This window comes from Antennarius striatus, chromosome 3 (assembly GCF_040054535.1).
Source record: "Antennarius striatus isolate MH-2024 chromosome 3, ASM4005453v1, whole genome shotgun sequence".
NCBI classification, from domain to species: domain Eukaryota; kingdom Metazoa; phylum Chordata; class Actinopteri; order Lophiiformes; family Antennariidae; genus Antennarius; species Antennarius striatus.
This window is the reverse complement of record NC_090778.1, coordinates 11135086-11207174: the sequence shown is the minus strand read 5'-3', so window position 1 is coordinate 11207174 and position 72089 is coordinate 11135086. Positions and strand designations below refer to the sequence as shown.

General features: G+C 39.8%; 3 protein-coding genes across 7 annotated transcripts; all 3 read right to left on the bottom strand.

Moving 5' to 3' along the window:
• Positions 1 to 5627: 5627 nt before the first annotated feature.
• ckap2l (cytoskeleton associated protein 2-like) lies at positions 5628 to 20663 on the bottom strand. Of its 2 annotated transcripts, XM_068310962.1 has the most exons (9): positions 19626 to 20663; positions 14471 to 14537; positions 14324 to 14378; positions 12948 to 14173; positions 9951 to 10146; positions 9464 to 9622; positions 8243 to 8303; positions 7711 to 7882; positions 5628 to 6201 (listed from the first exon to the last, which is right to left on the bottom strand). In XM_068310962.1, the coding sequence occupies exons 1-9, from the start codon at positions 19663 to 19665 to the stop codon at positions 5880 to 5882; spliced, it is 2298 nt and encodes a 765-aa protein (XP_068167063.1). In that variant the 5' UTR covers positions 19666 to 20663; the 3' UTR covers positions 5628 to 5879. The 2 variants fall into 2 exon arrangements, with proteins under 2 accessions (XP_068167063.1, XP_068167064.1); XM_068310963.1 differs by lacking the exons at positions 14324 to 14378; positions 19626 to 20663 and having other exon boundaries at positions 14471 to 14526.
• Positions 20664 to 21611: 948 nt separating this feature from the next.
• il1b (interleukin 1, beta) lies at positions 21612 to 24358 on the bottom strand. Of its 2 annotated transcripts, XM_068310452.1 has the most exons (5): positions 24264 to 24358; positions 23581 to 23822; positions 23079 to 23243; positions 22657 to 22790; positions 21613 to 22266 (listed from the first exon to the last, which is right to left on the bottom strand). In XM_068310452.1, the coding sequence occupies exons 2-5, from the start codon at positions 23798 to 23800 to the stop codon at positions 22000 to 22002; spliced, it is 786 nt and encodes a 261-aa protein (XP_068166553.1). In that variant the 5' UTR covers positions 23801 to 23822; positions 24264 to 24358; the 3' UTR covers positions 21613 to 21999. The 2 variants fall into 2 exon arrangements, with proteins under 2 accessions (XP_068166554.1, XP_068166553.1); XM_068310453.1 differs by lacking the exon at positions 24264 to 24358 and having other exon boundaries at positions 21612 to 22266; positions 23581 to 23819.
• Positions 24359 to 31159: 6801 nt separating this feature from the next.
• On the bottom strand, positions 31160 to 71757 carry LOC137592395 (novel protein similar to human and mouse cyclin M4 (CNNM4)). 3 transcript variants are annotated; one of them, XM_068310540.1, is made up of 8 exons: positions 70339 to 71757; positions 57039 to 57182; positions 56658 to 56792; positions 54055 to 54224; positions 43133 to 43229; positions 41562 to 41624; positions 37063 to 37241; positions 31160 to 36073 (listed from the first exon to the last, which is right to left on the bottom strand). In XM_068310540.1, exons 1-8 carry the CDS (start codon positions 71750 to 71752, stop codon positions 35819 to 35821), a joined length of 2457 nt encoding a protein of 818 aa, XP_068166641.1. In that variant the 5' UTR covers positions 71753 to 71757; the 3' UTR covers positions 31160 to 35818. The 3 variants fall into 3 exon arrangements, with proteins under 3 accessions (XP_068166641.1, XP_068166642.1, XP_068166643.1); XM_068310541.1 differs by lacking the exon at positions 41562 to 41624; XM_068310542.1 differs by lacking the exon at positions 31160 to 36073 and having other exon boundaries at positions 37122 to 38799.
• Between the last annotated feature and the right edge of the window lie 332 nt (positions 71758 to 72089).

Genomic DNA, 72089 nt, shown 5'->3' with positions numbered 1-72089 from the left:
TGGATAACACATTTCTAGCAGAATTACAAATGCTATCATAAAAATTAAGACACAATTTTGCGAGACATTCTCTTCTCTGGAGGATAAATAATGCAACATCAGGTTTGCCTTTTAATTTAGAAAAGAAATAACACAGCAGAGACCTGACATCATTTCAATATTTTTCAACTGATACAGCGTTTGTGTTCACAATATGCAGGAGGGCTAGCATCCAGCATTCTAAATGTGATTGATTCTGAAAGTGTAGCTCATCATATTTTTTTCTGTGTTCTTATTTCTGTCATTCTTTTGAATATCACACTTACATTTAATGGCTTATATCCAGACACCTGAATCTCATGGATGGTGGTTGCCCTTGAAAATAACTGGACAAAATAGAAATCTAAAATCAGTCTCTAAATCTTCATTCATTTTACCTGCAATATTTTACGAGCATGATCTATTGAAGTTGTTGAAGCATTTCTTCAAATACTCTTGACAAATGTGTTTGAAACTTTTTGCATAATGAAAATGTCTGTGTCAACACACGTCAGTGTTTGGAAGGCAGTGTGAAAGATTGTCATATTTTAAACTACCATTACTATTTAACCACTTATACCACAGTTCCACATTCACAGGACACAATTCCTCGATGTATAACTGTTTATTACAAAGCATATTTTATCCCATATAATTTTATCATTCACACTTTGCACGTGTTCAAACCTTAATTTCTTACAATTATTGTCTGGGTTAGGGTTGGTAACATCAGGCTGGCATTGCCTCTGGAAAGGAATAATAACAGGTTGTACCATCTCTGTAACCCTTTTCTTACTGGCAATGAACATGGTGGTCAAGGCTGCAGAGGTGGAATGCAGAGGGCCCCTATCCAGATCAGGTGTTCGCCAGCCCCCTATAAGAGCCTACATGGATGACCTTACCATCTCAACATCATCGGTCCCAGGGAGCATGTGGATTTTGCAGGGATTGGAGAGACTCATCACATGGGCTAGGATGAGTTTCAAGCCCTCCAAGTCGAGGTCCATGGTACTAAAGAGGGGGAAGGTGATGGATAAGTACCGGTTCTTGATCTCTGGAACTGCAATCCCTTCCATCACGGAGCAGCCAGTCAAGAGCTTGGGGAAGATCTTTGACTCAAGCCTGAAAGACTCTGCTGCCATCCAGGAGTTTGGTGTGCAACTAGGAGCGTGGCTCACCAGGGTGGACAAGTCTGGCCTGCCTGGTAGATTTAAAGCCTGGCTCTACCAGCACTCCATTCTGCCCAGAGTCTTGTGGCCTCTCCTCGTCTATGCAGTCCTGGTAAAAATTGTGGAATCTCTCAAAAGGAAAATCAGTGGCTTTCTCCGGAAGTGGCTGGGCCTTCCCCGCAGCCTCAACAGCACTGCCCTGTATGGGACAAGTAACACCCTCCAGCTACCCTTCAGTGGGCTCACTGAAGAATTCAAGGTGGCATGTACAAGAGAAGCCCTACAGTACAGGGATTCCAGGGACTGTAAGGTGTCAAACAGCTGAGGTTCCCCCAGCACATTGCATCAACATCTCTCCGGCCAGACATGATCATCACCTCTGAGGCTTCAAAACACCTGATCATGCTGGAACTGACAGTGCCCTAGGAAGATCGCATTGAGGAAGCCAACGAAAGGAAATGTGCCAAATATCAGGAACTGGTGGAGGAGTGCAGGGGCAGGGGCTGGAGGACATTCTACAAGCCAATAGAAGCTGGCTGTAGAGGCTTTGTAGGACGTTCTCTGCAAAGTCCTAGGCTGTTTGGACAGGGGCGGCCAAGAAGAGGGCCATTAAATCCTCTAGCGAAGCCGCAGCGAAAGCCATGAGGTGGCTGTGGCTCAAAAGGGCAGATCCGTGGGTTGCTACTGGGACGCAAGTCGGGGCATAATCTACCCCGGCTGGGTCACCTGGGGAAGGGTGTCTGATGTTGCGAGACCCGAAACACCCAATGACCTCAGGATACATCACTGAAGATGCATCCCAGTGCATCCAGCAGATGTTTCTTTAAAGAAAGTGGGTTCATCAATTGAGATATAAACTGCTCTCTTCAGTTACTCGCATCTATCTGAATATTTCCTTCCATAATCGGCCTGACTTCACATGGTGAATGAAGGCTTTATTTCAACAGTCCCAGCAGACTCATCAGCCACTACCATCACCAATATAGTATACACAATCGTTATTTCTCAGGAAAAACATCCTTGATTAACAATCTTCATTAAGCATCTAAGACTTTGTGATAAAGTAATTACCAGATATCATGATGTGTTGAATTTTTTTTATTAATGTATTAAGTATTAACAAAAAGTGAACCCAATACAAGAACCCAAAACAGCTTGTTTCAGTAGGTTTGGAGCTCCAGTTGTAATTTAATTCAACGGGTTTAACAAAGAATCTACATGCCAAATTACTGAATAAGAAGTTCCATTAAAGTAACATTCTTAGGATTAAGAAATAGGTAGTATGGTTCCACAACTTATACACACTTCTGCCACTAAGAATGATACTGAGAATTGATAATGATCTGAAGAAGTCCAGAGCTGGAATCCCTTATGGTGGAGGACAAAGGACGCAGGAAAGCTTGACTGACATGGGAAAAGATGAAGCTGAACAGGTGATGGATGTCTGTGGAGCAAAAAACACAAATAAAATTTCTGAATAAATGCTGGCATCATGGTGAAAGAGTTTAGACAAAGACTGGATGGATTTAAATGGAACAGAATGAGGGACAGAAAGAGAGAGGAGAGACTGAAGCAAACTAAATACAACATTTTAAGAACATTAAAGTAGCTGCATTATTAAAATCAAAAATCAACTTAACATAAGAATGATGACACACCTTTACTCTTTCTGGTCTTCTGTCACCTGGACTGATGCGTCTTTACTGAGGCAGAAAATGTGAAATCTTTCTTTCTCCATCACAAACAGTTGATAATCAGGATTAATCACAGCTCGCAGGCCATAATATTCAGTGTGGCCTTCCTTCTGAAACCAGTAGCAATCAGGTATATCTCCTGAGGTATTGCATTCAAAATCATGGTCAAACTGTTAAGAGAGACAAAAAACTACAGTTTAAAAAAATATACTTATGGTGGAGTTGACAATGAAAGATGTTTATCTATGAGTCACGTTACGCAGCCACATTTATTAACAGGTCACTACACACACACACACACACACACACACACACACACACACACACACACACACACACACACACACACACACACACACACACACACCAAGTCAATGAAACCATAAAGTCCCTGTTGAAGGTAAAAATCAGGGTATTGGAATCAAGAATACAGTGAGTGACTCAGATGTTTCCTTACCTTTAGTCTTTCTCCATCCACCTTTAAGGCATATGAGGAAGAGTTATGCTTAAATTGTAAAGCCAACTGCTTGACACTGTTTCTTGAACGCGTTCTCACTTCCACCAAAGGTGCTAAGGACAGACGGAATAAATCAATTCTGACTGTTTGAGTCAATAAATCCAAGATCCAAATCTACAAACATTCAACATCAGATAAAAATCAGATGTCATTGTCAGATGTCAAAAATCAAATTCATTGTCCAACTTAATCCTAAATAAAATAATATTACAAAAACCAAATCTACGCAAAAAATGACTGATCTATTATTTTAAAATATTATTGAACTTTAGGAAGTGTAATTTACTGTTGTTGTTTTCATCTTGACGCGCAACACTACACAGCTTCAGTTTACCACAGACATCCTGGATCTCCACAAAATTCCCATCTTTGTCCTTCAGAGCACATTTGTACACTCCTGTGTACCAAGAGAAAACACTTAGATAAGTAAGAAAAAAATTATATATATACATTAAATGCTGCAGACTACAGATTTGAAATCTTAAATTTAAAGACTTCAAATCTAACATTCTTAAAAATAAGAATGTCATTGTCTATTCAAATGTAGCCATACATGTTTTGAATCATTATTGACAATCACTTTATCAGTAATCAGTGAAACTTTGTTTATACAATACCATTAAAAAATAATTAGAAGTAAAAATGTCAACAAAGGCAGATTAGTTTATAACATATGACTAATTAATGTTAATCAATTACTAAACAGCATTTTATAGCCTCACTCTACAATAAAATGCTGCACACCATTAATGTCATAGAACCATGACACAGTGGGGAAAACATGCATATCCTTAACTCAAGAGTAACATTGTCACAGTAAAAAGAGAGTGAGTAAAAGCACTGCAGTGAAAAACTAAGAAATAGTCAATGACTTAAGTTCTTATCCCCTTACCCTCTGTCATGACTTCTTCAGTAGCTGTCGAGTTGAAACCTGTGTGTCTGTGTGGGTGTCTCTTGCTGCAGGGGCAAACTTTGCTCGTTGGACCACAGTGAAGTGAGACATTTAAATGACAGATTTGTTGAGTCAGCAGAGGAAGGCGGTCTGACAGCAGGACTGACACCTCAGGATTCAGTTCACAAGAACAATGGGATGGAAATATCAGAACAGTAAAATGGCTTTGAATTAGGTCTGCAGCTATTCTCACCGGCAAAGACACGAATAACCCTCTCCTGTTAAATACTCTAAGTTTGTTCTGATGTTGACATCTGTAGTAGGCTTTAAGGCATCTGTGTTTTGCTTTGTTTATTTATATAATACAGGGTGTCAATAATTACTGTGAGGAGAGATTATTTTAAATTTTAAGTTGTCCAGTCCAATTGTTACAGAATGTAGAAAACTGTGCGTAGAACTATTGCCTCACAGCAAGATGGTCCTTGGTTTGATTCCACCTGGGGCTTTTCTTTTTGGCCTCTCCAGCTGCCTCCCACCACCCAAAAAATGCAATTTAGGTGGATGCAATGTTGTTGCACTAAAAAAAAAAAAATTGTCGCTAATAAACTAGCCATAGGTATGAGTGTGTACCTGACAGTTGTCTCGTTTACCATGTTGCCCTGCAATGACTTGGCATCTCATCCAGGGTGTGGATGAGACGCCACATGAAACCTGCGAAAGAATCCAGTAAAACCTGCAGCTCAAGTTCAGAAAAGCGGCTGAAGATGAGATGTTAACAAGTCTCTTGTTCACTCTTGTGTTTACTCGTGTTACAGTATGCTGGCGAAAAAAGCAAAAACAGCAACCAAGTAATAATTATTAATAATAATAATAATAAATCTGTCCATTAGTTATCAGACTCACCTGCTTGCATTCTAGATTCTTCTTACAGTCCTACTTTAACAGAATCATTACGTAGCAATCTCTAGTCTATAGATGATATTGAAAATAAAAGTGATCGTTTTGTTAGTGAGACATAAAATTACATAACTTTATCAAAATATCTGAAGTAAAACAAGACTGTATTCTCAAGATGTTGCAATTGCTATGCTTGACTCACTCTTGTTTTTTGCTTTCTGAAGTTTTTGTTTCTTCAGGATCATTTCCCTGTGTTAATTGCAGGTGTGTCAAAAAAAAGAACTAAAAAGTTCTGTCATTCAAAGTTTCAACAGAACAAGAAATAAAGCAGTACATTGCACAACTAACATATTACCAGTGACTCCGCAGTACATTGTCATCTCGGAAAAATGCTCACGTTCCACAAGTAGAAGCACTGGATGTTACAAGCAGTCATTTATTTTACATTTTGTACAGTACATTTTCAAAAATACCCAATATAAAACCAATGGGATGTATTAAATATGTAATAAAAAGACAACTGGGGACACATTCAACTTAACTGACCTATCAATGCAAGAATAAAACACCCCTGTTTAAGGGGAATGGGTAAAATACAGTTTGACAATACCAAGTATAAACATACATTCAGATGATGCACATCTGAATTTTGTCTCAGCCACAAATTGGCAGGGGATTAAAAAAAAAAGCACTTAAAGCTGAAGGGCTTCATTGCTGATGAGCTGCATGTGCACCTTGTCTTTCAGCGCTTCGTTCTGCCGGTAGACATACAGGTATGAGGGCGAGCCATCCACCCCCGAGTCGCTTTCCCTACCCTCCTGTTCTTCCTTTCTCTCTTCGTCCTCCATGGACATCAGGTCATTGTAAGAGGACACACAGACGTCATGGTCTTGGAGAGACGCGGGGTATCGAAGTGATGCTCTCTCAATTCGTACTGAACGTCTCACTGGAGTGAAGAAGCGAACCTCCTGGCCGTAGACCCGAGCCGGTTCACTCTGCTGACTTGGAGGGCCACTGATGGAAAATTATGAAAATAAAGACATGAAAATTTCATAGGAATGTCTTCATGATGGAGATGTAAAGCAGGGCTCGAAATTGCGAACATTTTGGTCGCATATGCGCCCAAATTTTTATCAGTGCGACTATTAAGTATATTTGGGAGCACCAGTGTGACTAGGGAAAAAAATCTGGTGCGCCTTTTTTGTGAAACCGCGCTCCTGCCAGGAAACAATGAGAGCGCAGCTGCGGCTGCTCTCCTGGGCGAGGGAGAGAGGCGCAGAACAGAGATGGACAGAGCGGTCTCTATCGCTCCGTCACTGCCCTGCTTTTGGGAAGGTGCTCCTAAAGTCTTTGCTGGTGCTACTAACTTCTACATTTGGGAGCACCAGTGCTACCAAGAAAAAAAAGTTAATTTTGAGCCCTATAAAGGAATGTGTAATTTGATTGTTGTAATGTGCACCTTAGAAAGATCACTCTTCATTTACTCACTGTTCTCATGTTTGGACAATAAACAGTTATTTGCATGTACAGTAGTAGTACTTTTAAAGTTACCTCTGTCCAGCAAATTGGGTCTGTTTTGTCACTAGCTTATATGGTGCCAGAAAACCTTTATAATAATATGCTGCCAAACTGCTGTGGGAGGGGGTAACCTCAATTTTATATTCATTTCCCAAAGTATAATAATCTTAACCATCATATCTACTGATGACCCATTTCCTAGAAAAACAATTTCAATTGATACCTCTTATTCTGTTTTGAGGGGCAGATTGAAAGTTTAGGCCAATCTAAAAACAAAGGGTTGGGGTTAATAGGAGATTTGAGATTGGGTCTTAAGTGTCAATGTAAGCTAGTAGTCACCATAAACTACTGTGACAGATTGTGAGACTTATCATGAAACATAGTCATGTGACATCCCACAAAATAACCAGCTCTTCATTAAGACATGTTTGCATATAAATGTCAAATTCTGTTTTTATTTATTTCTGGGAAAGAAAGGGATTTGACTGCAATTAAACATGAAAAATTACATGTGTTTTACTCGTCAAACAAAAGATACAAACAAATATAGCCATCGACCAGTCTCTGGCATCGATCTGAAGAAATTTGCCTCTACCCTCGATGCAGATTTCTTCCAGCCATGAGATGTTTGATGGGTTTCCTGCCTGTTTCAAGTCACCCCACAGCCTCTCAATGGGACTAAGATCCAGGCTTTAATTGGCCGTTACTGTATTACATAGAGTTTTAAAAAGGCTTTTCGTCATTTTTGTTTAGATACATTACTTGGATAACTCGGTATTGTTAAAATTGGTTTTAACTATCCACATGTCCAAATATGTTTAAAAAGTATACTGGCTTTAATAGTGTGACCTAATTTTTCACATGACTGTACGCAAAGGTGTAATGCATGAATGATAGCTCATCAATAGATCAGAGGCTGATGATTGAATTGAGTGCACCAACATCGGGAAATGAAAAAAATTAAAGACATAGTCAATGCAACTTACAATAGGAAGGCAAACATACCCAGGTGTTGCTGTGATCTTGTACTTGATCACAGATGAGACTCCCTTCTCCCCACAAAGGAGAGCTCTGACAGGTTCATGAGTCCTCATTGAGTTGTTCATACTATCAGGGGTACTTTCAGCTGGGGAAATCTGGCCCTCCTCCTCCTCCTCTGCCTCCTTTTTTTCAAATTCTAAAAAACATAAATTATATCAATAAATTAAATCTAAAAACTTGATTAGCTTAACAATTAGCTATTCATTTAGATGTCACCGTTGCATAAAATGGCTTATTTACACACCTGGCTGGTACAGAGCACCACTAGCACTCCTTTGGAGTCATATTTGACTTCACTGGATAAATGTAAATCCTACATTTATTCAAATGTAGCACAGTTTTTACTATTTACAGGACCATGATAATCAGCCACATGCAGTATGAGCCAAAAAGAATGTTATGTGGTAAAAAACATTGTATCTATTCATTACAAGCACTGTAATACTTCATAACATCTTAAAGAATAAAACCAAACAGACAAAGACAAATCAACTACCTTGGATTTCGTCCTTTTTCTTAAGAATCTCAAACACTACTGTCCGCAGCTTGTCCACCGGCTTAATAAAACAGAAAGGCAGAAGCAAAGGTGACACAAAAGATTTTAATTTTCAAACAAACTCAAAGCTCTATTGCAGGATTTTGTTATATGAAGTGGTTAGATCGTAAATTATATCCAACTGAACACCAATCATCTTACTGTTTTCTACAGTGATTAACAAAAATGTGAAAGGACCCTCTTAGAGCAATAATTTGTCCCTTTTCAGCTTCTAAAGAAACGACAAAAAAAATCGGACTTTATGAAAGGCAAACTGACATGTTAAAACATGTTCATTTCATTACTAATAATTGAAACACACACACATCAACATGACTTACAGTGAGTCAAAGGAAACTGATTCATGTTTAGAAATAATGGATTTCTCCTTCGGCAATAAACTAGAAACGAGAGATATTATCATGTCAAACCATCATTCAAATGTTCATAAAGCAGTAAAGGTGTCAAAATCACGACTGTCAACCGAACAAGATTTTTCTGACGGACAAGGATTGTATAAAGAAATTCTATACGATCATGACAAAATAGTGACAAGATAGTATAGTAGACGGTTTTATACTTTTGGATTCCAGGTAAAAGAAACTGACAATACAGATTTCATAAGGCAATCAGAGACTGCAACATCCCACGACACCCCTGAATTCAAAGTTTTACCCTGACCTACTTTCAAAGGTCAGGGTCATTTAATAAAAGACCCATGATTCAACATGTAACTGGTGCATTCTATTTATCATGACGTTTCAGAGATGTGAACCTAAAAAGTTATAAAAGTGAAAATGTGACCTTGACCTAGTTTTTCAAGGTCAAGGTTGTGATCTAATTTTCATCCCCTTGCCTCCCTGAATAAAGCCTTTTGTTTCATCTTTCCATCTTATCCGGTTCCTGAGTGTACAAAAGTTGAAATTTAGCCTTGACCTAGTTTTCTCAAGGTCAAGGTAATCATCTTGTTTTTCATCCCCTTTGCTGCCTGAGTCATGTGCTTTTTGTTTCATCTTCCTATCTGCAACGGTTGTGAAGATGTTTAGTGGATGGACGGACCAACACACAAACACTGACAGATACAGTATATCACCACTTCGCGGGATGTAACAAATGAGTTACTTTCCACTTGCACAAAGCTCATTTGGAAAACATGCATAAAATCAATCATGGGTGTCTTACCTCCAACACAATGCTTACAGCCTCTTCAAACAAGGGCAGAACATCCAGGTTCCCCTCCTGCTCCATCAGACGAGCACGGCAGATCCAGTATTTGACAAACTTTTGAGACACCACTGGCAGCCGTGACAGAATTGCCTTCACTTGCTCTAGATCACAACCCTGTGGATGGGACACATACAAACACTTGAAAAAAATTACATTAGTATGAATCAATCAAAGTGCCTATGATCTAGAAAATTACATTTTAAATCTCCATCCCTCTTGACCCATTTACTTCTTTTTCTTTCCAAATCTGACTTGATTTGCATGACTTTTTGTGTATACCCAGGTGTAAATACTATGAAAGAAAAATAGTCCTCCAGGGCTCTAGCCCTGTACTAGACATTCACTCTCTAGTATAGATCCCACTAAATAAATTCCATGCCATGGGAACTACGACCACTACGTAAGCAAAGAACAAAGGAAGAAACAGCACTCAGTGAGGCACCTCTCCAAGCAGCTTGATACAATCAGCCAGGGACCTGTCGACTGCACAGATGAGGGAATTGGCTTCATCCTCCTCCCTCATGGTGGTCCAGAAAGGCTGGCATGTGGCCACAGTGCGCCTGACCAGAGGCTTGACCGGCATCGGAGGACGCTTGTAGGAAATGCCCTTGGCTTCCCGCCATTCCTTCAGTTTTCTCCTTGATGCCAAATCAAAAAACAGAAGGTATGATAGTGAATTAACATATTTTGACGTATCTTGTATTTTATTGGACAACACACAAACAAGAGAAGAGAAAGTGGAAAGCAATGGTCCTTATTGCCAAGGCAACCCTAACTTAACCCTAACCAGAAATAAGGTGAAATGTCTGATGCCTAGGGTTCAGACAGTCTTATCGATCACCACAGAAAATGTAGGATTCTTTTGGAAAGTTCACTTCAGTAAATCAATAATGTAAGTCAATAATCACTGAAGGTGTAGTAATTACCTGAGTATCAAATATCCAGGACATGTAAGAGGGAGAGGAATCATCAGAAACAGACGTAGGGGTTGGAGTCTCTTCGACTCACTGATTGGAATAATGCTGTTAAATTGGGGTGCACCATATTGGAGCTGCCCGCCACTCACCCACTGCATGCCTACATGCCCCTTGTGCGTGTGTTCAGGGCCTGTGCACACTAATATATATGCATGTGATTGATTACTGGAGAATGCCACTAATTTCCCTTCGGGGGATTATAATCAGTATATAAAATAAATAAAATAAATTGCTGTCTCACGATCTTTTGTATTGCAGGGTTACCGGTATGTGTGGCAACAGGATGTACCAAGCAAATGTGTGTTCAACTGTAATTGTGAATGATCACAAACTAACATGTTGGGGCATGAGCAAAGTGACTGGCACAATGAACAGAATCTTTCTACACAGAGGTCCATTACATCCAACAGCGTACAGGGAGACTGAACGAAAATGGTTGTCACATAGAATGTGTAAAGCTTGACTGACATCCAGTCTGTCTCATTAGATAAGTTAATCGGGAATTTGATCAAATATTCCAAGGATTAATCATATTAAAGGTAATTTTATTGAGTCAATGAGCAATTATAGAACACATTTCACCGTATAATGAACAAAAAATCAGTTTCCTTCTTTGATTTTTTTTTAATTTTACATCATATTGTGCATAGTAGAACAGTATATTTTTTGTATGTAGGGTACAGACACCCATGGATAGGAATTTCCTATTTTACAGGAACTGTAATAGACGCACCTTTATGTGTCACTGTCAGTAGAACCGATCTCTGTGTCGACTCGCACAGATTCTATCATTGATAAGCCAACTGCCTGGACCTTAATAGACGCACTTTTATGTGTCACTGTCAGTAGAAACCATCTCTGTGTTGACTCACACAGATTCTATCATTGATAAGCCAACTACCTGGACCTTAATTTGGCTCACATTAGTCACAGGTCCAACACAAGCAAAAAACTGAGACCACTTGTTCCCCTTTATTACATGTTTGTGGTTTGGATTTGAACCACTGCATCACTGAATACCATGTCAATAAAGTCATGTGTTTAAATATGTTTATTTATACTTATACTGTATGCCAAGAATTTTTGTGATGGTGTGTTAGGCTTTGCAGCTGACACTGTTGGAGAATTTATTCAAAATTGAAGACACACTGAACCAGCATGGGTACCACAACATTCTGCAGTGACACATTCAGTCTGGTCTGAGTTTAGTTGGACAATCACTTATTTTTCAACGGTCTGAGATGAGGTAGGCCTCAAAGTGTAGGTAAAAGGGTCAACAAGGGCACTGGGAACTCGTTCAAGACTAAGGGAAAACCATTTCTGGTGATTATCATTTGGGGCACAATAGGAAGGAGCTGCCTGCCACTCTACCTCCCATTGCATGCCTATAGGCCCCTTTGTGTATGTGCGTGTGCTACAGGGGCCTGTATACACTAATATGTATGCATGGGTTTGATTGAAGAATTAACTAATTGGAGTGTGCTCTCTTAATCTCCCTTTGGAGATCAGACCAGCATACAAAATAAAAAAAATATCAATCAATCAACGTTTATTTTTAAAGCGATTAATCACACCAGCAGATATTTCAAAGCGCTTTAACAGAGAAACCCAACAGAACCCTCCTGAGCAAGTATAAGCGACAGCGGTGGGGAAAAACTCCCTCATTGAGGAAGAAACTCCAGACAGAACTCAGACTCTGGAGGGCGGTCATGAAGACTACCTCATGACTACCTATCGAGAGAATGTCAACAGTGTGAAAAGTAGTAATCAAAACAAACGGGCAGTTTTGAAGAGTCTAGAATATAAAACGTGTTTTGGCATACAGTAATCCCGCGCGCATCCACACATCAACATTCGCGACTTCACCTCATCACGGATTTTTAGTAGGTATTCATGTGATACTATACGCGCATTCTATTGGCTGACAGTGTGCCATGTTCCGTGAGTCTCGGAACACAGTGCCCTTGCATGAGACACAAGAGTGTGGGAAAAGGGAATACAGATAGAAGGTGGTTTAATATCAGTATAGGGAGGGTTCATAAACGTTTAAATTACCGTAAATAATAAGACAGCTTATTGCTATATCGCGGAATTCGTTATTCGTGTGTGGTTCCTGGAAAGCATTAACTGCGAGTAACGAGGGCACATGGTATTTCACATTTTTCTGTTCACAACTCAATCTGATGTGTTCATTCATAGTTTTGATGCCTTCAGTAAGAATTTACAATGTATATAGTCATGGTAATAAAGAAAACCATTAGATGAGAAGGTTTGTCCAAATGCAGTGTACATTAATATAACAGTGTACTTGAGAGTCATCTAGTACATCAAAATCTGAGTTATTGTGGCTCATTGTCTGAAAGAAGTTGAAAAAGATTCTAATGCATGGACAGTTGGTTTGTTTGTGTCATGGTTGACATAAGATGCTACTTATTTACTGGTAATTGTACAGATTCACTTACATTCTTTCTTCCTGGGCAGCACTCAGTTTCTTTCCTTCAGTTTGCGGGACTATCCCGATGGGGATCTTTATTGTCTTCACGTCTGTACAGCTGATGGTCCTTGAAGGTTGTGGTGCTGTCTGTGACAACACTGGAGCACTTGGGTGCGATGGGGCATTAGCTGAGCGGTGTACTCTTCCACTGTCACTGTATGTCTCTGTACACTTTCTGCTTTGCCTTGCCGATTCAACCACAACTGCTCGTGTTGCTCCACTGGCTGCTCTAGAGCTACACCGACTGACAGGGCCAAATGAAGTTCTCAGGGTAAACCTGCACTGTTGGCCATTTTTCTCCCCTTCAAGCTCAGATTTCTGCGTTGTACACTTATCTTTGTTGAGTCCAATTGATTTATTAGTTTTTGACATCCCCACTCTTCCCTCTGGTTTACTAGATGATGCTGTGCAATTGGATTTGGAAGTTGTTCTCACTCCACTTGATAGTTGCCTCTTACAAGATACCTGAGAAACTTTACTCAGAAGGGGTTTAGAATTAGACTCGGCCTCAACTTTAAGTCGAGCTGTTGTAGTCAAATGACCAATTGAACCTTTTTTGACAGGGTTATTTGGAGCGGTGATATGTAACGTTTTCCTCTGAGCCATGGCAAACCCCTTGCAGAGAGAGATTGTTGATGAGGTGGGTCGCACCTTGTTAGCAACAAAACTAGAGGTAATGGTGGTGATACCAACTGTTGTGGTAGACCTGTTTTTTTGTGTTTGGCTTTGAATTCTTCTTGGCTGAATGACTGCAGGAATGAGTCCTGTTTTAGTTTTGATGAGAGGGCCAAGACTTATCCTGTCACTAACTGCATTTGAGCTGCTGCTGAATCTGATAGTTGATGTTGTCATAGCTGTATTTGAAGATGGTCTGCCTGAAGCTTTTATTCCTGGTTTTGACTGCTTTTTGAAATGGCTGACTGTGTTCAGGTTGGGTTTGGAGGACACAGTGATACACCTTTTCATGAGAGTAAAATTGTCATTATGTCCTGGCTGTGCTCCCCCAGATGTTTCAGACTGACTATTGTTTTTCTGCCGTCCAGTTTGGATGTTGCTTTTAACATTCACTTTGTTATTGACACTAAGTGCTGTTCTAGCCCGGTGCATTGTGGGTTGAGCAGCCTGAATCGGAATGTTAGAGTGGTTACACCTGAGTCTGTCAGCTGGTGCCTTGTTCTCTTTTTCTGTCAGAACCTGTGAAGACAGTATGTGTCAGCTTTGTTTGATAATTAGATATGACCACTTCAAGCAAAATTAGATCACCTAAGTACCAGAAACATGGAATCATTCAACAGTGTTGTAATTTAGAATAGAGTTTAGTTTTACTCTCTTTCCTATGCACACCTTAAGTGTAGAGGTCACAGGCTCCTTAACTTTACATTCCTCACGAACATACAGCCTGTAGCACAGAAACAGTGAGTTCATTTATCGAAGATAAAATAAACAACATTTAAACACATTGTGTGTGTATAAACAGAGTTTCTTTCTTACTTAGGTGTGCGCTGTTTCAGCCTTTCTTTTGTTTCCAGATATTCCATCAGCTTCTGCTTGCGTAACTCTGTAAACATGAAATTACAGAAGAATTCATTACAGTTCCCAATAATTTCAATATAGTATATTCCACTAAGTCAACTGTAAACTTTATATAAGAGGCTCAATAAACTGTGATTAATAAACATGTATGCATACATATAGGTAGTGTTCTTTATATACAGAAGCCTATTGTAATGAATGGTTTATTTAGAGTTTCTTTAAGCAAAAATATTGACAACAATTAAAAAGCAGTACAGATAAATTCTTCTTGTCCAAATTAAAAAGTCACTGGACGGAACTCTTAAATTTTGTCAGTAGTTGCACAATGACCTCTTGTGGAAATGAATACTCTGTCTGAATAACTGAGCATATGATACCACATAAATTCAGCATAAACATTTTAACATTTAGCTTCAGGGTAGTGCTCAAAATAATTAAGATAAGACTGAATGATCACAGTATAACTTACAGGCAGTTAAACTTTCAGGAAACCAAGTTTGTTCGTATAAGAAGCGCAAGTGATTGTGAATCACATTCACCTGATTTGGTGCAAAACCAAGTGACGGCAAATGCAATGCAATAATAATATTTTTGCATGAAGTGGACACAGACAATTGTTGTCTCCTTATCCATCTTCACAGGTTCTTCTCTAGCTTTGTGTTTGCAAGTATCGTTGTCAATGCTGGTAACATGTTAGGTTCAAGTAGTCTACCCTCTCTAGGATGGCCCATCCTTACAAGTAGTCAAGGTTTGTTGTGTCCCCCAGCACAGCCACAGGCTACAGAGGAAATACTAGTAAACCAATCATTGTGCAGAGCTGGGCAGGTCAATAGAAGGGCATGAACGCTGGGCTTGCGCTAGCCATTCGCCACTTCGCCATAGGTGAAGTAAATTCCATATGGCTACAATGTTTTTAGATTGTGTAGCCACAGTGGCGTTCTTATTAAGTATCTATCTATCTATCTATCTATTTTTAGGAAAAAAAATTCTAAAACTTACAACTTTTTTGGACTCGCGAAAATCCCTGAGCGATAACATAAGAAAACAGTAGCATGCTGCTATTTCCGCGTGCCGACGGAAATAGCCGAAGTGACCCTAACGCTCCTGATCATTAAATATGCACTCGGGTCATGACCGCCTCTCGCCCCATAAAAAAAAACAGGATTCTTTTTTTACAAGCTAAACCCACGAACTGGTGTACGACAAGGCGAGGACAATCGATTGAAAGAAAATGTCGCACATAAATCTTCTGTTAGAATTCATCCAATCATTATTAGTGACCATGCACCGATATCCCTCAGGCTACAAACAGTTAATCACCATAAACCTCCACAGACTTGGCGCTTCAACATTTCTCTGCTTAAAGATCCAGAATTTGATAAAATAATAAGGCAAGAATTGGCAGAATTTTTAAAATATAATGAATTCCCCAATTCCTCCCCTACTTTGGGAAACTGGGAAGGCTGTAATCAGGGGTAAAATAATATCATACTCCTCATTCAAAAAAAACCAGGAACAACAAATGCAAACAAAAATGGAAGAAAAACTCAAAACGTGTGAGGATTATGCTGTAAATCCAAATGAAAAATTATGGTCTGAACTACAAAATGCAAAACTAAATCTTAATAACAGCCTGTCAAAGAAAACAGAATTCTTACAACAACAACAACTGAGATAGAACAATTTTGAGCATAACAATAAATCAAGCAAATTTCTTGCAAACCAACTCCAACGCAACAGAGAAAAATCTTTAATAACAACAATCCAGGATCCCTCTGGTAAGTATTCACAATCACCTTGAGAAATTAATGACGTCTTCTATAGATATTACCATAACTTATATTCAACTTCTGTACAACCGAACAAAGAAGATATACACAATTTCCTCGCCAACCTAAACCTACCCAAACTAAAATCTGAAGACAGAGACATCGTAGATGCTACTCTGACCATCAATGAATTACAGAGTGCGCTAGACAGTATGCCAGCAGGCAAGGCACCTGGTCCAGATGGTTTCCCTGCTGAATTCCTCAAACATTTCTGGTCAGTGTTAGCCCTTCTCTTCTTCAGAGTAGTAATAGAAATGAAAAATAATGGTTACATAAGTGGTCACATGAATACAGCCAAATAAAATTGTTATTAAAACCAGATAAAGATCCCACTCATCCTTCTAGCTATCGACCTCTTTCACTCATCAACATCAACATCAAAATAATATCTAAAGCACTTGCCCCCAGATTGGAGAAAATTATTAATGATCAAACAAGATTTATTAAGGGTCGACACGCTACCAACAATGTTAGAAGACTACTCAATCTGATTAGCTTGACACAGCGCAACAACAGGAAAGCAATTGTTATATCACTTGACGATGAAAAAAGCCTTAATTTTCTTTTCACATTGCGTCATAAATTTGGCTTTGGTGAGTCATCCAGTGGGTATCAACCTTATATAACTCACCTAAGGCCACAGTCACCACTAATGGGATAATTTCACCAAATTTCACTTTAGAAAGAGGAACCAGACAGGGATGCCCTCTATCTCCCCTATTGTTCGCAATGTTTATTGAACCACTGGCTGTAGCAATACGTCAAAACCTGAATATTAAAAGGTATCTGCTCTCAGGAGTCACAACACTGCCCTGTGCCCCTTGGGCGTGTCCCGTGCGCCCTGGTGGTGGCGGCCTTTGCCTCCTTTGGTTTCCTGGGTCTACGTGGTTCTCGGTGCCCACAGTGGCTCTTCGGGTGATGGCTTCTGGATGCTCCTGGCTGCCGGGTTTGGGAGTGCTCGGCTGGCATGGCCCTGATGAGTTCTGGTAGCCTATCTGGGTGTTGGTTTCATCACACATGCATGTTGGGTCAGGGTTTACCAGCTCCTGTCGAGTCCAATTATTGAGAACCATTGGGTCCCATCAGAATCTGATGAGTCTCACTTCAGTCATCACAATCTTATGCCCTCTATCTTCCTCCTGCACTGGTTTCCTCTGGTGACCTATTCTATATTATCAGGACCTCCACTAATCTGATGTTTTGTAACATTGGTGTTGAAATATCAGTTCTAAGATAGAATAAAACAGCCTAAACCTTTTTCACTCCTACAGCACTGCCTGTCTATCCACTACCTTGTTTGTGTTTTCTCTCCCTGTCTCCTTTTGCTTTCCCCCTTAACTCACAGGGGTGCAGCACTTCCCTCTCTGGCTCACAATAGGAAATTCTAACAAAGACTGACAATTTAGTTCCCAGAGAGGACTGGTGACAGTCACATGCACACATTGAAATATATAAAAGATCTTGCTAAAAAAAGAAAAAAAAGAAAAAAAGAAAAAATGAGAATAGAGTGTTTTATAGTAGATTTTGCATTAAAAATTCTAATTGAACAACAAATGGTGAAAACTGAGAGGGGGTAGGAGTGGTGACAGACCAATCAGAAAGTGAATGAAAGATATTATCAATACTTTTTTGTAGTCTAAGACTTTTGATGTCTATGACCAGCAGGAATAACCAGCGATGCATGCAAATGTGTATTCACCTCCCTTGCTATTTAATATGCCTTTTTAAATTGAAATGAAAAATCACAATATCGAATTAAAAAAACAAAACAAAACTATGGCATACCAATGGTGTTGTCCAAGTCAAAGTTAAAATGTATTCTAGTCCAAGTAAAACCCACAAGCAAACACTGAGTAACACCTTGTATGACTGCATCTTCACACAGTGAAGGCAAGTCCTCAACCGTTGAATCTCACATTTATACCTGCATAAAGTAGGAAAGTAACAAAGATAGTTAAGTTTGAACTATTGACTTTAGTGTATTTTTGTAGGTAAACTAAACAGAAGATTTGCCCTCAGAATGCACCAGAATGCAGGAAAACAACCCCATTTTCTAAAAAATTTCCCATGGGGCGCCACACGGACCTCCCCTGTGTGTGTGTGTGGGGGGGGGGGGGGTATCCCCCTCACACACCCCTACGACGAGCGTGGTTTTATACCCCCCAACAATAGAAAACTTGCATTCACCATGACACAGTCAATTCAAAACATCACTCAATGTCCAATTGCAAGTCCCACCCGGACCACCAGACACCCCAACCCTGACTTAGAAACTTTGATTTTAATAATTTTGAATCTTGGTATTACTCAATGTTTACTTGTAAGTTCCACTTGCTATTATAGCAAGCCGCTGTCTTGGACACAGAATGTGGCTTTTTGTGGCTTCCTCAATTACTTTACACTGAGCCACAGTGGCTTAGTCATACTACCTCCTAGTGCAAGCCCAGGAACCCCACAGCAGGACTGCTATCTGCTCCTTCATGTGAGGAGGAACAGGAAGAGCACTGCCAAAGCCCTCTAGCAGGAAACTGTTGTGAATGTCTCAAGCCATTAAAAAGTATCAACACACACACAAAACAACTTCCTGATGGGCAGATCCGTGGCTGTGCGGGTGAGATCTTGATACCAACACATGAACATCGTTCAAGTGTCAGCAAAATAAAGGGCTGACTGTGGATTATAAAGGAGACAGAAGGAGAAATACACTCTCCATGGATTCCACAGGGTTCACATCAGTGAACTTGGAGTCAACACATAGACTCTATTGTAAACACAACTAGACAACACCTCTTCCTTCTTGCAATGTCGAATCAATGTGGACTCCGGAATACCCTGCAGTTTCTACATATGCATCGACTGACTGATTCACCATCTGGTCTGGCAGCTGTACCCCCGCAAGCCGTGAGGCGCTACAGAGGTTGAATTCTGCTCAGGATGGTGCTGTTCTCCACGGAGGAACCCGACACCCACAGGAACCGTGTCGGTATAAGGCCATGGGAACCATTAAAAATCAACATTATCTGTTGTTCTGACGGCTGCCATCTGGCGAAGCAAACCGTGGTCACACCAGCAGGTTCAGAGTGTAGCCATTGCTCATAGACAGTACATTATAAAGCTGTCACTTTACATTTATATATTTTATTTGATAACAAGGCATGAATCCAGACTGATTATTAGGAATCCATAAGTTACGTTCAGCGTCTTTTAACGCCGTTTAATTCGGTGCTGCCATGATAATGCTAACAGTGCGTTAGCTAATGCTAACTATCCAGAAGCTTACTGACCTTTCCTGGAACGCATCGGTACGGTCTTTCCTTCCTCCATATTTATGGGAATTATTTTTTAACATCCAGTCTTGGTTGTATTAGGAGTGGTATCATAGATATGTCAAGGACTTGCACCTGTCGTTAGCTTACGTTACGTTATTACCGCTCCATAAGAAGTCAGCTCGCGAATCCGGGTTTGAAATGGCCGGGGGTTAACGCCCCCTCTCTTGTGATTGGACGATTTCAAATTTTGAAAAGAGGAACCAACACGCATGCGCTAAACCCCACACCGCGCTGGGCAGGGGCGGTAAACCAGAGTCCAAGGTTTTTGGAAGGTGGACAAAATTGGACCATGTGAACGTGTCCGAGGTTGGACAGTCCCTGATGAGAGTAACAACACGTCCTTTTTGATGGCGGCAAAATCCCTAAAGTGGTCATTCAACTCACCATAAGGGGACACAATGTCTGCTGTATACTGTTTCATCTGCTCACCTATATCATCAACCATAATGTCCTGTAGATCTGGAAAAATCTTATGACGGTGCCCAGAGAGGAACTGTGGTATTGTATGAGGAAGTCTGTAGTGGCACAGAAGTATGTTAGAGTGGTGCAGGACATGTATGAGGACTGTAAGACAGTGGTGAGGTGTGTGTAGGTGTGACAGAGGAGTTCAAGGTGGAGGTGGGACTGCATCAGGGATCAGCTCTGAGTCCCTTCTTGTTCGCTATGGTGATGGACAGGCTGACAGACGAGGTTAGACAGGAATCTCCATGGACTATGATGTTTGCAGATGACATTGTGATCTGTAGTGAGAGCAGGGAACAGGTGGAGGAGAAGCTAGAGAGGTGAAGGTTTGTCCTGGAAAGGAGAGGAATGAAGGTTAGCCGCAGTAAAACAGAGTACATGTGTGTGAATGAGAGGGACCCAAGTGGAAGAGTGAGGTTACAGGGAGAAGAGATCAAGAAGGTGGAGGATTTTAAGTACTTAGGGTCAACAGTCCAGAGCAATGGAGAGTGTGGAAAAGAGGTGAAGAAGTGTGTACAGGCAGGATGGAACGGGTGGAGGAAAGTGTCAGGTGTGATGTGTGATAGAAGAGTTTCAGCTAAAAAGGAAAGGAAAGGTGTACAAAACTGTGGTGGGACCAGCGATGTTGTTTGGTCTAGAGACAGTGTCACTGAGGAAAAGACAGGAGACAGAGCTGGAGGTAGCAGAGATGAAGATGCTGAGGTTCTCTTTGGGAGTGACCAGGAAGGATAGGATCAGGAATGAGTATATCAGAGGGACAGCACATGTTAGAGGTTTTGGAGATAAAGTCAGAGAGGCCAGACTGAGATGGTTTGGACATGTCCAGAGGAGAGATAGTGAATATATTGGTAGAAGGATGCTGAGTTTTGAACTACCAGGCAGGAGGCCTAGAGGAAGACCAAAGAGGAGGTTTATGGACATAGGGGAAGAGGACATGAAGGTAGTTGGTGTGAGAGAAGAGGATACAGAAGACAGGGTTAGATGGAGGTAACTGATTCGCTGTGGCGACCCCTGAAGGGAAAAGCTGACAGGAGAAGATTACAAATATAGTGGCTGATCAGACGATTGGACATTTTGTATGTAACATTTCATTCTGATTTGAAACAATATCCTACAGTTGTAAAAATAAATGTACAGTAGTTGAGTTGAAGACACATTTTTCTTAGAAATGTGGTGGAGTGGAGATTTCTAGATAATCCAATTCTATATTTTTGCATGTTGGTATAGTATACTGGTACATGCTGTACTGCACACTGTTAAATGTTGTTGTCTGTCAGTTAATGTCTTGGTGAAACCCTTTTAAACCACTTAAAAATGTTGGTTCAAAATTAATTTAGGAATGCTACCTTTGAATTTGGCCAAATTTTATGACTGCTGTACTGTAATTTAACTGTGTTTTTGTTGTGTTACAGGCCAGATCCTAATTGAGCATGTAAACCTCAACTCCCACCACAGACAGTTACATGGCCTTATTTAATAGTCATTGTGTATCATTTAAATAATTTTTATTCAGCAGAATTTAAATAGATATACAGTATATGTTCAAATGGAACACACATTTCATAAATATTAAATAAAACTGTGTCTTGTAAATTATGTCTAGTACTTCAGCGCAATTAATACACATGGCCCAAAAAAGGAGCAATAATATGACCTTGTGGTGATAATTGACTGTGTTAATACTCATAAGCATTTCAGCCTCTGTACTTGGTACATACAGTAAATAAATCTGTTAGAACACTTACAGTAGTGTCTCCAGCAAATACTGGAGTACATTTTCTAAAATGTTTTTCTGAAATACATCTAATGTAATATAATATGATACTATCGTATTATATTACCAATTGTTCAGAACCCAAAGAGAAAGTCAAACTTCATCAGCTGACACACTTCGACATTCCATTTTTGGTGTCTTTGACATTGCGTGGATGTTAAAGGTGCGAAAGCGTTCGTCATCCTCCAGGCACATCGCCAGTGGGTTGCTGTCCTCCAGGGCAGTGCTGATGTACCAGTTATTGAAGGGGACAGAGACAAGGGTGCTGACGTTCAGACTTGTGTCTTGTTTGTAGAAGAGGAATCTCACCATGTCGCTGTCCGGACTGATTGTTGACAAATTTTCTTTGTCATCCACTGGCTAAAGTGCAAAAAGATCAATGTCAGAATTTTCAACTCATGTCAAATGTAAATGTCTCTTAAATTTGAAATGCACTCATAAGGAACCCAAAGTAATATTTGGTTAATTCATTTTCAGCAATTAATGTCCAAAGGATGCAGGTCATTTAGTATGTTTTTCTGCCACATTGCTATTGTAGTCAACAATAGAAAAACCAAATGCCAGCTCTGGACAACCCTTTTTTCGTGCATATTCAGTGGCCACTTTAGGGGACAGTTACAAGAGTGGTCAGCACATTTGCAGACTGCAACCTCATTCCTATATGAATATTACCTCTGCAATGTGGCCGTTAAAAGTACTGCAAAGTGAAATATATTAATGTGAGGTTCATGGTGTGAGTAATGAGTTTACCTCCAGATGCAAAGTCGGCTCGTCACCATCCTTGTGGCAAGACAGGTAGAGGTTTGTATCCTTGATGCCCAGAGCCACGGTTTTGGCATCAACCGAGGGTGCAGTGTGCACATAGGTCGACATATTCAAGTGAACTGAAGTGAGAAAATCGCATGCAGGGTCATTTTAATGACAGTAGCTACATAGCAGCAGTCAACATTTGCTATAGCCTTTTCTTTTATTACTGTAATTTCCTCCAACAAAAATGTACTAGTAGCTTTAATCCAATACCAGAGGAAATTCTGGGAAAATTTGAGTTGTCAAATACACCCCAAAAATTACACTGAAAATATCAAGTCAAGGCTAGTCAGAGAAATAAAACTTTCATCCCTAAATTACATCATCCAGACAATTGCTTCTTTTAAATGTCACATTGCAATTACCTTTGCAATTCTTAGTGCCTTCCTGCAGCATCACTGCGTGGAGTTCCATACTATCTGGGACAAGGACTAAGCTCCTCTTCTCGGTGTCGGTCACGCTGTACTGGCCCTCTTCTGTCCTACTATATTCAACTTTTGGAGCTGAAAAGCACTCAAACACGGCTCGCTCTGAGGAAATAAAAAATACAGTTGATTAGTTGTGCTGCAATTAAGTTTTTCTTTCATCTCATTGGGAAACAAAAGGAACAGCAATGAATTTATTAGTGTTTTCTCAAAAGTGACTAATTCTGAGCAGATAACTGATTTTTTGTTTGTATTATCAGCCCATTGTAGATGCATATTCTTGTAATTGTTTTAGTATAAGCCTTTCTGTTGTCAAAACTCAAAACCCTTAACACAGGTCATTCAAAGAAAGTAAAATCAATATTAATTAAAAAATAAGGTAACACCCACAGACTCTACTGTAAAATGGAATCACATTTAAAATTCACATTAATGTGGTTACCTTCTACTAAACTCTCCATGATTATGTTGAGCAGGCTTTCATCTCTGAACTCAGTGCTCAACTGTGGCCCCGACTTGCTGCCCTTCAGCCTCTCCATGGCGATGATGAGGTTGACTACACGTTTCATTGACAATGGATGATGAGTTATTTCCAAATCCATTCCCTCGGGCATTTTGGGATTCCACATGTTGCTCATGTTACACTTCATCTCAGTATCCATTTTTTTCTTAAATGAGAAAGATCTGCAAGAATAAAAATATAATTTTACTGTCGCTGAATCAGAAATCATTTAGGTAAATACAATTGGATTTTTTAAAGCCTTATCTTTCTAAGTAGTTTTTTTTGTCCACATTTCTGTTCATTTCATGCATTTTCCTTCAGTGTAGTTATTGCCCATAATACTCAGTAGTGTGATACCCACAATATATCTGATATAGCTGATTAGACTTAAGAGACTAAACAGCAAAGCATTTATACATTAACAGTGAATGGGGTTAAAAATAAAAAATGTTGGAGAACGCCTTCCGCAATTTAAAAAATGATCTGATGGCAACGGAAAACCCTGTAACTGTATTTAATCTCCAACTACAGTGAAAGTAACTAAGTGCTCCAACACAGAATCAAAATTCAATAGAAATCCAGTCCTCCAAAAAATACCTAAATGACAATGTAAGCTAATTTACCTGTGATGATTAATTCAGTGAAAGTTGTCTCTGTGTTCTTGGTTGATAAGATTCCAGCACTTCTCGTATCAGTGTTGCTGTCTGTCTGTCTAAACTGAGTTGCAGGGCTTTATAATCGTTCAAGGTCACCGAGGGAATTTTCCCTAGAGGCAGGATGTGGGATGGGCTTCACTGCTGCCATCACAGTAATCTACCACGATGATGAAATAGTGTACTGACACACTGAGAGACTCTGACAGACAATTAGATGCTTTGACTTCGATAATATATTTTTTCTAAGAATAAGAAATCATTTGGAATGTTCTTTATTTCACATGTTGATTATGATCTCAAACAATCTCTTTTGGAATCCTCTTTTGGAATCTTGGAAAAGAACAAATACATAGAATTACATATGACACATTCTTCAAAAAAATTATTAGTTGCATTTCAATAACCAACAAAAATAACATTGAACAGGGTAATTAGAGAAAAAAATAATTCAAAACCAAAAATAAATGGACAACACTCAGCGTGGATCCCTCTGTCATTGCCGGTTACGATTGCTCCCAGGACCGAGGTGTCAAAAAAATGTAACTGACTGACCCAGGACCAGCTGGATCTTTTTTTCTGTACGCTGTAACATCTTACCTCTAAGGATTTTATGATATTCTTTTGAATGACCGAATTTGCATTATCGCTGCTACATTTTGGTTGCAGTGCCATAAATGTTTCCCACCTCCAAGTATCCACTAAATCTCTCAGATCAAGGTACTGATTTGGCTTTATTCAAGTGTACATGGAGGCAGACCACGACCTGCCCAAGCTTGGATGTTTCTATTTTGATGATGAATTAGTTTTTATGCTGTTGTGAAAAAATACCAAAAAGGTCCCCTGCGATATTGATGATAACAAAATGTGATCCTAAATCTGTATCCACAGTTTGATTTGCCTCAAAGTGTAATGAAGTCTTCCTGAATGGACTTAAATACTATATGGGAAGCATCTCCACCCTTCAAGTGATTTAAACTGTGATAATAACAATTAAAATGTTTTTGCTCTTAGTTTGAGGTTGCCACATCAGATCATTGAACAGGTATTACACGGGACCCCAATACTGAAATCTGTTAATCTGGGCATTGGGGGGACCAAGAGTCAGATGGCTTGGTTTTACTAAGCATATACATTGAAAATACTGTTAAGTAGTTACATGAGCTGCTGTAAACAGTAAAAATGCATTACAAGATATTCAAAATATTTCATCTAATATTTTTAGTAGTAACCTCTCACATATGTGACAGCATCCTGTCAGGATTGTTGTGGGGTTTTCTGATATGTAAAAATTAAAGATAGCCCTTGTAAACTTTCTTTCTTCAAACATGTAAGACAGCGGGTTATCTGATATTTCTACACTTCTTCTTAGAGCTGTAACGCAGGAGGAAGTAACAGATTGTTGTCTGTATTCTGTCATCATTTCACAGGGTGTTGTGTCTGTCTGTCTGTCTGTCTGTCTGTCTGTCTGTCTGTCTGTCTGTCTGTCTGTCTGTCTGTCTGTACCACACTAAGAGCATAATATATGCTAAATGAGTGCAGTATAACATCATGATCTATCACCCATTCTTCTGTCGTTTAAGCTGAAGGGTGCAGACACTCCATCTGTTGGAAGACAAACACTCCCTCCATAAAGAGTGAGCTGGAGTTCCTCATTCATAACATATTGTGGTTAGTGAACATTTAATTAAATACAGTCTAATCTATTTCACCAACACATTTTTCTACTGCTTTTGCTACTACTACTACTACTACTACTACTACTACTACTACTACTACCACCACTACTACCCACTGCTACTAATACTACTACTACTACTACTACTAAAAGGAATACTTCTACTACTACCACCAGTACTACCAATACAAATACTACTACTACTACTACTACTACCACTACAACTAATACTAAAACTACTACTTCTACGACTACTACCACCACTACTACCAATACTAATACTACTACTAATACTACTACTACTACCACTACTATGAGTACTACTAGTACCACCACCACTACTACTATTAGTAGTACTCATACTAATCGTAATACTAATACTACAACTACTACTACTATTACCACTGATACTACTACCACTACTACTAATACTACCACTACTACTAAAACTACTACTACTACCACTACTATGACTACCACTACTACTGTTACTGCTAACATTACTACCCCTACTACTACTATTACCACTGCTACTACTACTACTGCTACCACTACTACTACTAATTCTACTACTACTCCTACTACTACCGGTACTGCTATTACTACTGCTTCTATTACTACTACTGCTACTTTTACTACTACTACTACTTCTACTACTACTACTACTACCACTACTGCCTCTACCACTACTACTAGAACTGCTACTACTACTACCACTACCACTACTACTACTATTGTTACTACTTCTACCATTACTACCACTACTACTACCACTATTACTACTATTACTACCACTACTGCTGTTACTATTACTACTACTACTGCTACTACTATTACTACTACTACTATCACATAATCATAATCATCTGTCAAAAGGAAGGCATTTAAAGTATGTATATTTTCTCATTTGGAGGTCATTCCATCACCAAGCTGCCCTGTTCACCTTAATTAAAGGCAAGGGGAGTAAATTGTGAAGTACAACAGAATGGAGGGAGTCACAGTACCGCTAATCTCATATGACACATTAATGCACTGATTGCGTTTCCAAACCAGGGCATGGCAGCATTGGTTTGTTAAGTGAAGGTCTCATGTCTGGATGGTTACTTTGATAACTTCATCTAAACTGACACTTGAGGAGATCACTCTGTGACTCCCTGGTTTCCATTGGGGGTCCAATATGGGGGCCAATATGAACAAGAGGATTTCCTATTACATATATTTTCAAAATTTTTTTACCATCAAATGTTTGATATCAGTGAGGCCATCCAGAACAGCAGGTTTCCAGGGTCAGTAAGGATCAGGTTACGGTATATTTCTGTATATTCTGTATATTTTATATATATATATAATATATATATATATATATATACAATAGAAAAAAAATTAATCAAATGAATATAACGCCAAAGCAAACTTTAAGGCTTTCAATGAAAATACATGCTCTAATGTAGCTGAGGCTGCGCTTGAGTGTGAAAGAATTAAAATGGCATCATCATTTACTGTTAAAAAAAAAAAAGATTGTTGTTTTGGGAATCTCTGGGAAGCCACTCTCCAAATCTTTTAACATGAAATCTAAAAATAGGGCATGAATCGGTTCCCCTAAAGCTTATTCAAAAAAGGAAGTTCAGATTGTTAAATATGTGATAAATTGCTGAGTAAAGGTTAGCTGACTTTAAAAGAGGCTGCAACACAAAATGTTTTAAAGCAGATGGAAAAATACCCTCTGGTAGGGAGTTCACAATAAAATACTCAATCCTATCGTGTCAATCAAAGAAGGTCTTTGACTGTTTTGATGGCTGAGTCTGTTAACTCAAGTAGCATTAAAAGAAGATAAAAATGGAAGAAAATGGAACCTTGTTTCTTCTATTTTCTTTCCTTTTTTTAAAAAAAAAAACTTCTTCTGAGGCACTTTAATGCTTCATCTAATGTAAAATTGCAAAATGTTTGAATGTGATTAAAGTGTTTTTGCAAAAATCAAAAAATCATTCTGTTGCTCCTGAATGAGATTGTTGAACTTTTTGTGGAGAAATCAAAGCCAAAACAAATTATTCACTCATTTTCTTGAAGACACAATCAGCAATTGTCTTGTCTTTAGCCGCTTATCCAGGCCAAGGGTTCCATTAGAACTGACTACAGGCATAAGGGGGGGTTGACCCTGGATAAGTCACCAGTTTTTCGCAGGACCGCATAGAAAGGCAGGAGTAGAACTGGAAAACGATGCCATTTTTAATGATAATGACTCCTAATGAGACTTATTGTCTTTATGGTTTTGGTCGTTTTTTGGTCGTATTTGTTCATCCAGTTGAAAACATACCATAGAACATAGCAGGGCTGTTCTGGCTTCTAGATGCCCCACTGTGTTGACCTGCTAGTCACTTGTTCTGCCTGTTAATTGGTGCTGAGTGGTGGCTTTATTACAGCATTATTGTCAGTGACATCTACCTACTGTAGCTAGACATAATGCTGATGTCACTGTTATGAATGAATCAATACACTGAAAGACAACAAAACGGTCCGTAAAGCCTGCTGGAACTGCAGAGTGAGATAATAAAAGTTGGATTCATCCCAGGTAGTCATTGAGGTAGTCTCCCAGGTAGTCTTCTTGCAGCATGTTTGTTGTTGTGTCGAAAAACACCAGAGTACAAAATATAGACAGGTAGTCCACAAAATCCGAACATAACTGGTTTAAGTCCAGTGGACTAATATAAAACAACACATAAAAATAACAAATAATTTAAAATAAATTACTTTTACAGCTCATTTCTCAATTATACATCAGTTTTAAAAAAACATACGTAATTTCACTCATCTGTCTGCCTCAAATATTGGACATGTAAAATCACTGGAAAACCACTAAAAGGTTATTATATTGTAATACCCCGGGAATTAACTATAAGTGCAGTAGAGGTGAAACTCACAGACAGGCTTTATTCATCTCTATACAGAGGAACTCCAGAGAATCTTGTGATTCACTGTTTCGAATTGATGAACTACAATTGTTTTGAATTCAGATTAGATTTGACAGTAATAATAATCAAATAATATAACATATTGAGAGAGAGAAAAAGAAATTCTGTAGTGTATTATAATTAGAAATTGCAATGTTTTCTTTTACTGAAGTAAAATTATGAATACAGAGCTTCTCCATGTTTGGTAGTATTCCTACATAGAGACATTTGTCTGCAAATCGTCTGCCACTGCTCTTCTGTTCACATTTGGTCATTTGTAATCATACAAATGTTTTCAGATAACAGTCAAGATCATCTGTCTTGATGAAATCCTCAGTCTGGCTGAGTCTACTGGGAAGGTTTTGGTGCAGTACTTCATACAATGTGGCAACAAAAGTTTGTTTAAAATCATCCCCACACAGTTTAGCTGTGGTAGACATGACATCCGGTGTGAAATACCGTGTTGTAGCTCATTTACCTCTTCCTCAATCTAGAGCCCTCAGCACGTACCTACTTGACAGCTGAAGAACTGGTTGGGTGAACAAAATTCCCAGTGATGCAATAAAGAGGCTCAGCAGTGTTAAAATTCAACCCACTTCCTCAGTGTGCTAATTTCACTTCCTCTACCTCACCACTCTGGATGGCTGCCCTCCAAACCGGTTGTAACGGAAGTGATGCTCAGTCAGCTGGCCTCACCTTCATTTGTCATTCTCTTACTGTCTGTGTTGTTCAGTTACTGCTGAAGAGGGTAAAAACTTTTTCAACATATTTTATGTGTAGCATTGGGGACATAAGAAAATCACTTACGATGTACTGTCTGCATCTAAATGGATTTTTTATTCCAAAACAATGTGGTGATGGACACATCAATCCAAATTAAAATACAACAGAAAACATCTACTTTAACAGGTACTAACATTAAGATCCAGTTTCAAAAAGGAAGTTATTTTCTGGTACACATTTGTTTTGTAGAGACTTATTCCAAAGTGGTTTATTGAATTTTCAGAGCATTGATTCAGAAAATGGAACAGTTAAGAAGTGAAAAAAATAAAAGAAAAACAAAAACAAACATGCGCTCCAAAAACATGTGCTTCAGATTAATTTGCTGGTCCAAACTGACCGTAGGTATGAGTGCGTGTGTGTGCTTGTCTGTGTCTTTGTATGGCTGCGTGGTGCACTGGCTGGGATAGGCTCCAGCTCCTCAGGACAGCGGATGTAGCGGTTGTGACAATGAATGAATGGATGATTAAAATCGACCAAACAGCAACACAACGTCTGCTCATTTTACACTCTGCAGTCAGAGTGACGAGTTAGTCTCACATTATTACCATGCCTCCAAAAAAGAGGCAAAAGTTCGAGAAACCCAAGCGACAATGAGTGCTTTCCCGAATAAAAAACAATCAAGAGTTAACAAAAAGAAAGAGGACCACAATGGACTTGATTGTTTCCATTGGTTGAGGCATGGCTAAATGTTAGCACCCAAGACAAAATGAAGCTTATAAAACATGTGTGTGGAGAAGGTGCCAGTTTGGTGCCGTGTCCACGGGAGAATATATGAATTAAAGGCAAAGAAAACTATTGAGTGAAAAGCAAAAGGGAAAAGAACTGTATTACATCGTTATTTCTTAAACTGTTCTTTTAAAGAATGACTACCAGGCTTTAACATTTGGATAAAAATATGTAATTTTACTTTTTCTTCTTTTTACTTAAACAGTTATGACATCATTATTAATGAAATTGTTAAAGTTAACAGTTTAGTTTTTACATTGCATTATTGGCAAAACTAAATCCTTGCATATCCTTCTGCCGTATATTGTTATTACTTTTGGGATGCATAAACGTCATGTTGGGATGCACAAATTCTTATTGAAGCCCATCTAATGGATGCACTACTTTTTAAGATAAAATGAACTCTATGTAGGCTCAAATTTATTGCTAATATTTGACACACTGCAAATAATTTAATAATATTATTTAATAATATTAATAAAAATATTTTGAGATTTGTTATATTATAAACATTATTATTTTTCTGTTGTACCTTATTATAAGAGCCCAACAGTCACATTTAGGATACTTTGGCCTTGTCAGTAATCTAGCAGATGCCATATACTGTATATTGGTATTAATTTGCTCATCATTGCTTTAATATTCTGTAGTTATATACTGTAGGTCTCGTACAGAGATCACCATGAGACAAAGAAACCCTGAGGTCTACAGAAGGAATCAGGACAATCACAAAGGTTCATAGAGAAATATATCTCAGGTTTATTAATAACTTTCTTCATCTTCAAAACTCATTAAGACAGAAATTATAAAACTGTATGTACATCTTGTTTCTCTGTTGTGTTTCTTTTTAAGCATACCAGAGACAATGAAGCAACATTTCTTTCCCCATCGCTAGTCACTCTGTTCCAAAGAAAAAGTCTACGACCAGTAATAAAAAAAAAAAATGCTGTATAACACAATTTACTGACAATTATTTGAGGTACAAAAAGATAAACAGCCTTGATTCACAGGTATTGTCTGACACACACACACACACACACACACACACACACACACACACACACACACACACACACACACACACACACACACACACACACACACACACACACACACACACACACACACACACACACACACAACCCAAAGAACCCAAACCCAGGCACACATAAACAAAATTACCCTTCCCCCAATGTTCTGCAGTCTTTTGAAATGGGAGCACAAATTTACCAAAGAGATTGAGAAAAGATTGAGAAAAAAAAGCAAAAAAGCTACCACAGACGTTACAGGATAGTGACGTCGATATTGTTGAGAGTCACTGTTCATTGTGTTTGTTTTTTCTTCCTGAACAGTCATGAACAAACTATGCAAATGATTCATTGCAAAATCCTGACCAGGGTTAGTGTTGTGACAGAGCTGCACAGCTTGTCACAAAATACAGCTTGACTTTACAGAAGTGCATCAACTTCAATGGGCTTCAAAAATTTACTTCACTGAAAAAGGGAGTGTAATGGCCAGATAAAAATATTTCTCAGGCACTGTTCTGCTCATTAGTCGAATCAAACATCAGTGGATAGAGAATAAGAATAATAACATTTCTGTTGATTGTCATTTAGCCAAAGCAGATAATTCCTCATCTCAGTCACGTGAACTGTGAACACGTGCTCACACTGTTCACTACCTGAAATTCCCCAATAGCTCACTGAGTGCAGTAGAATCCGGTGTTTCCACAAACCGCTCCCTAAACCTGCTACTGGAAAGTTTACTGATATGAAATATTACATCATCACAGTGTGAAAAAATTCCAGAAATTAAAATGCCGACATAAGCTACGTAATTCTCAAGGGAGGGGGTTTGAATATGATTTTTTTTTGCTTATCTTACTGTAATAAGGTGTTGAAGTTCCACTTAATTTTATAAAAAAAATCCCCAGCACACAGAGGGGTATGAGATGTGAGCATTAGTTGACCAATAAACATTTTTTCAACGAAATAATAAACCAACAGCATCACATATCATGAACTTCACAATCACCAACTCAGGGTCAGGTGCATTTTATTTGAAATGTTTCTTTATATTCAGGCCTGATTGTTATTTCTCACCTTCTTTGATGGTTTGTTTTAACCCAACCAGAATTAAGTAAAATCACACACTCACTTGTTACCTTGGTGTTAAACTCCACATTGAGAAATAATTACTGCAAATGATAGATAAATATATTACCTGGACTATTGGATTGTATCGTTCTTGCCAAATGTTTTGCATCACTGTGTGAAACAAGCTCGGAAAGTTGTCTTCATAAAAAGGTTTTAAAGTTGAGGCTACATAAATTGACTATTTAATAAATTGAATGTGATATAATAACATCTCATTGTTAACTGACAAATCAAGTTGAAAAAAAAATCAGGACAGCTGAGACATATAAAACATCAAGCCCTTAAACTCATTATTCCTGCTGTGGGGAGAATGTTGTTACACATTCAAACACAAGAGAGAAAGAGTTCACTGGGCTTTTGCAAAAAAAAAAGAAATTTTTAAAAATGCTGTTTCAACTGTAGTCAATTCCTCATGTTTTTGTTCAGAATATTTGTGAACTTCATGAAAACTACAGCCTGAAATTCAAAATAAAACATTCCGTTTATCTAAAAATAGATAAAAAGAAACAAAATTAATTTGTCAAGTTTTAGTATTTGATTTAAGCTGAAAATTGAAATGAAAGTGCTTCATAATTTCTTTGAGGCCAGTTTTCGTGGTAAACATTAGTCACAAAGAAGAAGGCACGATGTGACCATCCGAGCAGTTACTTTTGGATTTAAACAAACAAATCTGTCGGTGTATTCATAAATAGCACTCTAAATTCTGGCAAATGTGTGATTGGGGGGGGGGGGGGGGTGATTATTTAAAACAAGAAAGAGAATCAGATGCTACTGATCTAACAAAGTTAGAAATCTTCCTCTTGTGAAATGAAGAAACCACAATATGAACTCTGTCTTCTGACCTTCACGTCAGTGTGTTTCAGCTCTCCTCCTCTTCCTTTCTCAGGTTAGAGTGCATCACTTTGTCTTTGGTTTACAAACAAAAATCAGATGTGTGAATCACTTTTCACGTTTTATATCACAGAGTCAAAATGTTTGGCTTGTCATTACAGATCCCCTCAGGTACAGTAAAATAACAGGAGTGTATGCATTGTGATAAACAAAAAATATACAACATTTGGCTGATATGAGGGCTGAACAATCTATTTGTCCTCGGGAATATAAACAAGTACAAGTGTTGTTCAGTGTGCCAGAGCCACCCCCTGCAGTTACAAAAAAAAAAAAAAAAAAATCACCACTGAACACAACAATCAACAAGTGAAATCTCACAAAAAGGCAAAATAAAAAGTCTCATCTCCCTCATTAGCAATCATATATGTGTGTGTGTGTATGTGTGTGTGTGTGTGTGAATTGAACTCAATAAATAAAGTTTCAGATTTCTTAAAGTACTTTCTAGTTAGCTTCTTTCCCACACAGACTCAACATGGCCGCTTTGGTCACATACACACAAACACAAAAACAGAACACACCCTCATTTATAAAGCAGGAAAGGATTTTTCAATGCCCACGGGCAAAGTCCACCATTGTGAAATCAGACTCATGCACAATATTTATCCGTTAATGTCCATAAAGTCTTTCCAGACATGTCACCATTAAAAACTGATGTTGAAAGAAAGATAAGCTTATATCTGAGAGAGGAGGGTGCTTGAGAATAGTTGCGGTCACTTTATATAACCCTACATTTCTAACTCCACACATTTATAATGATTGGATTGATTGTCTAAGCCGTGAAAAACAGGCTGTCTTAACTACTCTGGGATGAAATCTTTGGGCAACTTAGTGCTTTGACAAAAATAACCCCAAAAACAACACAAACACAAAAAACACCAAACAAAACCCATAAATACAAATCCATTCCAAACTCTCCCCCCACAAAACAGGCAGCAGGAATCCTCCTCGTCTGTCTCACAATTAATGAGTCAATAAATATCTCTATGGATCTCTACAGAACATAAATTACTTTATTTGAACTCTGACATGCTGGGGTCTTTGTCTTCTAGCTGTATGGATGGCGAGGAGGGGGTGACGGCTGCTACACGTGCGGCGGCGGGTGGGTGTGCGCCTTTTGACACGGACATATGTGCAGGAAGGAGTCACAGCATTCATATTGTCTACATTTTGTTGTGTTACAGCCTCATTTCAAAATGGAATAAATTCATTTTTCCCCCCAACAGAGATTCTACACAACACCCCCCCCTAATGACAAATGTGAAAAGTTTTTGGGGGAATTATTTTTTTTGCAAATTTATTAAAAATAAAACACTAAGACATCACATCACATCTCTCAGTTTAGAGACAACCCAGATAAAAACTAGCCCCAGAGCGCTTGTAATCTCAGATTGGGGTGACAGTTCATCTTTAAGCCGGGCAGCAGCTCTAAGCGCAACGCCAAGATGTCAAAGAGATGGCTTCAGGACATCTGTGGATGTCCTTGAGTGTCCTTGAACCTGATCGAACATCCCTGGAGAGATCAGAGATGTTTGATCCGTGCAACGATGCTCCTCATCCAACCTGATGGGAGCTTGAGGAACCAAAGCTTGTGGCATGATATTCCAAAAGAGCTGCTACCAAAGATGCATCAACAAGGTACTGAGCAAAGGACGAGGTTCCTTATGTACACGCGACGTCTTAGTTGAGCCTTGAGGCTGTAACATAAAATGTGGAAAAAGTGAAGTGCCGTGAACACTTTCTGGATACACCGTACTTTGGCAAAGTGGGGGAGAGGGGGAAGTCTCCCTGAGTCTCAGATTCAGGACTGTGAAAGGAACATTCACAGACATGACAGAACATTTACACACACCAAAAAACTCTCAACCACACTGAATGACGATAACGTTAATGAGCGAGGGAGGGGAGGAGTTTCTGGTCCGGACTGGTGTGGCCTTCAGATCCTTGTTATTACATAATTCTCCACGGAATATGTGCAAACACACAAATACGTTCTGCTGCTGAGCGACCACAGCTGGATAGTGGGTTTCAGTGAGTTTGTACATGACGGAAGGAGTGGAAGTTTCCACGATACACTCTGGTATGATTCAGTGTGTGTGTTTGGTTTAATCCATGCATATTTACACAATATGCACGCGTGTGGATCGTCCCTCGTCGCCTTCTCGCTGTTCCAAGGAAGTGTTTGCATCCCTGTTAGCACACACACACACACACACACACACACACACACACACACACACAGAGTATAACATAAACACACACACACTCCTCCCCTTCTGAGCATACATTCTAGCGTAGTAGTGCATACGTGCAAACGCCGGACTATTAGGGAGGGGGGAGGGGGTGTCAAACGCTGTTCTGCAACTGGCTGTTGTTTGTTGTATGTGGTGAGTTCTGCTCATTGAGGAGGAGAAGTGTTGTCTCGTCCGGTCCGTTCTCTGTGGGGGTGGAGTCCACACCCAGATCTGTGATGGTGGCGTTGTCCATGGCGAGGGGGGAGGTCTGACCCAAGCGAGCCATACTGTGCCCACTCTCAGGGGACTGGGGTGTGCTGTCTAGACGAGACGCCATCAGGCCATTCTGGTACTGGGACCGCGTGACCTGAAAGGAGAGACGTCAAACTTGAAGCCAGCTTCCTCTTACAATAGCCGACACTATAAGACACTATAAAGTAATATAGTGCTGCTCTTTCTACAAAGTCAGAAAAATCCCAGAATGCTTTGCAAAGACAGGCAGCACAAATCAAAGGTGGCCACAGTTTGGGAAAAAATAACTGCACAAATGTCAAATATCTTTACAACTAACTTACAGGAATATCTGTATAATGTGTCTGAATGAATGTGTAACTGGATTATTGTAACGCGCACTTCAGAAAACTCCCTATTAACATTTTATCTACACGTTTGTCATGCAGGTTTGGACAATAATCATGTATCTTGTACAAGCAGGTAGGGTTTAAAAGAGGAAATGGGGATGAAACCTTCCTCTGGATGGCAGCACATGTTGTTCCTTAGACTAAAAGACCTTTCAGACTTAATGGGGTCTTCAAACAACAGATAGTTACCCAAACACGTCCAAATACAGTCAAAGGTGCTGGCTATTGAAACATGAACCAGGACTCAGAGGTCAGCAGTGTTTCCGGGTGTTGTTGATAAGGGACGTGTAAAGATGCAGTGATGAACTGTGTCTTCCAAAACCCATTTAGTACATGTGGTTCTACATGGACTCATGTCAGTTCCTTTATGTAGTGCCAGCTGAAGATGTGCAGGAATGTCTCCAAATTCTCTGAAACTTTGATGGAAATACTTTCTGCCTCAACGATACAATCTCCTGTTAGTAACGAACCTCATGGAATGACATGATCAGGGTTTGCTGGATTACATTTCAGAATAAGCATATATTTACAAAAATCAATGAAGTTGATGAGGTACAACTTAGATCTATCATCTTCCTGTTTTCTAATTCAAGGAAGCATCAAAAAGGACGAAGAATTCATCCCATTCTCTTTTACCAAGACCTTTCTGGAACAGGGCTTGCACATGAGGATAATACGAGGTTAATCCTGTTGAGAATGAAGGAATAGAACGAACTTTGACAAACTGCAGGTCGGTAAGAGCTCGGACGTTGAAGTCAGGCGTGTACTGCTGCAGGGGGATGCTGTTGTTGAGCTGTGTGTTGCTGCCGCTGATGGAGAGAGATTCAGGCCGGTCCGTTCCACTCAGAGACGCGGTGCGGTTTAACCCGCTGATGTGGGACGGCGAACGAAACTCTATACAAACACACATACACACGCACATGCACACACACGCACACACACACACACACACACACAAAGAGGAATCAATTAAACTATGACAAGAGCTTTCAGGGCATCCTGCTTGTATGCATTGAATGGGAAGCGGTGTTTCTTGCTACAGAGAGTTGCAGAGTTGAACTTATTTTTCAGTCATTCATGAATTAATGCTGCTAGGATGCAAAAACAGATGAGTGTAAGGAAGCCCACGTAAACACAAGGTGCAGGATCGGGTCCAGGTGTAGGTTATATCGATGATGCACACGAAAACACACATGAACATGAAGCAACAACACTACATGTCAACTGAAGTCAAACCAAATCTGTGAGAACAAGAGAGGCAAAAAGTGGGTTAATGCTGAGTTATAATCAAACTGCTCTACAGTACAGTACGTACCCGTTGTTTCAACAGCAAAGTGGAGCCTCTTTCATACCCAATGACAGAGGCACACAAAACATTCCCATTGCGGGTAAAAAGACGAGTCGAGAGCCAGTCTGTGTTCGCATGGAGTCTTCACATCCTCACATTTTTACAATGTAAGACGTTTTTCCATCGGCTGTCAGCAGCCAGTAAATAAAACTTATTGACAGAAGTAGGAACAGGACTCAATATAGAATCCTTCAAAGTAAATTCCATTTATAAAAGTGTCGACTTGCTCAGATTATTTTATACTTCATTCAAGTGAAGGTGCAGTACAGATTATGATATATACTTTATATCTATCTTTATACATACTATATTATATATATACACTATATATACTTTATATATACTATATATGGGAGGAGTGCTTCATTTTTTTTGACCCAAGATAAAAATGTTTTTTTAAATATTAACATCTGTGTGGTTTGATTTCTGTTGTTTAATAATACCCAGTTGTTAAAATTAATCCGGTAGAATGCATTGTAGAGTGATTTTAGCTTTCATTAAAGATTACATTTATCAATTAATGTATTGATATATTGACCAATATGTATAATAAATACTGTCAGCTGTATCCAAGCGCCAGGTGATATCTTTAAAGATATCTTCCAGTCAAAGACAATATAAAACAAATAAAATCAGAACACACTCCCATTCAAGATGCCAGGAACATCACATATGATGATATGAGTCATCTGTCATTAAGCTAGCTTCAGGAAAAGCTGAAGGCTTATAGAATTGCAAACAAAATGTAGAATCGACATCCATGAGAAATTCATGAGAAAACTCTCATGGATGTCAGACTTTTCATTATTTCCAAAGAATCGACGCTACTCCTGACAGTCATGTTTGTTTAGTCACAGCTGCAAACAGACTGAGACATCATTACTACAGAATAACAAGCCCATGCAGAGTTTCTGTGTAGATGTTTTCCATCTCCGTGACGACAGATGTTCACTGGCGTCATCATGATCATTCCATTCACATATCATAATCTTAATTTGTCACACCACACTCCACACACATGCTGGTTTACCCGCTGTGTATTATTACCGGTAGGTGAGAGTCTTCCAGCAGGGGGCCGCAGTGAGTCATAGGAAACTGTTTTACCTGGACACGTCAACTGTGTTAGCTTCCAAAACATTAAGTAGGCATTAATTATCTATATGACTCACTCTTTAGCTAGTGGTTAGATTTAAACTGTCATGCGGCAATCCTTGTTATGTCGACACACAAGACAATGACATTTGAAGGTCCAGTCAGTACCTTTCTCATCATTCACATACAGTCTTCATTTTGTATTTTCGAGGGATTTGTCATTTGTTTGGTAAAACAAAAGTCAAGTTTAGGTCATGTGAACTTCAGGATAAGTGGCATTTGCAAGATCTAATCTAAATGTATGTATTACTAACAATGAAATTCAATGTTTGTGTCAGTGAAAGCAAAAACGTGTTCATTTTATGTAAACACGTGACGTAGGGTTGCTTGATTATCCATTTTCATTAGAAAAACTGACGATACCAGAGGTTCAACACTGACAGATATTGAGATACATTTCATGCTGACTAAACACAGCGCTTTCTACAGAACACACCATATTGCCATACGTATTCCGTCACCTGTCTTAACACGATTAGAAACTCAAGTGGTATCTCATCCAAATTGGCATTAGGGATGAACATTAAAGTGACATTGTGTCAGACAGAAGAGTTCAGCTTCCTGCTAGCCTGGTGGAATCCTTTCTGCTGTTTTTATGATGTGCTGGAGGCTCCTGCGACAAGAGGAGGTGCAGGAGCTGTACCACACCCTGATGCTGCTGGACAGGATGCTCTCAATGGCGTTTCTGCAGAAGGTGGACATGATGGGGGTAGGTGTTGGTTCTGCACCACCTGGCCAGGTTGCTCACCTCACTTTTTTTTTCACTTAATACACCTGTAGCCATGATTTGGTGAGCTGAGCAAATACATTTGGCAAAATAGTGTATTTCAGTTTATATTTTGAGATGTGGGTTAATTTGTAAAACAACAGTTTGGTATGCACTTTTTTTTTGGTAAAAAAAAATCCCTGTTGGGTTCTTATCCAAAAGAAAAGTTGCCGACTGGAACTTCATGAATTCAGTGGATATGAAGCAATCACTAAAGTGGCTCAATGAGTTAGTGACAGAAAATCAAAATGGACAAGCAATGAATCCAGTTCCGTGACTTACCCTGACCTACTTCCAGGGTAGGAAGTAGGTCAGGGTAGTACCTGACAAGTGCATAGCTTTGACTTTTCAGGGTAGGTCAAAGCTATGCACTAGCTTTGACCTACCATAGATCAAAGCTAGTGCATAGGTAGATCAAAGCCCTAGTTTTGATCTATGGTCTTACTCACATTGGCTTTCTCCCTCGTCTTTCTATCTTATCCGGTTCCTGAGTGTGCAAAAGTTGAAATTTGACCTTGACCTAGTTTTCTCAAAGTCAAGGTGACCTTGGGAAAACAAGGTCCTTTTCTGCCTGAATAATGTGCTTTTTGTTTAATTTTTCTATCTGCAACGGTTGTGAAGATATTTGGTGGACATATGGACAAACACATGAACACTGACAACTACAACACATCACCGCTTTGAAGCGGAATGTAAAAACAATCCCCACAGAAGTCTCATAATGAAATGACAATTATCAAAGCACTCTTATTTTACTGTTATTCTCCCTAATCAAGAGTGAGTAAGAACTGGGATCAGTTTCGGAACTGGATGTTTTTAAATAAGTAAAGTTACACTAGTTGTTCATTTAATGACTGCTGGGGTTTAGTATCATTTAGTTTTGAGAACTAAGGTTTATATTACAGCATGAAACTGACGGATAGAACAACACTCAGAGAAATCTCAGTTTAGTTAAAAATCTCTTTTCTTCCCCAAAGTTTCCTCCCAGTAGAAAACCTACTGATTTTGGCAGATGGGCTCTTTGTTCAACCTTCTTCTGAGGAATAACAACCTTTGTGTGCAAAGAGAGGTAAGAGGTGTTGGCACTTACATGCACAGCTCTTCCATTCCTGCATCATCAAATAGAAGCTCAGATTTTCATGTAATTCAGAACAACAGAAGAAAATCTTGAGGTTTTTAACAGACTAACATCTTTTCCATCTAATTCTAAATTCCTGACCTGTCACCACAGAATCATATTGAGTCTTCTTATCTTTCCTGGGTATCTTTAACTTACTCTCCATAAAAAAATCAAATTCATGATTACAATAACACGGCTGTAGTTTTGATAGTGATAGACACGGATTAGAAAAAATAAAGTCCTATGAGACTAGAAACATGCTGTATTAATTATTAAGCTCCATTAATTAAGTATCAATGGAGCTCAATCACACAGTTCCAACCTGGAAGTCCATTTCACAACAGGTGCACTAACCCCCTCTTCACCACCTCTTCACCTCTCTGCAATAGTCATGCAAATAAAATGTGGATTCAATAAAACCAGGTGTACATGATGTTGTCTGGGTTGAACAAAGAGCTTATTTGCAACAAAAAAAAAAAAAGTGTCAGCTGCCCTAAAAAGGATAAATCAAGACTCAATCACACAGGTGACACGCTACACCAAAACCTCAGAACATGTTGCCCCCAGGGTCACAACACTCTCAGTGCTGTCACAGCGTAGTTTCACTCTGATAAGGATGACTTATTTCAACGGAAGTGCAAACTATATGTAAGTGCAAAACTATTGTTTTGATAGATCAATCGCTTCGCACAAGCACTATTTTTAGTGATCAGGCTCCGTTTTACCCTTTAACAGGTATCTACTGTATGTGTGCAACCCCACCCCCACCCCCAGCCAAGGCCCCCACACATTCTCAATGTTAAAGGACCCAGACATGCCGGAGTTTACCTGGCGACCGAGAGAACAGAGAAAACCTCTTAAAGGAGAGGTGGCGAGGACGAGGTGCAGCCACTGAGAGGAGAGAGAGAGGGGTGGGGGTGGGGGGTTGATGAAGGGTGAGGATGAAGAGTGAGTGAGTGGGACAGTGGGAGAGCCTTTCAAGCCTTGTGTCTGCATTGATCCGTGTTGGGTGATGAGATCACAAGACGACAGCTTCCAGTTGTTCACATCTGGCGTTATAAAACAGGTAGCATGCATGCATTAGAGGTTCATTCAGGACTGATGTTAAAACCATGTCTGATGTGGACTTGAGACACAGATGTGGAACAGGATGATCCAAGACCACCACAAGTCTGGTGCAGGAACAGATCTCACTGGTTGAGGATGAATTTTTTTGGTCAGATTCTTGTTACTCGGGTGATTGGAAAAAGAAGGAAGGAGGTTAAGTGATGAAATCAAGTTTCCCCAAACCAAACCCTGTCTGTGGTAGATAAAAGAATAAGCTGCTGAACATCAGATGAAAGGCAAGACATGGAAAGTGTAACACTGAATCAGTCAGAGAGCATTCATGTCCTTCCATGAGTTTGGTTTGTCTAATTAGATGATCACAGTCGCTGACAATCTGAGCCTTTTCTTATTTCTTACATGACCCTGAAAGGGACTACCAAACATCTAGCACCTGTTAGCATTCATAGTATTTAATACCACCAGCTGAGAAACATTTATTGTAATATATTATATTGTATGTTATAATGCAGAATCCATGGGTTTCTATGATTAACAACGAAAAAATAAATGTCCTTAATAAGCAAATAAATAAATAAATAAATAAATGTTTGTGATAAAAGACACGTACGTCTTATATTGAACTTTGTCTAAATATAAATCATGATAAAAACAAACGATTTAAGATTAAGTAAACAAGATTATTACATAATAGTAATATACGGTAATCTAATAATAATGAACACCATAAAACTGTTGAACTCGGAGACCCAAACTTTAGCTGATGATCTCTGGAGATATGACTGGAAAGACGAAATTGACACAGACAGCAAACAGGCAGTTGGATGACAACCGCAGAACCAACAACATTAAACAGGGCAAATATGAGAGAAGAAACAAATTATTATCATTACTAAATTATTACTATATATTTTAGTATACATCTAATATATCCATATATTCTATTACAGGAACTGAAAGAAAACTGTGGCACAGGGACAAACTCACCCTTGTTTACTGGAACCTTAAAGTGGAACCATGATCAAATAACACTATATTATTGTGTTTCATCTCTTAAGGTGGAAGAACAAATACCACTACTGTACGATTAAAGTAGTTACACCTCTTCACCATCTGTGATACAATTTCTGGGCAAAACCTGCATAAGTCCTCATCATTTAATTTGAAACATGAATTTATTCTTTGAACATAAATTACTGTAGAGTTCCCAGGAGAGGCTCCTGTAGTCTTAGCATTGGTCACTAGATGGCAGTTCAGAGACACAAACCTGAGACAGGACAGACTACACAAGCCATAAAATAGAACTTTTTGTTTTGTTGCGTTTTTGGACTCACCCAGTGTGGGAGAACTGAGCGCCATGACACCGTAGAAGGAGAAAGGTCCCGTCTCAAACTTCATGTTCTCATTGCCGGCCTCCACCTCCACTCGTCCCTGAATAAAAAAGAAAGAAATTACAATTGTGACAACAGCACTCATTTATGTAATAATTAGTTTATAATCAATGTGTGGCTGTTGACCGATCGCTCATGTAAACATCAAAATTAGTGACAAATGTGTTGGCAGGAAACATCAGCCAGTAAAATGCCCTTTTTTTAATTAAAATGTCCATTTTCAACCACTGGGCTATTTGACTTAGCATTTATTTTAGCATTAAAAAAAATACATATAGATTAATTGAATTTAAGTCAAAGAATAGACAACATATGTTCTTGTACCATCTCAAATGTAAAGGTGATCTTTTTAGGTCAATTATTCAGTGTTTTTCCTGGCCTTTAAGGTGACAAAACAAATTCTGCTTCAAGTTATGTGATTTGGTTATTGAACATAATCCTGTACTTTACGCAACTTAACTGTTCTGTTACCCGATAGCTGATTCATCGGCTAACTGTTACAGCCCTCAACAGACCCAGACATCACAGAACCGGACGGAAAATTCTTATAAAAATCAGTGACACTGCCTTATCACCGTGAGATGCAATTTCTTTTTAAATCACACTCTTTAGCCTCTAGGGGGCGGTGCAATAGCAGGGCAAAACAAAATGTCACTTGCAATTCATCAGTGTCGATCATATGAAGAGGCTCTGCATCACTGTGAGAGGAAACATGTCTATGGTGACCCTGATCTGAGACCAGATTTCACTCTTTGATTCTCATAATTCTCATGTTAAAATCATGCATGCATGAAAAAAAAAGTGACTACAGAGGGAGGATGGGGTGATGCACATCAGGGGGGAAGAGACTCAGACAACTAGACGATCAGTGTAATATTAAAGGATGATGGATGGAGACATTGGAGTCAGACGGGACATGGGGGGGGGAGAGAGAAGAGGACAGAAGGGGGTTAAGAAGGCCTCTGTGTTGGGACAGTCAGTTGGCCTGAACCGGCCTGCTGGAATGTGTGAACTGCAGCAACAACAGAGGACAGTTAATCCACAGTGCCATCCCTCCTTCCCCTCCATCCCTCCATGGTGTGCCTGGACTGATGAAAGTGGAACAGGTGGTAAAATAAAAGGGGGGCAAACAGCGAGCTTTACCATAGCTAAAAGAGCTAAATCAGCTAAAGATGCTTAATCCCGTGGTAGTTTCAGAATATGCCAGGTTTGACAGAGGGAATTTGAACTTGAAATGATATTCGAAGCATCAGGAATAAACAAATTTAATCAGCGTGCCATGCTGTTTGAGGTTAATAACTCACACAGACTGCTCATAGTGCATCATGCGACCAGCACAAAAATGCATGTGAAATATAAGTACAGTCAAAAAGAGAGAAGTTAATTTTTACAAAATTGACTTGATTCTGTCCTGATTTTGTTGCAGCCTCCTGGAATGAGCTGGTCTGACACAGAGCGACGATTAATAAACATAAACAATCTGCTCGTACAGATACTTGCGCTATTTTAAGGTGTGTGCCAATTTGGGAACATTGCTTGGATATAACAGCGGGAGGGAGAAGGCGGCTCCTATCTCAAATGTTGTGCTGAATTAAGCTCATGGCACCTACCCACAACTCTGCAGCAAGCACTTCACAAGAGCTGTCAACACCGCTCCAAAGCAAAGACGACATCAAACCCGCTCCGACATTGCAGAAGAATTTAAAGCCCACGCTTGGCTGCTAGGGATGATTTAGGTTTCTTACAATAATCGATTCAAAAGGCCTGATCTAATTCCTTCAACATCCCACAGGCTGATTACCAGTTATTAATGAACACAAAGTAGTCAGCATCTACCCTTTCAACTTTTTTTCATCTGTTGATGTATTTTCAGTTTCGTCAAAAAAGTGCCCATGGAAGAAAAAGTGCAGTCATGAGTTCACTGACAATAATAACATGACAAATAAGAGTAAAAATTATTTTGGAGCATCTGAACACATTTTTATGGTGAAAACTGTGCAGTTTGAGGGTTCCACTCAGCAGCACAAAGCTTTTAGTTGTGCCTTATAGTGCGGAAAATACTGTAATATATGCTTCTCTCAGTGCTACTAATTTCTGCTTGATTAATTAACATGGTTTGTTGTAAAAAAAATAGCTTTGATTCTGCAGAATTTTGTGTTGTGCAGGAAGTTAAAACATATCTTGCTAGGTTTTTCAGTTCTCCGTGCTCAGTCTAGAGTACGTGGAGATGCTTATTTTTGACTTTGCATTTTTAAAAAGGTGAACCAAATGGGCATAAACACATTTGCCTTGACGCCTCGGTCCAAATCCATCCTGTTGCACATATTCACACCTCCTCCGTATGACCGCAGGCCGCTGAGTAATCAGAGGTCAAACGCCCTGCTCAAAGGCAACATGCTGCTGAAGGAGGACTGGACATTCACTGCAAACCTCTTCCGACTTTTCTACTTGTTTGAAATAAAGAAAAACAAATAACCACTCCTACAAACTAAAAACAGGTCTGTCTAGGAGTTTTGGTCTCCTGGTATTTCTTTTATAATCTCAACCTCATCATTTTCTCTATTGTTGCGTGACACTTTGACACTTGATGCAAAGCTTAAGCCTGCAGCTCTCTCCCACTTATAGCATACCAGCAGATTTGGAAGGATGCTAATCACCTCAACATATGGTCGCCTCTGAGAATGCGACCACTGGCTGGGGGTCAAATACCTGACCTGTAGCGCATGCACAGAAAAAACACTCATGCTTACATACCATACTAACATGCAGCAGGCTGAGGCCTGGTGATTTTTAGTCATCCGTGCTGCTGCATGGCAAGTTACTAAATTAAAGGGATGGACGGGGGAGGGAGGAGAGAAATAATAGAAACAGAGGGAGGTGTAGGACAGGAGGGAGAGATGTCAAGCCTGCTGGTCCTCTTGTCAGACCAGTTATCCTAGATCTGCTCTGATAGTACAGCCTTACCAACACCTAGAGTACAATAACAATAATGTGCTGCTCATTGGATTTTTATAAAAACTAGGTCTCCGTTTAGAAGGACAAACAAATGTGAGACTATGCCAGACTTAAATTAAAGACAGGTAATTAGGACAAAAACACCCTGTGTCAGAATGTCAGCCGTCACTACTGCACACCGATGAAGACAACGGACATGTGTGTGCTGGTCAACAGTGCAAACAATGGATTGTGCAGCACCTGCTCGACAGTAATATAATCCCAGCCAGCTTTTTCCTATTTGGAGCAAGATCTTCTCCTTTCACATGAAATGTCTTTATTTATATTGATGTTCTTGTTTATCTCACCTGCTAGAAGCTGGCGGATATCACATACTTCCAATCACCAATCACAATTCGTTAATAAATTGAATGAAAATATGACAAGTGAGATGAGAATAGATTATTTTATTTTTCTCGCACATCAATCAAATCTAATCGAACCAGACCCACACAGAATTGATTGGGTTTTATTTCTAACATTGGATGGTATTCTGAATTGTTTGTTGGTTATTATTGGGTCATGACTTGTTGATTGTAAAACAAGTTTTTAACATTATTTACCCTGACATGTGTTTACAAACAGAATATCCTCTAGAATGTTAATTGGGATCACAAAGCTTCCAAAAAAGTCACATATGATTGGTTGAATTGAAGGGTGTGTTTGTAAAAATAGATGTACAACACATCTGATGTGTCGGTGCGGCCATTTGAACAAGAAGTCTTACATTTGAATGTTTCACTATGTATAAATCATATAATTGTATCATCAAACATGTAGTAAAATGAATGTTTTAAATCTCTAAATTTACCTAGGGTATAAGTGGATGCAGACTAAGTCTACAAGACTTCCATAGGTACGAATACAAGCAGACTGAAACGTAATGGTGATCACGTTAACAGATCTCAGCTGATAGATGATTTATTGGTCAAACACCGTCTGTCGACAGCTTCTAACCCACAGCCGCGCTTCAGATTAATGTCCAGCAGTTTCTGGTGGCGTGTTCTTTTTTATTTTATGCTGGGACATATGTCAGACGTGCACCAGAGGTTATAGCACTATGATTCATGGACAACAAGAATAAGAACTGTGTGTCTATCCATCAAACTGTCATGCATGGAGCAGCTCATGTATGTTATCTCAGCAGCTTTCAAACAACGGCCTCTTTGTGACCTTGGGCGATGATTCACTGGTTTGACTGCTGAACATGAACCAGGAACGTGTTTGAGGAGTTTTCAACAAACGAAGGTCAGTTCAGGTTCAGTCATCATGGAGGCGGAGTTCGTTGAGGCTTTACAGTAAAACAAGAGTGTGGCTGCACTGCATTAGGTAAACGTACAGTTAATTATAATTTACTACTATAGATCTAGCTGTTGTGTTGCTATTACAGTAACAGACTCACTAAACCATTTTAGAGCTCTGACATCACTGTAATGAAGTCATGGAACTAGAAGCACAAAAGAGAGACAAACTTTATTTGAAAGCTGTTCATACAACAATTTAAATTAAAATACTTTTGTTCGTCCTTTGTTTTTTTCTTCCAAATATGTTTAAACAGTCTGGGTTTTATTTCTAAAAACAGTCCCATCTTCCAGCTTGTATTTGTGTCGGCCCTCAGGTAGTGAAGCCAGCGATCACAACAAGACCATGTTATTACTGCCAGTACACGCGATGAACACAACAAGGATAAAGACAAGCTGTAATTACCTGACTGAATCATTAAAATGTTTTTTTTTATTTTGAGACTGCACCTTTAGTACCTTAAAAACCTTCAAACTCACTTCATTCTAGTTTTGAACATGGTGACATTCACCAGTCATCGACATGTTTCCATAGTGACAAGATACACATCCAATAGAATCTCGCCATCAGCATCTTGTGTGTGTTTGGAGGAGAAAACACATCATCAGACTTTACCTGGCTTTGCCCCGTAAAGGCCAAAGGAGTGAGACAGTGTGTTTCCAGAGGGTAAAACTCCACAGTGTGGGAGATCCGTCTTTACCCAAGATTAAATCACACACACACAGACACACAGACACACACACAGGCTGTGTGTTTGTGTCCCTAGTGTTTAGTGTTTGTGACCACATATTATGATGAAATTCTGACTTTCGTTAATCGCTGAGGTCAAGAAACTGCTTAACCAAAGTCATTGTCATCCATGTTGTGACTCACACACACAAAGTTGGACACACACAGACAAAGTCCTTTTAAGTGCAAGAATATGTTTTACTCTCACGATGCAGACATTTTTCCAGCTCTTGACCACAACAGGAAGAGCTTCTCACTAATATCTTCTGACTCAGTAATCCTGGAATGTAACAACAACAGCAGGGTTCAAATGAGCAACCACACACAGAATCACTGATTCTACACGGCATTTGTTTTGTATTAGTCAGTGATTGTTAAAAAGAGACATCTGATGACATACACCCCCCAATGACTGTGCAACAAATGCAGCGGTCTGACAAGTATCATTCTGTGGTGAGCCTGGAGAAGCGAACACTATTTAGTATACGTGTTACGAGACAGCTGACCTTCAGAAGCTTCTTAAAATTGTCTGTTCATGGGAAACTAAAATAAATTTGTCAGAAACTAGATATTAAAACTTAATGATTTCACAGTATGTGTGACAGCTGGTGAAGCTGGTATGAACAATTAATGAGATATGCTTCAGAAGTAGAATCAGTTGGACTGATCCCCCATAGGGGAAATTATTTTTACAATCTGGTTATGATATTGTCATACGTGTGTGTGTGTGTGTGTGTGTGTGTGTGTGTGTGTGTGTGTGTGTGTGTGTGTGTGTGTGTGTGTGTGTGTGTGTAAATCAATCATTTGCAGTTCACACTGCAAATGTGTTTGGTCCTCATAGGCCTTGAACCCACCATCATCTGGTCCCCAGCCCAAGAATCAGAGGACTGAGCTGCTGCCGCTTCAGACAAATGGACAGAGGAAAAAGACAACCAGCTCCCCATGCAGCTCGTGCTGGGGTGTATGAATGACAATGGAATGAAGTATTTATGTTGTATGATAGGCAGTGAGACTGAGGAGTGACAACAACATAACTTCATCCAGATGACCTATTTAAATAATTTCAAAAGTCTTGAAATAGCCAAAATCAAAGTTCCTCACATTTCCAGAAGCTGAGGGAACCCAGTGAACACAACAGACAAAAAAAAAAATCAGATTCTGCCCACTGTGGGAATCACACAGCATCTTCAAACATGGAAGAATCATATATCATGAAACATTTATTTGTAATCAACATGAAGGAACTAAGAATTCAAAATAAATCTCAGACATTACAATATGAAAATGAATTGAACTTCAGGTAGTGACATATTTAGTATCTACAGAGAAACCTACATTTTATTTCTCCAACATGCCATTAATCCTATGGACCTCCTTCACAATAATGAAGTCTTTTATCTGAATAAACATTTGGCCACAGGTCCACAACAACTAATGTTATATTTACAAAAAAACATCTCTTCACTATCTCCATTTTCAACCAAGCACCCCTGAAATGTAAAAGCACAATTATGTTTAAAAAATAAATATGATTCGCACACAAACGTTATACTCTTCAGATTAACTACAGATTAAGAATTCAATCTGAAAAGATTTTTGCATCTTCAGCCAGCCGTCACATTTGCTTCTGAGAAATATTACAAACATATAATAAAAATACTGAGTCCCGCACTATTTTTCTATGTACCCCTCCCTGGCATGGTGACTATAAATGCTGCCCTCTCGGAATAGGTCCCAGCACATGATTCCACGTGTGGGGTCTCTCCACAACTTCCTCAATATCTGGCCTCCCACAGAGAGAATTTCACCCAGACAAGTGGCAGGGAGAAAGTTGAAATGATCCCCTGGATTATTGGATTCTGCTAATGACGGTTTGGAGACGATGACATAACAAACAGACAGGAAATAAATGCCTGTGAAAGAGTGAGACTAAAGACAATGAAGTGTGTGTTTCCCACCTGGTGGGTGTTTCCTGCAAGTATAAATGGTATACTTGTACAAAAGCTGTGTTTTACTGTATTGAGTGTGTATGCACACACAAAAAGAAACTGTCAAGTTGAAGTGTTTTATTGTTTGGGTTGCGTATTGACAGCTGACTGCCAGCAGGTGTGAATAATGTCTCCCCTCATGACCATCTTATATAATGTGGATCAATAAAGAGAATGTCCTTCAGGACCCACACCACCACTCTCCTTTCATTTGTCTGTCGGTGGAAGGTCACAGCTGTCTGTAAACCCATTTACAAATTATTATGGTGCCTGCATTACTTAGAAATGCCCTCCCTACTTTCTGATTGACTATCCTTCACCCCAACCAATCTGTCAGTGCTTCCTTGTGCTCCTGGGAAGGTTGCATTTCTGAGACTGAGAAGTTATCATTTTAACTTTATTTATGCTTAAGAGCTTTATGTCATAAAAAAAAAAGAAAAAAAAGAAAAGAACAGGGACACCACAAACAACACACATTGTGTTTTATGGCTCAGGCAATTACATTGCTTCATGATTGCAGTTTTAAGTTTATCGCTTTATATTGTTTTCTTGCTGTAGTCTCTTCCCTATAACTACAAGAATATTCCTTTACCAAACAAAAAAACAAGAACATTCTAATTTACGTCAGTTTCCCACTTTGGATTGTAAGTTGTGATCATTATAACACCACATGAATGCAATCACACATCATGCGATCATTTAGAGGTTGATAGGGGGGCGGTCTTTCAAAGAGAGCATCGGCATCCAAATATTGACTAACTTTATTTGAGATATTTCCAGATGCACCACTGCTAGTCTGATCTGTCAGTTTAAGCAGTGATATTGTAACAATCAGATGTGGTTGGCTTCATCCAGACAACACGATGAAACAAACAGTTTAGCAGTTGTGAAGTGGCATCACTGGTTTGATGTTGCACTGCCTTGGTCCTAGTATTAAACCTTATTTTGCCAGAGAAACTTTCATCAGTGGCAATCATAGGTTTCTTGTGTGATTAAGACTGCAATCAATCAGTTTCATCATTCACACTTAATGGACACAAACACAAGCACTCAATGCCAGAGACATTAAGTTGGTGTAACTCCTGTTTATCCAGGATATAAAACCAACTGAATATTGGTGTATTCATAGATATAGCTGGGGTGAATGAACCTGACCAGAACAACTTGAGGCTATCATTAATCAGATAACCGTTGACTTGTATCTGTAGACACACTCCCGACCCTTCACTGTTAATCATTCACTGAAGTACTGGTAAATCTTTAGGAAAAGTAAAAAGTCAATAAAGTGAACAAGTTACGACAACTATCCGATCTATGATTGCTGCACAAACAGTACACAGTAAGACTGTGCTGCATTTAGATTTATTCGGTATTCTCCTCGTAAAGTTGAATTTGACTTCTGAATTGTTGGTACCTCTACTTACGAAATTAATTGGTTCAGGAAGAAATTCCGTAAGTAGAAAATTACATAGGTGGAGACGCGTTTTCCATGCAAATGCCCTAATCCGTTCCAAGCCCCAAAAAATTCTGACATAAATGTTTTATAAAGCATAAAATGCATCAAAACATGTAACAAATATATGTTACGATTAGATTATTAAACAATAAATGAGAGTCGTGCATAACGTAAAAAACAAAGAACAGAGTAAAGAATAATAATGACGGTCATTTACCTTTTAACAGCTGTCCCCATTGTTTTTTGCCCTCTTTGGTTCATGCGCTCCTATCTCACAATGCTGAACAACAGAGTGAATTCCAGTCCTCCTTTTGAACTTCTCCAACCACCCACGCGATGCCTTCAACTCCTTAAACTTCCTTTTGTTTTAGAAACGTGGCGACTGTAGATACACTACGGCCAAATTCTTTGGCGAGAACAACCAAACGCTACCCTTTCTCATGCTTTTCTATGATCTCTTGCTTTGTTTGTATGGACAAAAAAACTCTTTTCTTCGACTTTTCTTTGCCTCTTTTCTCCGTCACTTTCTCGGGGTCCATAGCGAATGCGTACTGACAAAGTTATTATATTTGCGCAAAACTATCAGAACACCTCATGGGTTGAGTGCCGAATGCCGAAGACACTCCATAAGCACCGAACTAGCGCCACACAGAGGTGGAGTGGCATCCCTCTTAGCCATTGGGATGCCAGGAAGATACGTAATAGGTAATAGCCAATGGCAGAGCAGCTATTAGAATGTTGCGTTCAGGAGCCTGTGGGAGATTCGAGTATCAGCTGATACTGTGTTTTTACATTATGCAAGTCGAAATTTCTTTCGTAAGTAGAGGTAACATTTTCCTGCTGAGAAATTTCGCAAGTAGAAAATTTCGTAGAGACATTCGTAAGTAGAGGTATCACTGTATAACAAAGTGACACGTTTTGTTTTGTACATTTTCTTGATTGTAAGTACTCTGAATATACTGAACTATTCTTTACATTCACAACATTTAGATGTATGCCTGACAGATGTGAGCAGCAATCAAGAAACATGCAAAATTACTGAAAAATAAGGGGTCGGAAGCTTTAATTAGAATCTTACCACATATCATGATCATTACGTGTACAATGCTATCTTTAAGAATGAAAAATGATTATAAACACATAATGGAGAGAAAAATAAAGCTGAAACTTTTATCAAGAAATCTGAGTATTTTCCATGTTAGGTATGCTTAGGTATGGAGCCACGACATGAGAGAACAGACATATTTAAATGAGACAATGGGAGAACAGACATATTTTAATGTGACAAACCTGTTCAGCCTCTGAACAGGTTTGCTATTATCTAATAGTACTAACACACCAAGGGTTTAACAATCTAGACTGCAGGTTTTAGGCCGACACTACGGGAGAACAGCGTTCAGAGGGAGACATGTGCTAATTGTGGTGAGTCAGACAAATAGGCCTGTCTTTTCAACAAGCTCAAGATCAAATTGTTTGTCTGACAAGAAAAACTTGTTTATCTCCACTCTTTGAGCCAACTTTTTTTCTTTTTTTTAAATTTTATATACTATTTTCATCCCCGGGGGGAAATTAGTTAGTTGCACACTCACACTGTTAGTTGTGATTAATGCATATATGTGTGTGTGTGTGTGTGTGTGTGTGTGTGTCTGTGTGTGTGTGTGTGTGTGTGTGTGTGTGTGTATAGGACCGTTACACACAGTTATGTGTGTGAAAATCTTTTCATTCTGTCCAGAGGACAGACAATCACCCATTACAGACGGACGTACAGATGGACAGACAGAAGTAATCCTACATAAGAACAACTGTAGTAAAATCTAATGAGTCCCTGCTTAACCAGAGTCTGTGTAGGAGTATACAAGAGTATGTGAGAAGATGGAGGAGCAGAGGAAATCAAACCGATTCGAATGAGAAGCAAATCTCCTTCCAGTCTGCACTGAACATCAGGCAACAGTGTAAACACATTTTTTCCAATAAAGACAAGCATCCACAAATGAACAACTAGAACCAATGCAGTCACATACCGCAACACCCCTGAATTAAGAATTTTTAAGATCAAAGCTAGTGCTCTGACCTACTGTCACTGATCAAAGAACTACATTTGATCTATGGTCTTACTCACACTGGCCTTCTCCCTCGTTTTTCTCTTATCTGGTTCCTGAGTGTACACAAGTTGAAATTTGACCTTGGCCTACTTTTCTCAAGGTCAAGGTCATCACCTCATTTTCATGCCCTTTGCCACCTGAGTAATCTGCTTTTTGATTCATCTTTCTATCTGCAACGGTTGCAAAGATATTTGGTGGAGTAACGGACCGACAGATGGACGAAAGGTCGGACGAACACGGACAATTTACAATACATCACCGCTTTGAAGCGGGATGTAATAATGCCCCACGTACCTGCAGGATGAGAACAAAGTAGTCGACAGGCTTTCCTCTCTGGTAGACGTAGTGATGGGATGAGCGCCTTTCATTTTCATTGAACTTGATGTCCTGGATCACATCGGGATGGCGGAGGATTCGCAGAAGCACCTTATCTGAGATCTGAGACGGGCTAAAGAGACTCACCTCTACCGGGAGAGAGGGGGACAAGTAGACACAGATTCACATTCAGGGTTTTAACACTTATGGATCTTTTCAAATGCAGGTTTAAACAAGAACCAATGCAGTCACAGACTGCAACATCCCGCGACACCCCTGAATTAAGAATTTTACCTTGACCTACTTGCATAGGTCAAAGATCAAAGCTAATGCTCTGATCTACTGTCATTGACCAAAGCACTGGCTTTGGTGTATGGTCTTACTCACACTTCCCCTCTCCCTCATCTTTCTATCTTATTCGGTTCCTGAGTGTACAAAAGTTAAAATTTGACCTTGACCTAGTTTTCTCAAGATCAAAGTCATCATCTCATTTTATCCCCTTTGCCACCCGAGTAATGTGCTTTTTGTTACATATTTCTATCTGGAACCGTTGCAAAGATATTTGGTGGACCAACAGACGGACGGACACATGAACACTGACAATTACATCACTGCTTTTAAGCGGGATGCAAAAGACTACAGCTGAGTCTGTCCTCAATGCAAAACAATTGGCTGATGATACTTACCCATATGGTTATGTCACTGATGGCTTTTTTTTCTGAATTAAAACATGATAAAGACTAAACAGTTGTGTCCACTACATATACTTAGAGCAAAGAATTAAGTTTAATGAGATAAATGACCCAAATTGTTTCACATAATTCTTACTTACTTTCATGGAAGTGTCAGAATCATAATAAATGAAACTAAAAGTCAGGGGGTGGCAGAGGGCTGAAATAAAGATGGTCGTGGTAAGGTTTTTCTTCATATCATGGAGAAAAAGAGCATTTCCAAGTGAGTTTCTTCAATATTATGCAGCCCCTCATTTCACTTTCAAGATTAACAATGACAATGTTTACAGTTGAAATGATATTATTCAGAAATTGGACATCAGTTTCATCGGAACTCAGGCAATTAGCCTTCTAGCAAACACTTAGTCAATTGTTAATCTCCCTTCAAATAAAAAAATAAAGTGCAATTCTCATTCTGTTGGTTTGTTGCAATCAGGGCTCCACCATTAATACTTTCTACCACACCCAAACGGAGAACAAAGAGAAAGCAAACACAATCCTGTGCAACACACAGTGAGAGGTGAGCCATAAATGACCAGTGTTGTTCTCCAAAAGGCAAGGACATTCTTCTTACTCTGGTCTCTAGTTTGCGAAATAAGTCAACAAGTTAAACTAGTTGAGTAACAAAAAATGAGCTCCTGCTGCAGATCTTATGAAGGAATTTCAACAATTTTGAAGTATGAAAATTTCTTGATTCAAAAACAAATATACGGACCAAGCAAAGCAGAAATCCTTACAACTTATTGACTGTGGTATAAAGTTATGAGTTTACAGTTGTAAACTTAGATATCCCAGATATCTCTGACTTTGTATGAATAGAAGTATCTCTCAGGATACATTAGTTATTCAGTGTCAAATATTAATTGAAACTTAGATCAGATGTAATCTAAATCTAATCTATTTTGAACAAGAAATGAGAGGGAAACACTGGCTTCACTGCACCAAATTCTTGTGTAATGAACTGAGACAGAGAAATGAAACCAACATTGTGAGTCAACAAACACAAAGTCATCACACCATGGCATTACGCCTGCAGAGCAGCAGAATTTGGCAGGCTCCTGCACAACAGTATCTATGACCAGAAGAGGTGCTACGTCATACTAGCCAGAGCTACTGCTACCTGCTTGGCAGAGTGTGTCGGCTAACTCACTACACTACACACACTGCAATATGTTCTCAAGTGATTTGTAGCAGTGTGGAGACATTGCGTCCAGCTGGCTTCAGTGGTGTTAAGCACAGACAGCCAGACTGCTCAGATCTTTAATAGGCTTGCCTTCACATTTACATCTCTTCTCAACATGTATGGACCTGCCTCACTTGTCAGTTAGCAAACTTGACAGAATCCATCATGCACTTCAATCATGTGAGGATAACCGTACGAAGAAGGAGTACACATTAATGATCGCCTTAAGGATATTATGTTTTCGCATGTGGTTAGTGTGTTAGTTAACACGCATATATATGGGGGTTTATTATACAGGCCCCTGAAACAACCATGCACACACAAGGGGCCTGTAGGCATGCAGTAAATACAGGGAAGCCGAGTGACGGGCAGCCCCATCTTTGGAGCCCCCCGAATGAGCACCTTGTGGAGGGGACACCACCTTGCTGAAGGGCACCTCGGCAGTGACCAGGAGGTGAGCTGACACCTCCCGCTGTCAGCTCACGCTCCCGAGGATGCTTGGCGGGAGTGGGAATCGAACCGCTGATGTCTGATCCTAAGGCGCCCGCCCTACCACTAAGCCACTGCCGCCCTATTTTAAGTTACAAACTTAAACTGCTGCCTGTTTTTGCCATCCTGTCTTGACTGAATGTTGGTGTGTTGAATGCCTGCATCGGTCTGTTCCTCACCTGTAGCCAGGAAGCGATGAGCGGCCAGCAGCAGCTGAGGAGACACCTTCACTTTTGATTCACTCTCATGCTTAAAGGCAGAGAAGTCTCTCTTGTTCTTATTGGGCGCCACCTTTTTCCTGGTTCGATTGTCCACTAAACAGAGATGTTATAGTACACAGTTAGCATAGTTAAATAGTTCAAAGGTCAAACAACTCAAAACTTATGGATGAATCACAACAAAATATCTGAAAATAATCTGTTAACATTACTTTAAAAATGGTATAATAGCTATTCTAATATTTTTATTATTTAATGCAATAATTGCAGCTTACCTGTACTGTTACTAAGGAGCAAATGGTAAATAAGTTCAATTCTGGACAGAGGCAAAGCTGAACTCACTGTAAAGGTCCGATTCATCCAGGATCTCTGACTTAATTATCTCCTCGATCACGTCCTCAAGAGTGACCAACCCCAACACCTCGTAGAAAGGGTCGCCCTCGCCCTCATTGTTGACCTTCTGCACAATGGCCAGGTGGGATTTTCCTAAGGTGCAGAAAAACACAAGAGGGATTTTCAGGTGACCACTCCATCAGTTCATCACAGACACAGGTTGAAAGACTTGTAAAGAGTTCATGCTCTTAGCTGACTGACCACACTGCTCATCTTTTGCCCATTCAGAAACAAGCATTTATATCATTGGTGGCAAAGAGGTTACTAATTAAAATATCACCTTCCACACACACAAATTAATGGAACAACCATGGGGAGCAGTTTGAGTTTCATATATTGAGTCCAAGGACACTTTGACAGTGGTTGAGAATCAAACCTCTGGCGCTCTCATGAGCTGACGGCTGCTCCATAACCTGAGCCAACACCGGCCAAATATCTGGACTGTCTTCATTTACCATGTCTTCATATCAATTTAGTAAGCACTGGGTAATGTGATGTATATATTTCATCCAATATTGGATTTTTACATTAATCTGGTTTTCTAAACTATGTATTGCTAACTATGCTAACTACCACATATGCAACATATCAGAACTGTAGCTAATGGTGTACGCGATAATGAATTTGATCAACAAGAATTTATCAGATTTTATGGACACAAACAGATCAATTTGGCACAAACTATTTCATGTAGACAACACAGACCACACAGCAGATCTCCAAATGTCATTCTATTCTAAACTGTTGACACTGTAAACTAGACAAACAGTGGTTGTTGTGCCATGATAACAGCTACAGTACGCAAAGCTTATAGCTGATTGGGCAGGTGATATTATTGTCTTTTTGTCCTAGAACATCTTCACTGAGGTCAAACTGTGGCCAAGCAATGGGTGTTATTTTGAGGTGTAAACTCCTCTGAGAGCTATTTGCTAAATAGGCATTTGCTTGCAGCTTTGCTTTAAGCGAGCATTTCACTTGAACAGGGTGGTGACACATGACTGAACATTGATGCAGTATTTTTTAAGGATGGTCAATGAGCACATGCATTAAAGAAAGCATCACCTGAATCCAAACCACTACCAAAACAAAGAAACAATCAAACTGAAAAATGTTAAGATACAAGCCCTAACTCACCTATAAAGTCATCTCTCACACTAATCAGACGTAAACTGTGAGCTGCATTGCTTCCAATGGCAATTCCTCCGTCTTTCCACGTTTTCCTCCTCCATGAGACAATTAAAGCTGGATGGTTTTAATTGTCTCCTGCTTAATGTTTGCACCACCAATACCATACAGTATAAAACACAGCCAGTGGGATCAAAGCATTACAACATTACAGTATTTCCCTGCTCATTGTTGCATTTGAGGTTGAAGTTTAACACTGTCTCATCTTTGTTTTATATCTTTTTGAGCATACAACTTGTTGTATTACTTTTTTAATTATCATCAAATCACAACTATTGTTTTGCACCATCCAACATTAAAAGTCTGCTGGAGTCCCTGGGTCACGAGGTGTCCTCTTTGATAGCCGTTGTGCTAACTCATCTGCCCACTCCCTTTGCTTGCAACACAAATAGCCTGTTAATGTGTACAAGTTGTTACAGCTGGGGTTGGGTCTGGACTTTGGCCATGAACGTTACAGTATAACACACACACACACACACACACACACACACACACACACACACACACACACACACACACACACACACACACACACACACACACACACACACACACACACACACACACACACACACACACACACACACACACACACACACACACACACACACACACACACACACACACACACACACACACACGTTGAAGTGGAGATGGACACTGGGCAGCTGTAGACTGTCTACAACTCCACCTATCTTCTGAATCATTAATAAAGGGAGGGAGTCACTCATATCTGGGGTGTTCTCTCTAATGTAGACGACCTCCCGCCTCCAGCCAAGCAAACACACACACACACACACACACAATGCACATACATATAAGGATACTAACAACTTGTTAGCGACTGGTTTAAACCACCCTCTCTCACACACCATTAAGAGATTAGATTAAAAAGCAGAACTGTTCAGAGTGAATAATTCCTAAATATAGCAAGATTTTATTTTTACTCCTACACAAAACCACCGTCAGCAATTCAAGCTGAGATAGAGGACAAAGCAAGAGTTGAGAAGAGGTAGAAAAGAGAAAAAAACATCATCAAACTCCAAGGACTGTATTTCCACAGATCAATGAGATTTAAAAATGGCTCATACGACCAGCAATTAAAAGACCAAAGTGTTTTGTCTTTGTGTGTGTCCTTGTTGTCTGCCTGCATGTCCTGGCAAAGTGGCCACTACTGGCACAATGACAAAAACACACCTCACATTCTCAGTTTTGACCTTGCTTGGTTTTACAACATGAATAGACTAGCGGGACTTTGAGGAATCCATTTCCCACGGGGCTGGAATTAAAGTAGTGTCTGAGATGTCATGACATGACATGTGATATGATGTGATGTGGGGATGGGTGGCCGATGTACTCCGTCTTTAGTCTGGAACCATAAGTGTGGAAGGTGGACAGAACATATTGGGTAAGAAACAAGGGTTAAACAGTCCTAATTTGTTCCCAGTTCCCAGCACAAAACGAAGTGGATGTCTGAATTAAACATCTCTAAATGTGGTGCATATAGAGTTCCAGAGGATACAGCTTCCAGCACAATGCAGACAAGATGCCTCAGGAATTTAACCAGACAACAATTAAGCGCTCAGCTCCACATCAGGTCCAGGACTGTCAGAGACCGTCAGAAACATTCTGGTGAAATACACAAAGCAGTGACACTGCTGACTACATAAGTGAACGGCTACAGCAACATTTATATCATGATTGTATGTACTGTATGTTGATGACAGCAGGTTGTCAGCAGAAACCAGACTTTACAGTACGCAAAAAACTTATTGTAAGAAAAATTTGTGTTGAAAAGAAGTAGTGTCAGATCACTATCTTCTTCCTGTCCTTTCGACTTGTCCCGTTAGGGATCGCCACGGCAGCTCACACTTTTCCATGCCAGCTTATCATCTGCATCCACCTCTCTAACACCAACTGCCCTCATGTCCTCCTCACTAGATCAACCTTCTCTTTGGTCTTCCTCTTGCCTCAACACTCAGCACCATTTTACTAATATACTCACCATGTCTCTTCTGGATGTGTCCAAACCATTGATGACTGCTCTTTGTCTCCAAAATATTTCACCTTGGCTGTTCCTTTGATGAACTCATTTCTGATCGCGTCCAGTCTGGTCACTCACAGAGAGAACCTCAACATCTTCATTTCCTCCACTTCCAGCTCAGCTTCCTGTCTTCTTTTAGTGGCACCATCCCTAATCTATACATCATGGCTGGCCTCACCATTATCTTATAAACTCTGCCCTTCATTATGGCAGAGACTCTTCTGTCACCTCTTCTCACCAACTAGAATCGTGTTGAACAACCTGGTCAAAAACTCCACAGCCACCTCTCCTAGATGCTTCCATACTTTCACAGGAATGTAGTCATGTGTTACTGAACCACCCTGTCTTCTGACCCCCACTTCCAAACAAGCCGTGGCAATCCAAGGACTGTTTTTACTTCGACCCCATTCTGTTTTATTTTGCCAATATCAGTCGGCAATACTAAGGAAGCCTTTGAGTACTTTCATTAGGAGATCATCCTTCATTTCAAATAACATCAGAGAGATTTTTTGATTTAGAGAGAGAGCGAGCGAGAGCGAAAGAGCGAAAGAGCGAAAGAGAGAGAGAGACAGAGACAGAGAGAGAGAGAGAGAGAGAGAGAGAAAGAGAGATGACCCCTCCCTGCTGTGCTGAGTCAATATTTTAGAGGAAGTCAGACCCCGGGGGACATACTTGTCCCCAGCTACCGGAGAGTCACTTGTTCGTCTACTGAGTACACACACAGACACACTACATGGCACAAATACATGCACTCACGCGCATGCACTCACTGTCCAAGAAAGTTCAACCAAGCACATGCTGCTTCATGACCCATCAGCTGAGTCTACAATTAAAATCCCACAGTCATGCAGCTCCCTGGTGTCTCTGGCGGCTGATTTCCAGTGTTTGTCAGTGCAGTACAATCATCCCAGACTCAGACACAGAATACACACTACTGCCACATATCAAACTTAGAAAATGACATGAGAGTAGGGATTTGTTTTTGCTGTACTGCTCTCCCTTTCTACAGGCAGTGAGCTGAGGCAACTGTTGTTGAAGCTCCTAGAAATTTCATTAAATGTTTTGACCATCTGATCTCTGAAGTCATTCAAATGGAGCTCTATACATGTATACACACACACACACACACACACACACACACACACACACACACACACACACACACACACACACACACACACACGCACACACACACACACACACACCTGCTGGTCATTTATTCAGTGCAACTGGTGCTTCCCTTAAATCAACCATAGACCTTCTCTAAAACAGACAGGGTAAACTCCTTGACAGCAAAGGGGATACATTATCTGCTTAAACAGGAACCAACAAAAACACTGCCCTTTAACACAAACACTAAACTCTGCTGAGCTGCAGCTTCTCTTTTGTCACTGAATATTACACTACATTAATAAGAACATGAATCTTTCAATGCTGTATTTCAAGGTTCTGTTTTCTAGTTTTTAGCAGAATACCATCTCATAACATTTCTTTTTCCTCCATTTCAAGTATTTGTCAGTGAACTGAATATATGATCCACTAGTCTTCGTATTTGTAGCAGAGCAAGTGACCTTCCAGCCTGATTCTCTGCCCCCTGGCTGTTCCTTCACCCTCCCGTCAGATGGCCAAGTTGTTGACATGAAACATCCATCGGCTACAAAAGAGCAAGGATGGTGAGTCTGTAGGGGAAAGGAATGCCATACGCATACCATCCATGCACACAACACGACCAGCCAGCCACATATCAGCAGTACTTACCACTGCCACCGCCTGCAAAACATGCACACTGTGAGGGCATAGACAAAGATGCATGCCTTTGAGCATGCAAGCTCATACAAACACATATAGGCCTGTGCAAATATAGTCCGAACACACAAACAAAGGCTTATTGAGTGGAACAGGCCAAACTCTTCGAACCTGTTTTTAAGTTAAAACGGCGGCTGGTACTCAGATTTCACACAATTGGGATCTGATCTAAACTAACAACTGATAGGGTTCTGAGTCGCCAATCTGAAAAATTTTAAAAAGCAATGTAATGATTTGCAAATCTTTTTAACCTTACAAAGTGAAAACAGGGTAAACTCAACAGTTTCTCGACAGTCCGAGGCCTCTAGTACCATATTAGGTGCTTAAAATGCTGAAGATGGGCCTGTCTGTCACGACCCTAACGCTCTGCTGCAAGGATGCATTAGGCGGTGGGACTTAGCATTATTGTCTTGCTGAAATAAATATGGACATCTACATGGCAGTGTGTGTAGTTCTAAAACCTACACATAGGTTTTAACACATGCCTTTCAGCATTAATGGCCCACTCACAAAAGTTACACATTTCTCCCATACCGCCACAGATGCTGTAAGATACTTTCAAAAGTTAAAGTTACAATATACAGTATGTATAAAGCTCAACAGTTTCTATTACATAATGCAATGAGTAGCTAAACCCAGTTCACACAGAGACAAGACAGTTGTGCTTGATGTCTTCATTCCATAATTTCTGCTGAACTTCTTTCCTTCTGCTGACTAATATCACAGCCCACAGTCTAGAAGCATTAATGTAACACAAACAAAATATACACACTAAGTTGAAGTGACTGCAGCTGCACCATCAACACTTGAAGTTACAGAAGCTCCACTTACATCAGTGTAAAGGTGGCGCAGTGATGCAATCATGGAGGTGGAATATAGTGATAACTATCACTATATTATGTCACATGTCTCAAGTCAACATGAATGATGAGTGCTTGCTCAGAAAAAAATCTGCAAACACAATCTATTTACTAAATGTGTCACAATCAGTAAATGCAGTGCAGCATTTTTCTACCTATTTTCAGACACAGCATATTTGAAAATACTGCAAAGCCTCAAGTCACCCTAGTATGAAATGCCTTTAAAAACACATACTGTATGCATCTGACATATAAGCAGTACGTGCATCTGAAAGCTTTACTTTCTTTCTTTCCATCCATATATCCACCTGTTTGTCAGTTTGTCAATCAGTTTATCTTAATTCACATCCTGGGCTTTTTATTAGGATCCTGATACGACCACAAAAAAAAAAGTGTTATGCGCAAAACTTTCTTTTAAACGACTCTAAAATTAAAGAAGAGATGTTGTTTCTGATGCTGTCTTCGTCAAGAATGAAAATAAAACATTTGCCATACATCTAAATCAATGACGTAGGTTGTATATTCCATAAATTAAATCAGAGCACAATAGAGATGAAAGTCAGCTGACAGACGACATTTACTCTGTGACTCAGCAGAACACCTGAGGGGTTGTCTCTTAAAAATAGAAAGTCAAATATCCGCTGTCATAGAAACACTTTTCAGAGTCGGCTGGCAGGACGACTGGTGAATACATCTTCTGTAAACAGCTGCAGTAAATAAAGCTAGCTCTTCAGGCATAAAGTGTTGCTACAGAAAGACACGTGATGTTATTTTTTTTCTTTGTGGAGTTAAGAAGAATGTTCTCGGGTATTTTATACAAATTCTCTTTGAAATGAATTCTTACTGTGCATTTTGTTTCATTTATTCTTGGATGTAAAACTTGCTAAAATAACACAAATCTTAAGCTTGAAAGCCAAACAAAGGCAAACATACAGGCCCCACTACTAATTATACTTATAAGCAACACAGATTCATCCTCCTCAAAATCACAAAAATGTCCACTTGAAGCATTCAGGTATGATGCAGTTCCTCTACTTTGTTCAGTTTAGGCTAAAAAACAATTAAACTCTGAGGCAAAGATTATTTTGATTTTGTTTAAAGACTAAATCAGAGCCCAAGAGAGAATGCATAATTACTCAATAAGTCCTTTCTAAATCCATGACCTATGCATAAACAGCTCGGGGTGTTATGCTGCATTCAGTCACTATCAAGGGCGACTGAATGTGCTCTTTCCTAAATAGTGCATGAGAACAAGGGCAAGAGGGCAGACATGGAGACAAAGGCTAACTGGAGGAAGAGATGGGGGGTGAGGGACACACCCAACATGAAAACAGAAGAATGGAGACTCAGTTCCACCCTGTGACAACCTCCTGTCAGGCTGAGGTTGGGTAATCTTTTACTCTTGGCTGTAAAACTCTGTTACTGAATACTAAAGACTATCGGATATCTCCTGCCTCTTAAAGACTCAGGTTCACAGTCAGGATTCAGGCTGACACATGAGTTTATCAATCATCTTATGTTAAAGTTGGACTAACAGTTCAGTAGGGACTGAGGGAATAATGTATGCATCGCTGTAAAAATGAACAGTCTAAAAAGTGTGTGTGAATGTGTACACAGGGAGTGTCACGAACGAGGTAGAAGAGGTGTGTTTAATTATGAGTCTGTCTGGGTACAAAGGGCACTGAGGTTCACTGAGAAGCAGCAATAAAGATTATAAAAAAAGAAACATACAAATGAAATGCTGCAAAATCAAATCCTATCATTATGCACAAAGATAGTGTTAAGTGTATTTAGGTGATTTCAAAAGAGTGTTAAAAATACTCCTTTGAAATCGCCGTGTTGTTTGGAGGACCAAGCCACTGCTCGGCTCCTGAGAACAGAAGACCTCCTGACAGTCACTGGCAGAGAGAGTTTTAAGAATAAGAAGCAACCAGATCCTACCTTGAACACCAGAAAGCTCATTGTTTATTTCTGTAAACTTAACTGATATTCACTCCTTTGTCAGCAGCAGCAAAAGATGGGGCCCTAACTAATGTAGAGTGAACAAACCCTAATTCATTCATTCATTCATTCAAGGCATGGCAAGCACCTTGTTGGTACTTAAACAAAAGTAAAGCAAAGTAAGGCCCAGGATGTAAACAGGTTGTATTTCTTCCATAATCACTGTAATTATTCCTTAATTATTAAGAGTGCTTCCGGTGTAATATTAACTGAACCAATCAGAGATAAGGTGTCCCATTCTCTCTATGTGCTTCATGCAACTGTAGGCAGTGCACAGCAATTAACATCCCACTCATCTCACTGAGTGACAGGTACACAGTAAAGTATACAGAGAAAACTGACCAGTAATTGTCAGTTTTAATATCACACAAAGATGTGTTGAAATGCAATCTGGGAGAAATAAAATATGATTGCAACACAAATGCCAGAAACTCATTATTTACAGGAAGGGACAGTCAATTTATCTAACAAAAATAATAGTCATCAGTTAGGAGGTGGGGGGCACCCTAGACAGGTCGTCACTTCTCCAGATAGATAATCTCCATTTATAGGCTTTTCTGGAGAGTAGAGTACACCTTTGGGATTATACTGATGTTGTATGTCACACTTTTCTCCGCCCACAAATTGAAGGTTTATATTTAAAATATTTATCTAAAATAAATAAAACACAGGCATGTTGTTCTGTTGTTGTCTTATTCCATGTAAAAGACAAATGGTGTTGAATGAAAGGGACTTTGTTCCCCTCTCTGTAAAAAAAAGACCTACAGAGACAGACAACAATTTACACTCAAACAGGCAACTAAGAGTCACAAACCCACCATCACCTTTGGGCTGTGTTTCCACAGGAGCCCCCAGAGACGTGGACAGAACATACTAATTCCATACACTGGGCTTGCACTGGGAGGTAGTAAGACTAAGCCACTGTGGCTCAGTGTAAAAGAATTGAGTAAGCCACAAAAAGCCACATTCTGTGTCCAAGACAGTGGCACAGTGCGCTGACAACCAACGCACGTTGCATGGGGTGTGTTGGGGGACACCCCCCGCAGGGGGGCTATGGGAAATTTTTTAGAAAATGGGTTGTTTTCCCTCAATTCTGAGGGCAAATTCTTCTGTTCAGTTTACCAACACAAATAAACTGAAGTCAACAGTTCATGCTAAACTATCTTTATTTCTATCCCACTTTATGCAGGTATAAATGTGAGATTCAACAATTGAAAACTTCCATTCACTATTTGAAGATACAGTCATACAAAATATTACTCAATGTTTACTTGGAAGTTTTACTTGGACTAGAAGACATTTTAACTTTGACCACCACCAACACCATTGGTATGACATAGTTTAGTTTTTCTTTTTTTAATTCGATATGATTTTTCATTTCAATATAAAAAGACATGAAAAATAGTAAGCGAGGTGAATACACATTTACATGCATCGCTGGTTATTCCTGCCGAACATAGGGATCAAAAGTCTAAGACTACAAAAAAGTATTAATAATATGATATCTTTAATTTACCTTCTGATCAGTCTGTCACCACTCCTACCCCCTCTCAACATTCCCCATTTGTTGTTTAATTAGGATTTTAACACAAACTGTACTATATAACACTGGATTCTTAATTTTTTTCGACTGATCGTCCTCGCCTTGTCGTACACCAATTCGCGAGTTTAGCTTGTAAAATTAGCATCTTTTTGTTTTTCATTGGACAAGACTAAGTCATGACTCGAGCGCATATTTAATGATCAGGAGCGTTCGTGTCACTTCGGCGCTAGCGAGAAAAAAAGTTTGTTTTTGCTTTTGGGATTTTCGCGAGTCCAAAAAAGTTGTAAGTTTTAGCCTTTTTTCCCCTAAAAATAAGAACAACACTGAATACACAGGCTAAAAACCTTGCAGCCAATCTGGAATTTACTTCTCCTATGGTGACGTGGTGAATGGCTAGCGCAAGCCCAGCATACAGAAAGACCCAAGGGCTGCATGGTTTTTTTTTTAATACACTTTATATTTTGTCCATTTCACTTATTTGTGATCAACTAATTGATAAACTCATTCATTCTTTCTGCTCTTGGTTCACTTCAGTGGCTTCTACTGTATCACATTTAAACTAATAAAAAACAACTAACTTAAAAGAAAAGAAAGAAAACCTGTCTTGTTCAGGACATTTGCAGGTATACTTTGTCCCCGAGGCTACGATGAATGAGGTCAAGTTTGCCTAGATTTAAATATTCTCACATCTACTGATAATCATGTGAGATATAAAATGACTGTACATACAAAATGCTGCATGAATCTTTATAATTCTATGACATGAAATATAACATAATGCAATCTGACCCACAAAGCGGAAAATTGCCTGTCGGCAAGATAATTATGTTTCTTGTCTACAAGAAAATAGATGTACGGATGGAGAACAAATAACCTGTAACATGCTATTTTCTATGATCTAATTCTCTTCATCATTAAAGAATAAAACTAGCTCTATCAATTATCTTTTCTAATGTCTGTGATATATGTAGTTTTACTTCCTTGCAAAGACAGTCAGGATAACATTAAAGTTCCATCTCATCTAATCAGGTCATGTCATCAAACTGCTGAAAGGTTGCTGACTGAAAAGGCCATTCATTGCACACACACTAACACACAGACACTGAAGCAGAAGCATCAGGATACACATCGCTGATAACTTTCATTCTAATCAATCAATTCAGAACTAAACAATCAATTCAGGACTAAACGTGTGCCTCTCAAGTTCAAATCTTTGGCTGACAGCAAATCTGAGTACGTAGCACACAACCTAAACAACCCCGTGTGTGTACACAATGGCTCTGTTGGATCTTGTCACCATGGTAACTGATGCCGGGCACCAAGTGAGAGGAACTTGAGAAGCGAGCAGGGAGTCGGGTCAGAGAGGAAGCAGGGGACTGGAGGCCAAATAAGCCTGGTAGTAACACATCAACAGACGCAGCATGGAGGCTGACGTGTTCTGCAAATCCTCTGGAGGAGCTGTGTGGAACTTACATGTGGATCAAACATTGGCAGAAAGTAATTACCGTACTACATTTTCCTGTTAAACTAATGAAGACTTGAACACTGGCAATTTCTCAACACAGTTCATTTGATACAAGACATATTTAATTACATTATATGTGTATACCGACCCACAACTGAGAGATTTAAAGAGCAGCTGGCAATTACTAGCTAGACCAGAAAAGAGTTCCATCTGAAAGTGTTCCAAAATCGTGGATGAATTGGGCGATCCAGGAGCTTCACTCTCTGATTCCATTCCTCTGCCATGGCTAATGGACTGCTACTGCGTAAAACTACTGAGCTTCAAACCATTCATGACAAGATCCATCACCTCTCACCAAACCAAGCCTATAAAGAAGAGTCACAGAAGCATTTCTTGGTTAAATGTGACACAACACCAAGCACCACCAGTACAGAATCTTCCTCTTTTCTTTTCGACTTGTCTCGTTGACGTTGGCACAAAATGTAACCCACCTGCCTGCTTCTACCTCTGCTTTTGTAGTTTATCAAATATTCTTTCCTCTTCCGGAAGAACACGTTCACTATAGCCATGTCCATTGTTTTTGCAAAGCCTACCAGCATCTGCCCCTCCAATTTCCTTTCCTGGGTGCCAAACTTATCCATCACTTCTTCATCATCTCTATTTCCCTCCCCAACATGTGTATTAAAATCTGCACCAACCACACATCTCTCTGACTCAGGAATGCTCTGACAAACTTATTCTACCTCCGTCCAGAATTTCTCTTTCTCCTCCAGTTAACATCCTACCTGTGGAGCATAAGTGTTCATCTGTAACACCAGTACAGAATCTCAAACTTTAATCTACAACATCTGACCACAGATAGTTATAAAGAAACACTGAAAAATGTGTGTTATACTTTTGAGGTATAAAAAGTGTGACAAAACCATGCTTATAAACATACAAACAAAGTCCTTGAAGCAGTTGGAGACTGATACTCCAGAAAGACGATCTATCATTCCTCACTGTGCAGAGTTTAGACACAGTAAGCATGTGTTTGTCTACTGTCCGTGACCTTGAGATGAGATGCCTGAGAAAGGAAAAATAAATCCCAGTGGGGGATGGCGTCAGTGCGTGCACATCTGTGCTTGTGCATGCATTTGTGCTAAAAGAGAAGAGTCAGCAAAGCAAAAGAGACAGAGAAGTGAAATAGGGAAGCGTTTTTGATATCACCAACTACAAATCTGCAAAAAGGATTAATCCGTTTCCTCATAGCAGCTCCACTTTCCAGCAGCTTTAGATTTATAACACTATTTGGTACATTTTTACCTGCTAACTTTAAGCAAGGGAAATGAACAGGCTTTCTTTTTGTAAATCATACCAATGATGTCCACAGGCTAACAAGAAAAAAACTTCCTGCCTCTCACCGACTTGAAATGTCAGCCCATTATGTCTCTGATATCAAACAGCCATAACACATAGGAGGCCGAGCACACGACTGGATCCTAATGAAATGCTGATACACAAAATAATCTCAGCACACGTCATGTGTCGGCCAGCCAATATTATAGAACCTACTGTGATTATCTGAGCAAAATCTCACGATAGTGTTTTGCATTATTTTTAGAATCTATGTCATTTACTTCTATACCTGAAACAGAAATTACATTCATATCCGATCAATAATTCCATGTCAATTATCACCTTTTGACATTTACTTTGCGCTCAACCATTGTGTTATCTAATCACACTTATTCTGCTAAGTAAAGAATTCAATTCATCTTCAGAATGGGGGACACTTACTCGATCAAGGTGCTTAATTTCTAACCGCACATCTATTGACGCCAACATCTTGGATCAATTTGAGACAAAGCCAAACACAAATGGCTGCAGCCTCGGGTCCATCAAATCCATCTGCTGTGTGATGCGACGTGTCAGTGTTTCTGTTAACCATTCTTTATAGGGTGTTGCTGTATTTCTGGACCTGGTTCAGATTTCATAGATATTTGAACTTCTACGTCTTATTACAACCACAATCAATCAAGACATTGTATTACAGATACATATCTACTGTACATGCTTGACCTATGGTTAAGACAGGTCAAAGGTCAGGTTAAGCTCTGACCTCTTTCAAGAGTCTGTGACCCTATAAAAGATATGTCAAACACAGGAAAGTCTTTTTTTGTAATGAGGAACTGTGTTTTTCACACACATTACTCCAGACTTGAGCTTAAGATTAAGAAGAGGGTTCAGCCAAAACCTCTAACTGCCTCATAAACAATAAAGATTCATAAATCACTGGGAGTTTTGTCACCACCTGCTCAAGATGAATCTAATTCGCAAAACAATACCATAAGATTCCCACAAACCTTTCTTGAACTCCTCCAGCATGGAGTCCAGCTTGGTGTCGTGGAAGACAAAGTGGACTGGGTGGTTGTAGAACTTGGTGATGGTCTTGAGTGTGGTGCAGTCATCCGGGTCAACGAAAGCCAAGTCCTTGACAAACAGGATGTCCACGATGTTCGATCGTTCATCCTCATACACAGGTATCCTTGTGTACCCACTTTCCATGATCTCAGACATGGTGTTAAAGTCCAGCACAGCATCACTGTGGATCATGAAGCAGTTGCCGATAGGCGTCATGACATCCTCCACTGTTTTGGTCCTGAGCTCCAGCGCACCTTGGATCATGTTGAGCTCCTCCTTCACCAGGTCATTGTAGGGTTCTGTAACTTTTAGCATCTCCACTAACTTTTCCCGGTTGTACACAGTGCCAATCTCCTGGCCCAGGACACAGTCAAGGATCTTACTGATGGGCCAGGACAGGGGGAACGTTAACAGCATGAACAGCTTGGTGACTAAGATGGTGTTGGCTCCGACAGCTAGACCATGCCGGGAGCAGAGCGCCTGGGGGACGATCTCACCGAAAATGACAATCCCAACTGTGGAAGCGACCACAGCACCGAACCCAGACTTGGTGAGGTCGTCCAGGAGGATGGTGAGGGTGGTGTTCACCAGGACATTTCCTAGGAGCAGCGAGCAAAGTAAGTAGTTTCCCTTCCTCCGGATGGGCTCGATTTTCCGTGCATACTTCTTCTCCTTTTCGGTCCCGCAGCTCTGCACAATGCGGAGCTCCATCGGGTCCAGAGCCATCAGCCCCAGGTTGAGACCACTGAACATTCCAGACAGCACCAGCAGGAAGGAGATGATGATCACCTGTAGCCAGATGGGAAGCAGGGACTTCTTCTCCTCTACCACCCGCAGCCTGCCGTCTATGTCGTCCAGCAGGTACCAGGTCGGCTCCTTCTCCTCCCTGTCCAGCACACACAAGCCGAACACCTTCACCACCTCGCTCTTCCGGAGCTGCTTGATCTTGAGGCTGATCGCCCCAGAGGTGTTTTCGTTGCTTACCTCCATGGACGGAGACACCACAATATCTTTGGTTAATTCGGAACAAGTCCTATTGAACGGGAGAACAATTGCTCCGAATGAGTCATCCTCTTTATCACTGGAGTAAAGTTCTGTGAACCCGATGAGCTTCCAGCTGTCTGGAGACAAGTGGAGCCCGTAGAACCTGAATACGCTGTTCGCTCCCTCGGTCACCTGAATCACCCCTCTCTCGCTGGTCTCTGCCGGAGTGTCGCACTTCTCCAACCTCATACCCAGTATCCGAGTCTTTCCCCTGGAATCCGAGACCCCCGCCTCGGTTTGCCTCCCCGCTAAAACACAAGAAAAGATCAATAAAGTTAACGTTAGCCCCCATCCGCTTGAGTCTATCGCCATGTTTGTTTCGCTCTCTGCGAACAGGGGAACTGACGTCACCTACTCGTTTCCAGAAGTACACCCCTCTCATTTGCATAACCGCATACCTCCAGTACAACCAATCAGCAGTGGAAACGTCATTCCCAAAAAATGACCAACCTCTTCAGTTTTAAATTTTAAGGTCGTCTGTTATCTTTTTATTTAAGGTCGACTAGCAGAATTTTGTTGTTGTTTGTTTTTGTTTTTATTTCACTTTTAAAACCCTGGTTGACTAAAAAGAAATTTACGGATACTTTGGAATTTTAACAACACAGCCTCAGAAAATATTTCATGAAGTTAGTTAAACTTTATAGAAGCT

Coding starts and splice junctions, on each gene's coding strand:
- ckap2l (XM_068310962.1), bottom strand. CDS start 19,665: ATGGAGGAAGGAAAGACCGTACCGATGCGTTCCAGGAAAG. Junction 14,379..14,470: donor CTGAAACAGCGCACACCTAA/GTAAGAAAGAAA, acceptor TCTGTGCTACAG/GCTGTATGTTCGTGAGGAAT. Junction 10,147..12,947: donor GCTGCCCAGGAAGAAAGAAT/GTAAGTGAATCT, acceptor TTTGGCATCAAG/GAGAAAACTGAAGGAATGGC.
- il1b (XM_068310452.1), bottom strand. CDS start 23,800: ATGGATACTGAGATGAAGTGTAACATGAGCAACATGTGGAATCCCAAA. Junction 23,244..23,580: donor CATGGAGAGTTTAGTAGAAG/GTAACCACATTA, acceptor TTATTTCCTCAG/AGCGAGCCGTGTTTGAGTGC. Junction 22,267..22,656: donor AGCCGACTTTGCATCTGGAG/GTAAACTCATTA, acceptor TTTGCACTTTAG/CCAGTGGATGACAAAGAAAA.
- LOC137592395 (XM_068310540.1), bottom strand. CDS start 71,752: ATGGCGATAGACTCAAGCGGATGGGGGCTAACGTTAACTTTATTGATC. Junction 43,230..54,054: donor ACTTTGTTCTCATCCTGCAG/GTACGTGGGGCA, acceptor TTTTTTATTCAG/GGACGAGTGGAGGTGGAGGC. Junction 37,242..41,561: donor TCTGTTCTCTCGGTCGCCAG/GTAAACTCCGGC, acceptor GTGTTTGTATAG/AGTTTCGTTCGCCGTCCCAC.